This window comes from Onychostruthus taczanowskii, unplaced genomic scaffold, assembly GCF_017590055.1.
Source record: "Onychostruthus taczanowskii isolate IOZ18803 unplaced genomic scaffold, ASM1759005v1 scaffold5, whole genome shotgun sequence".
Lineage (NCBI taxonomy): Eukaryota > Metazoa > Chordata > Aves > Passeriformes > Passeridae > Onychostruthus > Onychostruthus taczanowskii.
Genome location: NW_024502568.1, coordinates 1,477,846 through 1,549,934, shown reverse-complemented (window position 1 = coordinate 1,549,934; position 72,089 = coordinate 1,477,846). Strand labels below are relative to the sequence as shown.

Below are 72,089 nucleotides of genomic sequence, written 5' to 3'. Positions count from 1 at the left end.
ATGAAAATGGAATTTGACTCCCATGAAATGCTGTTTTCATTCAAATCTGCCTTGCAGCACTGTAGCAATCTAACTTACAGAAAGATTTCAGGAATTTCATTTGCTACTCTGTTTTCCTCTGCTTGAATCTTAAGGAGTTTTACATCCATGCTTCTCACTTTCCTGAACCCTTAAAAGGTAAATAGGCATTATTATCCCTACTTTATGCATAGCATACTTATACACAAAAAACCATGAATGAGTTACCAAGATCACACAACGCTTCAGAGAAAGTCTAGAACACCATCCAAGAGGCCTGACTGAGCATCCTCTCCTCACCACTTGACCAAATTTCTTCCTATTGTACAAACTGAAAGGATGGAAGCCAATTAGCCACCTGTTTCATTGTTTGGCATTTTCAAGACATCTGATGTGTGCTAAGTGAAGCAATGGGCTTCACACATACAGGACCTCCTGCTACTCAAGAAGGTTGAAGTTTCACACATGACCAGGACCTTTCACTGTGTAAAACACAAATTGCACACATTCCAGACTTCTGTTTCTATTAAACAAATGTTTTGACTGGGAGCACTGATTCCATTTTACCACTGTTGTTTCTGATTTCCTATTGCTGTTTCCTTTCTTTCCACTCCTCTTCCTCTTCCAACACTGGTGCCAACACACTGGCCACACACACACACACGTCATGGTTGTTAGTAGCCAGCTGGCAGGTGGTGGATATTTTTCTTGCAGCATATGTATGTGTGGATGACTGCTCTTGCTGTGTGACTAACTTAGCTGCTGGCAGTGATTTTGGCTGGGGTATACTTTCTGGCATTATTTTAGTTCCAGACATTTGATGGGTTGACTCTCCTGTTTTGTTCTCCCAGACAGTATTTTTCAGTATTCTCTTTTTTCTAGCCTGAGACAGTCATGGCTGTGTGGATGTCTTTTAATGCTGTTTGCAGAGCTCCAGGCCTTTCTGTCATTTTATACAGCTGTGAAGGGAACCGTGGTGTGTAGGTATCTATGTGGGTATTCATGCGATATTGTTCATGGGCATGTGGCTCCCATTTTGAGCATGTGAACTTGCCTCTGATGAGGATGTGTATGCACAGCCCTATGCCCTCCTGGCTTTGAGTGCATCTGGGTCTCTGTGCACATCCTTCCTTCAATGTGCCCATTTGTCCAGTCTGTGCATACCTGAATTTCACAATGTGAATAGATATGTGTCCTCAGTACATGCAGAAAAATAATTTCAAAAGTATTATTAAAGTAGCAAGTCGAACAGCACATATGTGAAAATACTATAATTCAGTTTGCCTGCGCATCCTGAATTCTAGCCTGTATAAAAATATCTGCTGAGATAATCAAAAATCTTATCTATAGTTTTCTAATTCAATGCTCAAAGTGGACCTGCTCTAGGAAGCTGCATAGCAAATGCATACAAATTATCCAAAATTTGTTGCAATAACTGCCTCATTTACTGCCAAAAAAAAGCCCCAAAAAAACAAAAAAAAAAAAAGAAAAAAAGAAAAAAAAGGCAGATGATTACAAAATGAAGGTAGTCTGAATCCTTGACCCAGCAACTTATCCTTCCAGACTTCCCTTTGCAGTCTCTCAGGCACCTTGACTAATTCTTTGTTCTGATTTCATACTCATTCTCCAGCCATTTCGTTTTCATTAGCTTTACATCTCTTCTCTTTCCAAAGAGAAATGTCAGTGTCAACACTGGAACTATAAATACAAGTTCCTTCTGCATTTGGCATTCTTCGCTTACATGCCCACAATATCTATTCCTCTCTTTTCTCCCAAACATTTAAACAATTTCCAACAGATATAACTTCTACCTTCATTGTTAATGTGCAAAACATGCTTACAATGTGCAATATTTGATGGTGAAAACAATACACAACTGTTAAAAACATGAGCATAAAAGTAGATTTCTACCATTCATATTATAAACAACTGAAGATTCCTGTAGCACCTGAAAGACCGACAGAATTTCTGTTTTTTAGAAGCTCAGAAGAATAATGACTCGAAGTATGTGAAAAGCTACATGATGGTATAGTCAAACAGTAATGATTTTTTTATGAAGTAATAGAGGGCACATAATATCAAGATATATTCCTGAAATATTTTGTTACAAATTAAGTCTTATTTTCCAAACCTAAATTCCTTAATTCTTGCTGGCAACATATTTTCCTTTAATAATAAAAATTATATAATATATGTGCTGCTAGTAAATGGTGACATCAACAAGGAAGGATTATGGATGCACACTGTGAACCACCTGATGAGAAATGGACAAAGAAAGCAAACAAAAAAAAAGAATACTCAGTTCTCCAATCACAGCCAGAGCAGTCAGGAAAACATCCTGAAGAGACTATTACAGTTTCACCTTGCAAACATAATGAAAAGACAGGAAACCACAATAGGTAAGAGCAGAGTAGCCCACGAATCTTGCCTACAAAAGCAAAATCAAAGGCCAAAGTAAGAACACACAAATACAGTTCCCAGCTCATCACATGCACCCAGCTAAGTGATGACCTCCAATGCTGTCAAGGACTGCAAGCACATAGCTCAGTCCAGTATTTGTTGAGAATAAATTAAAACAATCCTAAAGAGTCTTAAAGTATTGGAAGTGCTGTGATATTTCTTTAATGAATACACTTCCATGGGCTAGTTTGAGACTTCAGTACTATTTAAAAGAGGAACATAACAAATCAGCGTTGGTTTTGAGTACCCAGACCAAGAGCTTAGTGCTCTGAGTACTCACTTGTAGCCACCTGATAACAACAAGTCTTTTCCAGATTCTTCCACTCATCAGTCTTAAGAGAAGAAATGTGGATGTATGCAATGCATTAAAGCACAAGACAATTTATAGCCAGACAGTAAAATTACACTGGCAAGAAAGTTCCAGTGCTAAGTACATGGTTCAGTGGAGAAAATGTTACTGGCTAAGCTGCACCACTAACATTTAAAGACACATTCAGGCTATTCTGCTAGGGTTTTTCAAAAGGGAAATCACTTATGTTTACTCTGGAACATTTTTTAGAAACTCTTACTGCTCATATACTACTATTAAAGCATACAAATTTTTCTCCTACATAGGCATTTTTCCTCAGCCTTGAAAGTATACTGGAAATATAATTGTTCAGAATGTAATATAATGTTGTTTTCATTACTATTAACAATACATAGGAATATGTAAGAAAACAATAGGAATTCAAAAGTAACAAAATTCATCATTGTTCCGTTTTTTTTCATGCCTGTTTAAAATTTCAATGGAACTTCTTAGAAAACCTGTTTTAGATGGATAGAGCTAAAATTTTAAGACCACAGAACACTAGCCACATAAATTGCTCTCATTCAGATCTTCCCAACATATCACCTGGTGTTTTATAGGCATACCCACTAATGCCACATACTGAGTTTTCAGTATAAACCTACAAATGAGTAAAATATTTACAATTGTTTAAAAGTCAAAAAGAAAAATGTTATCAATAAAATTAATTACATCTTGAAATTAAAAACCCAGCTTTGCATTGCTCTCTATTTGAGCAGCTCTATGAAAACAACAAGACACTAAACACAACATAAGCAAGGTGCCTTGTGATCTAAGCTAACTGAAATTGTCCACAAACTTCATGCACATTACGTTGAAATGTATATTTTTGCAGAGCAAAGTGTAGGCAGAGAACAGAAGGATGTGTGTAGTATATATTACAGACTATGTACATATGCTGAAGATAGAAAAAATAATTTAGAAAAATCTATAGAACTTATTGCACAGGGTACAATATTTCATATAGAATATTTTCAGAAGAATGGTAAAAAGTTGAAACAACACACTGGATAAAAAGATACTTTGTCCCAGGGGCAAGTACTGTAGTGATCAATTACATCTTGAATTGCAGAAACAAAATTAACTAACTTGATGGAAAGTACCACATTGCAATAAAATATATTACACACAGATGAACAGGAATTGAGAATGCTATTTATTTGAAACAGCAGGTATAATATACTGTACCTCTATACCTCCTGATGGAATATTTCTAAATGGGCTACCCGTATTTTGCAACATGACTGCACGTTGATTTATGGAGCCAAAATAAATGATATGCTTCGCCAATAAAAATTCCTTGCAAAGGCAGCTTTTTCCATTTCATTTTAAAGTGAATATGAAAAGAAAGACACACAGAGAACTTTTTTTTAACAAACACTGCTATGCAAAATACATGATACAGGTATGAAAGTATGTTTGTATATGTGTATAAAGTATTTTCTGTACTGAATCAGTTTTTGATACAGAAGATCACTTTGTACATATGCAGACAGCACAAAAAGTACTTCCTATCTGAGGGGTGGAAATAGTCAATGAAAACAATTCACTGTTTTGCTTTACAAGTGAATGAAATACCCTCAGTAATTCTGTGTTACTGTGTGCTAACACAGCAATTCAGAGCTGGTGTGTTAATGGAGTGCAGGAGCTGTAAGATCTAGGGATGCGCAAGCTGCCTGCCATGGGGCAGTGGACTGCAGGCAGCTGATGTTGTAACACACATCCATCACGTTTTCCATTACCTGTCATGGGAAGATGGCACTGACACACTGATGGTGCTGACATTGTCAGCATGACAGCTTCATCATGCTCAGCTTCAATTTCACTTTCAGTGCTGCCATGCAGCCACTGAATAGTGAGGTGGAATGGTCAATAGCACTACACTAATTAAGTTTAGGCAGCTGTAATTTCCCATCCTTAGGGATATTCACAGCATCCAGTTTCAGTCATTGAACTTAGTTATCTGTGAATCCATTTCACATAATGTGGACATGTAAAAGCCAGATGCCTCATCTTTCCAGTTAACTGCAGCTTTAATCTGTGGGGGTCACCAACAGTCACATTCAGATTCCACAGAAATCAGCTTTTCTAAAATAATTCCTTGACACGCACAGTGTTATAACAATAAGAAGAATGAATGTTTACTCACATTAGTCCTTTGTTGTTAAGCATTGAAGTAAACTGCACCAATTTAATTGGCATAAGAGTAAATTATATTGCATGGAAAATTCTACACCAGTTATAGGAAAGGAAAAGATAAAAACTTTCCATGCTGAAAATAAGCATAAGCATTCGATTAATTCAGCTCAGCACAAAACTTTACCCAGATCTAACTGAAGCCTCCATGCAGATTCTGATGGAAAAGTTGAAAACAATATATGGTGAAAAAGTTGGAGAGAATATATGGTATAGAAGTTGGAAAGAAATTTGGAGAACTAGATCTCAATGGAACTTCAAATCTCTTCACTCAAACAATTCAGGTACTTTAATGGGACTTTGAAATCTTTTGAAGGAGAGTTGGGGGCTCAACAAAAATGCCACTATGAGCAGATGACCTTCCAAGCTATTCACTCTCAACTAAGGTGACCAGTTTCAACAGGTCTGTAAAATCAATACTGTAACATTTCTTCTGCTTCACTTCTGACATCATAGAATAAACATTTTCTCCACCCTTGCAGATAAAGGAAATTATTGCATTAATTCTAAGCAGCTGCATTGCACCAATATCATATTGTATCATACCTTTCATCATTCAACCCCATGGCATTCTCTACTTCACTTCTTCCTACCTCCCCTTATCCCAGCTCCTATTCTTCTTTGCTCTGAAATAAAAGAATATGCTTCTTCCTCTTCCTTACCATCAGGGTAGGACACCTTCCTTTGAGAAATCTGCTGCATAACTGCTCCTTCTTTCTTCCTAGGGTGGAAGCTTTTAAAATCCTCCAGCTGGCATCATTTTCACTTGTGATTACATGCCTTCTCATGAAAGGTCAACTACCATTCTAGAACCTTAAAAAGGCCACCTGCCCTGTCACTAGAAGGATTTTTTATGCTCATTGTACTGTTGAACCACTTTCCACTGCAATAAAGCAGGTATTATTTAACAGTCATCTCAATACATTTTCAGCCATATTTATTATAAGTCTTTTCTGCTGTAAGAGCTTCTGCAACTTTGGGTAATGAAGCAGAACGACTGAATTTCCCAGCTCGCTTCAGAATAGTTCTCTAGAATCCTTATTTCTTCTCTGGGACTAAGGAGAAAAGAATGAGCGGAGTTCCTTTGGCAATGATAAAAAACCCCATGATGAACTTGTGTTCTCTGAATCATGAGTGTGAGTGATACTAAATGCAGACTGTTAGCAGGAAGATGAATATAGCAACAAAACATCTTTGGGGACAAGGGACCACTGACAAGCATTGGAATGCCTTGTGGTAAATGCATCCCTTCTGAATGCACCATCATCAGACGATTTATTCCAGGCCTGAGTCAGATTGCCATAACCCTGAAGTGACTTTCAAGAACTTATAAAACATATGCGCAAATTAAGTGAAGGCAGTAAATAATAATAAAATACTTTCATTTTCCAAAGCTCTTTGATCCTAAAGCTCACAAGGAACCCAATTATATAACATTTAGGCATGAAACAATTTGGATCAGTGCCTTGTAATATTTTCTAAAATTCCTAATATTGATACCTCCTTCTGAAAATGGCATTAGGTACAGAAATATCTGCATCTTAAGTTATCTAAATACCATTTAAAAAACAATACAAGCACATAGATGCTCCACTAAATTTAAGTTGCCTTACAGATTTCAATTAAATAGATATAAAAGGCATTTAAAATCCCACATGAGATTTTAATTCAATTACCATACATATATGCTTTTTCACGCAGAGAGAGATTCAAACAAGCATCCTTACAGAACACTCTATCTTACAAACATGAAAAAGTCAGTGCTGCCCCTCATATTCCCTAAGGAACTGTTTTCCATACTCCTCATCATATTTCCCACTGTTCTTGAAGTACTTGTTCCCCAGTCTAGTTTCATAGTTGAAGTCCCTGTCAGCTGTGGATAGTGCAGTGTCCTACCATGATCTCTGCAACACTGCCATCCCTGGGAGTACTGCCCATCTCAATCTAACAATAGTTAGTGATTTATAGATTTCATGGCCTGCAGACAGAGTGAATTCTGCTGCCACACTAAACTTCCTTTGTACTGCAGCCTGGATCTACCTTCGTGCCCTTGTACCTGAAGAGGCCAGCACTGCCTTTTAAAACTAATATACCTTCTCCATTCTGTCAAACTTTCAGTGTCAGCAACTAGTCATGGTTGCTTTTTTTACTGCATTCTTTTCTTTACTGCTTCTTTACTGAAACTCTTCATCCTGCTCTTTAATCTAGTGGTCCTTAATTTCTAGGACAGTGTCATTCAAAATACATTTTCTAATGATCTCTCATCTGCAGTATTTATACAAACTATCATCTTCTTTTCCTGGAGAAGTCCACCCATAGGTGTCAATTCCAGTCCAGCCACTGTGCTGAGAGCTTTGATGCTGAATAAAACATGTCTCAAATCAAGACTGTGTTTAACTAGAAAGAGGCCAAGATGATTACAGTGGATAAGAAAGATGTATTAAGATTGTCTTTGTTATTCAATATTTCCTAGGGGCCCATGCTGCAGATAGCAAGGAATTGCTACTGATTGTGGAATTCAGCCATGGCAAATTTTTAACGTGCTTTGTTATACTTTAATAGTAAAACCCATTAAACTATAAAAATGTAACAATGCTCATAAAAGCTTGACACTCCTCACTAAAGATAGGGCTGCTGGAAGCTGCCTCTGCTCCAGAGCAACCCTGCTGAGCCACTTTACTAGGTCTCTGACTCCCAGCTCTGGGACATTGTGGCACCATGGCTGCTTTCAGCTCCTATGGAAGGAGCCTGACCCACCAAAAACACAAAGTATAAGCTTAGAGCTTTGTTTGACTACAAACTTTTACTGCCTGCTGCAGCCCTTTCCAATTTCAGAATACATTGCTTCACTGCTTTTCATCTGTCTCACTGAGCAGAACCACAGAGGTTAGACCTTGGTGAAGCCAGAAGCCTGTTGCAGCCCTTGCCCATCTTAATACTTTATTAGGTAATGCATGTTTCTTTAGGGAGGCTCTGGGAGACATTGAGATGCTCATAATAAAGGCCTAGAATACATCTTCTAACCTATGCAGGTTGTGCTGTATCACCTTAGTACCAGAATTCCACACAATGCTATACTGAGCAACAGAGTTCACAGATGTCTTCCATTTGTCTTTAAAATAGTGATAAAGAAATTAAAGTATTTTTCTGGGTATGGAACGTTCTTTTCCAAAAGAAACTATGCCACATCTTGAAAATGCATCTAGAAAAGCTGATGAGGGCTTCAGTAAGCAGAGTTCTTTCTACTGTTTGAAATAGCACTGAAGGAACTTCCATCTCCTGAAATCCCCTGAAGGAGATGTGCTGCTAAACAACTGCAGCTAATACTTTATTGAACTGGTTTTGAACTAACCAGGTAAATCTGATACCTCTCTGATAGGAAGGTGTGAGGAAAGCGTCCATAAGACCATCACTCACAATCAGAAATTACTTACATAATATTTTAAACAAAGTATTCAATTTACTGTAGAACTGTTAATAAATTTAGTAGTTTTGAGATCCCTTCTTTTTATGCAAGTAATTTGTTCTTCAGAATCCTTCTGGAGAAGCTCATGATGAAAGATCAAGCCAGATGAAGATCTGAAATCCAATTTAACATTTTATTTGATCAGCAGAGCTGCTCACATCTTTCTTCAACACGGTGGTAACTCTGCAGCAGCAGATACAGATCTTACTTTTTAAAAGTCAAGCATTTACAAAGTACTTAATGTGATTCTGCTGGGCACAATCACACCACACATACTTGCTACTGCTACCATATTACAGTAAGAAATGCTGAAATGGGAATTTATTTTGCAAATTCACTTCTTTGCAAACAGCTTTGTCAGGGTTCACTACCCAGACTGGTATGCATCACCCTTTTGCTTTATAAATCCAAGGCTGGATAAATTTTTTTTTTCCATTTTCAAATGATACAGAAGAAATAGGGCTGGGCAGAACACCAGGTCATCCATTCCATGCTCCTGTCCCACAGAAGACTCAATTTTACCTCACCCTTCATCACAGAAATTTATCTTTCATGCCTTTGAAAAGCTCCAGCCTCTAAGACCACATATCTCTTCTAGAGCTTCAGTCTTTCAGGCAAAAGGTTCCATAAACCTCTGTGACAGGAAACTAGCAGATCCAACACAGCTACTCCACGCTGCTCCTGCAAACATTGTATTTATGAAAATCCACAGGCACTACGTTCTTATGAATGTAATAAAATTTGGAATATAGGACCAAAAAACCACCAAAAAAAATGCTTACCACTATTAATGCATGAGGTGTTTTCATCCTAGCTTCCCCCATCTAAAATTTAATTTCAAGTAAAATAACTTGTTCCCTGCTTTTCTTATTTTTGAACATTAGAGATTTTTAAAAAAACTAAAAACATGTAATGGGCTATATGCCTATACTTGTTAGGAATTGAGAGATTATGCCCATTTGAAAATCATATTGATATAGCTAATATCATATTAGCATGAGTTAATAAAGTATGCCCTGCCTATCCCCACCAGGAATGCAGAACTGTTAACTTACAAAAATTTACTGGTGCTGGTATACAAACTGGAAATAGATATTTGATGTGGCAATCACTAGAATGTAAAGAAGCATGAATGTAGAATGCCTTTATGGATGAATAAATGAATTAGCATGCCATTATATCAGTCTCCTTTTAATCCAGTACTGACTCACGCACCAATTACTGATGGTAGATTTTTAAGTATCTGTTTGTTCCTTTTTTCCCATTGATGTCCTGATAATCTAAAAAGTTACATTAGAAGAATAACATTTCAGACAAAAAAAATTATTGAAGCCATATGCAATTATACCTCTCAGTATTAAAAAAAATCTAGTGTCAGCAACAGGATTCTTCTGCTTCAATATTTATCTACAAGCTTTTTTCATTAATTTGCTATAAATCAATTCCAAGTGAGTCTTATGGAATTTTTGGTATTTCTTCTTTCTGTGGAAAAATATCCCTCTTCACAGAGTTTGGGAGGAAGAGCTGGACAAGTGTTCTTATTATTTCCTTTCTACCTTCCTTAAAGGTGTGTTCAAACCAAAACATCCTATGATTCAGTGATAGATGGTTTTAGATTCATATAAGAAATCTGTCAAGAATAGGCCTTATTTCATTTATATCTATGTACATCTATGATTAATGGGGGTGAAGGGCAATGAAATTTACAGCTGAGACTATCATAGATTAGATGTCACAAAACACCAAGAACTAGGACAATAACTTACTTAGAATGATGTTCCTATTTTTCTCCTCTCAGATACTTCAAACTGTTCTAATTGTCATCTTCCTAATAGTTTAAGAGTTATATAATGTTAATGAAAAATTAGTGTGAGATTGATGAACAAAGCATCTTATTTCAAAGCTTAGTTTTTCAATTTACAGGGAATGAGAATTTTGGTGGAGTTTCAGCTGATGATTTCTGTGGTTGCTAGTCTGGCATGCTTTCTTTCTAAGCAAGCTGAGATCAATCATAGCAAGAATTTAACAACTGACAGGGCCAGACTCATCTTGGGTGCAGCTCAAAGTTAATATAGTGACATTAAATTTCGTTCCACAACTTAGTATAACAGAAAAACAGAAAACATCTCCTTAGTATACTTTTACAACAAACAAAAAATCCACATGGACCCAAACTACACAACAGTGATCTGCTGGAGTCCATTTCACACAATGTGTGAATTCTGTTTACCATCAGGAATTCTGTCTACGGAAATCAGAATAAAAACCCCACTTTAAGCTCTGGCACTCTTTCTCTGTTGGTTGTTGGGGTTTTTAAGCATATTGAATATAATATGGGATGTTAACCTAAATAACTCTTTCAAATGAGACAGCTAATGGTGTAACCCTCAAGAAGTAGTGTTCTGCAGTCATCCACATTTCTTCTGGAGGCTGCAGGACAGAATGGGATTTTCTCAGAAAAAGGTGAGAGGTGTTGGTCTCTCCCCTCAAAAATGCTGAATAGAAGAAATGAGAGATAAGTAAATCAAGGAAATATGAAAAAAAAATTATATATCTGGAGAAATAAATTCTTCAGTGTTGTTGAATTACCTGAAGAAGAAGGTAACTACTTACAAGAGAAACAAAAGAGGCTTCATGGATTCAGAAACATGACAGACAGAGAAAAGAGCTCTCGTTAGACCCACAAATATAGGTGAATAATTTTAAAAAACACCTTTCAGCCTGCCTATGCTATTTATCTAATATAAAACACTACCTTTAACCTCAGATCTTGCCTTGATTCAAACCATCAAGGCCACTTAGAGCAAAACCACAAAAGCATTCTGTACTCCTGTAAAAACAGTCTGATATACAAAAAAAATAAATCTAAGGGGGTTGTTGGAATCGTGATGAAAATAACATGTGCAGCAATTACTCTTTTGCCTGGAACTATGTGTTTCCTGCAGAAGTTTTTTGTTTTTTAAAAAAAGGAATATCAAAAATGCACGCTTGGAAATCTGTCAAACCTCTCAATCGCTTGTCATCTGTCTTGAAGAAGGCATCTTCACATTCTGAACACCTGCCCAGGGAAAGAATACACCCAAAAGTATGTGTCTCACAGTATTTGGAGGGCTGAGGGGGAAATGACAGCATGGATCTACACAACTGCAATAGCAAGGGCACACATTCTCACGTGTCTGATGGTGGAAAAAAAGACCTTGTAGACAAGCAGAACTAGCATGAAAATGTTTTGTCATCTCATGTAGACTAAGAAGAGTTTAAAATTCAAAATAGATGTAGTGTATCTAGGTCAAACATAGATGCTTGGTAAGTTTTTACAAGGAGAAAATGTCACAATCTATCTGTCATTTTTAAAATTAAATTCCTTTTTATTAGTAGAATCCTTTCCATTTATAAAACAACAGGATTTTTAGGAACTAGGGTTCTCTGAGCAATCATTTCGTTCTTCACACTACCTCTGGCCAAGATCAGCTCCACAAAAATATCTGCAGCATCTTCTGTCCACCAGTACTTCATACTTTCCAAGCCTAAACCAATATTCAGTTACACCTATGAAAGGGACACTACTGATCTGAGTCAGGCTTTACTACACTCACAGTTGCTCTTCTTCATTATTGCAACGTTGCCCCTTATGGGAATAGCATGTAAATCACATATTCTTCAAGAAGCCATACTGTGATTCAAAGCAAAAATAAGCTGAATTTAAAGCTGCAAGGCAACCAAACCCAACAAACTTGATGTAAAAACAACACGTAAACCCTAAAAGTCAATGAAAATGTAATTCTTGTGAGTTCTCTTACTTTCAATTAAGAAAGCATGGATCCTTAATACAGCTGGTTTAGCTCAGGGGGGAGTTGCGAGCACCCAGGACCTATTGGTCCAGGTTCTCGCACAAGCGCCTGTCGGCAGCAGCTCAGCCAAGGCTATCCTAACTAAGGCTGAGAAGGCTGTGACTGCTCGGCCGGAGACAGAAGCCTCCCGGCAGAGCTGCTGGCTGGGAACACGCCCCCGGAGCAAGGGGCTGTCTCCGAGGGCAGGCAGTGTCCCAGGGCCGGCACTGCCTTCGGGGCACGCCTGTCCCCTGCTGGTCACCGTGCCGTGACACCGGGAGCGGCTCAGCCCGAGCACCGTGAGCGCGGAGCCGCCGTGCGAGCGGCGCTGCACAGCCTCCTCTCGTCTGCAGCGTTACCCGGACGCAGAGAACCCCGGAAACATCCCAACTCAATCCGCAGGAAGATCTTTGCAAAACCAGCTGTGGTCACCGATGGTTCCCAGCTGCTGCTGCCTTTCCCCCACCCTCTCTCCCCGGCCCTCAAATTCCACTTGTAAACAGGAGTCTGAAGATGCAGATGGCAGCTGGCCATGCCAGCACTGGTGCAGGGGGTACAAGGGTACACTGCAGCCTCACCAGGTCTGGCTATTCCATAGCCCATTCCCACTTGTTCTCTTGTAAGCACTAGTGGCTCATCAGATATGGATCCTGCCAGAGTGCATCAGGCAGAACTCTGGATGTGTATTGAACACTGACCTCTGCGAGAGTCTTGGCTGCCTAGGAAACAAACTGCCTAAAAGGACTGTGAATTCAAAGCCTTAGAGGTTGCAGGCTGGAATTTAAAGACTAGTGCCTAGTGCTGCTTGAATAATTTCCTTTAAATTGGTTTTGAACACAAAAATGAATTTAAACACCACAACCACCAGCCCTTTTCCTCCCTGAAGTTGTCTACCTCTGCTTCAGCCACATCTGAATGGTCTGATTACCTTCTGCTCTCATTCTCCTCCATGGTCTGTAGCTTCCCTCTCCCATAGAAGAAAGGTATCCCAGGCAGCACAATGGCCAGGCACTTGTGATGCACCCTCTCACCATAAGGAGACGTCTCAAACAGTAACAAGAGCTACTGCAGTGCAGGTGAGCACGAAGGCAGAATAACCAACCTGGATGGACCAGTTTTTCAACAGACATGGGTTACCACCAGAATTTCCACTGAAAAAGTTTCTTCCCTTAATAGAAAAAAATATTTTCTTCCTAAATGACTCTATATGGTGGTGCATGAGCCATTGAAAAATTGAAAGTGCCTGCTGTAACAAAAACAAAACAAAAAAAAAAAAAAAAAGAAAAGAAAACAACAAAACAAAACAAAACAAAACATGATAAGTACGTGGTAATCACAGAATTACTACTTCTGCAAATAGCAGCTGATACCTTTGCACTTGGTAATATATGCATGGAGAAAATCCCCCCACAGAGGCTAGTGACTTCTGGGTAGCAACAGAATGGGAAATGCTTGTCTGATAATTGTCCATACTATCCTCATTACAAACATAAATGGTGGACCTCAAGATAGAAACACGCATCTTTGGCTCCCAAGACTTGTCAAAAATACATGTTCTGAAAGTCTTCCAGTATGGAAGAAAAAATCCTGGACTGTCAGTGAGATAAAACCAGAAAAGCAATAGATACAACATTTCCACTGCTGATGGGGATAAGAGATTATTAATACACCAATGCTTGGTACAAGCCAACTGTGTAAAGAGAAACTGAAAGTAACCCCAGACTTGAAAAATGCTAATCCTAAGGCTGAACAGTGAAACTGGAATGGGAATGTGCCCTCTACTTCACACAATGAAAAGGAATGAAATTCCTCCTCTGCACATCTAGCCCGTTGACAGAGATTTCTTGTAGCCAATGAAAAGCCACAGACACCACTAGAACCACAGAGCACATGAGCAATTTTGGACATCTACAACAGGGTGGGACAAATTACACTTCATCTGTGCATCCTAATTCCTTAGTTTCTGTAATGATGATCATTGATAGTTTGGTGGGATGAGAATAGAGACAATTTTTGCTTCTTAGCAAGATAGACAAAATAAACTTTTGTCACTAAGGATGGAGGATGGGGAGACTGTCAAGGGGAAAGTTTATTCTTGTCACAGACTAGAATAAGTGAGATCGTGGACCAAGAATGGAAATCCATGGTGAGAGGTTGTTCTTGAGCTGATAGGATGGTCTGAGAGAATTAGCGCTGCTTCTTAAGAGGAAAAGCTTTCCCTGCCAACAATAGGCAAACTTTCCCTGCCTGATATACCAAACTCCTCTCTCAACATTAAGAGCCTTCCAGAGCTCTGGATCAGCTCTGAGCATTCTGCTTCCTCTAATACCTAAACACCACTATGTCTTTGTTCTTTCTGGGGTATTAAAATAATTTCACTATTGTTTAGGAAAATGGAACTAAATACAAAAGACCATTTTACTGACCATATATCACTGACCATATAACATCCTTGTCACACTATGTGATTTTGGAAGGAATGTGAAAAGGCTTTGTAGAGTTCTGCCACCCAATTCTATGAGAACCTGCAGACCACTGCATTTCACTTAGCTAACTTCTAATTAATAAGTTAAGGAATGGCCTTAGCTAATTGTGTAGCATTACAGATAGTGAGGTATTTTTCTGAGTGAAAAATGAATAAGCTGCCCTACAATAAGTAGTAACCAGAAATTTGGACTGAAGCCCAAATTCAATAATAATTTATGTTTCTGTAACTTCCCTGGAGTTTTAAGCTTTATTATCCCTGCTACTGACTTTATTATTAAAAATAAAAGAGTCAGGCAAAATTATTTTAATATACATAGATATCTTCCTAAAGGGAGTTAATAATTTATTTTACCATAGAACAAGAAGAATAGATACTACTCCTGGTGCTCTATATCCCCTTTTTTATGTTTACTGTGTATTTCTTACAACAAAACACAAGCACAGGTCACAATAGTTCCTTTGTGAAGAAATCACTAATTCCATAAGAAAACATTATTTGGTTTCTTTTTCACATATAAGCTGTTATTAAGGGTATGTAACACTATTTATATAGTGATGATTTTAGCAGGAAACTTAGATCTGCAGTTTAAAATCTTGAATGCGTTGTTCTGACTATAAGGAGACTTTCTCCAAGTCCTGGCTTGCAAAGCTTTGACTTAAGCTATTTAAGAAGGGAAGAAGAAAAGAAAAAAAAAAAAGAAAAAGAAAAAAGACTCCACTTGGCAAGAGCTTTAATTAGCAGAAATTTCCACGCTAGGAATATTATTCTGCATGAGCAGAAATTGCATAGCTCTTGCCTCTAGATGCCTTAGAGATGCCATTGATTGGCCATATTCAGAACAGGGGAATTATGTGACCCAGTGCTAATTTGAATTCCTTTACCAAACACATTTTTATTTCATCATCTCAGCTGCATAAAAGAGTCAAAGTACCACAGCTTTAAAGACTTTGAATTCCTGCTGTTCTGCAATAAAATAAGGCAAGAAATATTAGCCATCCCTGGTTGATTCTTCAATTCTTTCCCAACAATGTCAAAGTATCAGTGTCCTACAGGTTTTAGTGCAGGTTAAAGACTGATACAAAGTGTATGCCTGAATAGAAGTTTGGAGTGAGTTAAGGAGAGGGAGAACATTTTAATGGGACATTGGTCCAAAATAGCCCAGCTTGTTTCTACCTCCTGCTGCCTCTTCCTCCTTTTCACAGGACCTTGATTGTATAGAAACAGTACAGACAAAAACCACAAACAACAAAAGGTTCGCTCACACCCCCAGTGGAGGTCATGAGCATGCTACCATGGAGAAAAAAAAAAGCATCAAAGGGTAGTTTGGCTTACTTATAAGCAAAGATTAATTAATAGGAGGTTTGATACTTTAGCAATGTACATTCGGGCAAATTTGTATTTGCAAATTGTTTGTTTCACACATTCAAAGGGCACAGAGCACTGAGGCCTGGTGCTAATTTTAAAAATGAATCAAACCTTTATTTTCTATGATTCAAAAACTACAAACTTGTGGTTCAGAGGCTTTCAATGGTATCTGCTCAGACTTGACACTCCAAGGTTAAAAAAAAACAAGCACAAAAGAGTTGTGTTATACACAGCAACAGTAGCTTTTTCCAACAATTTTTCAATTATTGCTTTGTATAATCTCAAAGAAAAGTATCTGTTTTGGCTACTAGAGAAAAAGATTTTAAAAAGGAGGCAGAATTTTAAAATTCCCTTAGAATATACCCCTCTCCTTATAGGTTGTCTTTAAAAGTGCTATTCATTACACCAGCATTTATACCCGCTGGATGACTATGATTCAGAAGTACCTGTGTCACATGATGAATAAGTGCAACATGCACCATTCACTTTTAAATCAACCCCTCCGACCTAAGCCATGTAAATCCTTCAGAAATTCACACCAGTATTCTCCTCCTTCAAACCACACATAGAAATAGTCCAATGCCGAAAGTTTACCCATGCACAGCCCCTTTAACCCCGACCATTTAAGTATCTGCTTGGAATTATCAGTGACCCTTGTTGCACTCCCGGCTGGCTCACACTGGGTCTTCTAGAGTACGGACCCACGGGGACTTCGCTTTTCACAAGGGTCCTTGAAATAAACACTATTCACAGCGTTGCCTTCAGAAGACAGCACTGTCAGTGCTGCCAGCAGAGAGGAAAAGCAGACTCCTGCACTTTCGGCACGTATATGCACAGCCTTCCCCTGTCATGCTGCCGCTGCCCCTGCTACCCACTCACCCTTCCGTCCCCTCACCGCTTGCCCGCCCTGCTTGGTATCTAATGCTGCTCTCTTTCAGAAATGGTTTTCAAGCCCCCCCGGCTCCCGGCTGGCGCAGGCAGCCAAGGTGCCGTCCTGCCGCAGCGCTCCGTGCCGCGGCGGCGGCGGTGACATGTGTCTCTCATCAGCAGCTGGGCGCTAATTAATTTAGATCCTTCTCCCGCTACGCTTTAAGGAGCGGGGAAGCCCCACGTCGGAGAAATGTAGCGTCCCCTCCCGCAGTCCCCCCACACCCGGAGCACTGGGGCTGCCCCCGCTCCGCCGCCCCCGGCCCGCAGCTCCTCGCCCCCGGGCCCGGGGATTGGCCGGGCGGAGGCGGCATCAGCGGCGGGGGGGGCCGCCCCCACCCTCCCTCCTCCTCCCTGGCCCCGCCGCCCCCTCGCCCCGGTGCGGCAGGGCCAACCGGGAGACCCAGACGCAGGCAGCGACCCAGCCGCCGCCGCTCCGCGCCCGGCCACCCGCCCGCAGCATCCCCCGATGGCCGCCCGCCTGACCTGCTGCCTCCTGCTGTGGGCCCTGGGCCATGGGGGCTGCCGCTCGCCTGAGGGGGAGGGCGCCGGCAGCCAGCCCGCCTGCCCCGTCCCGCCGCCGGCCGGCCCGGCCTCGTCCGCCCCCGGCCGCGACCCCCGCCGCGGCTCTTCGCCGCCCCCTGGGCTGGGCAGCATCGCTCAGGACATGGTAGCTGTCCACATGCTTAAGCTCTACGAGAAGTACAACCGGGAAGGGAGCCGGCCCGGCGACGGCAACACGGTCCGCAGCTTCAGAGCCAGGCCGGGTAAGACGGGCCGGGCGCGGGGGGCACCGCTGGAGCCCCTCGCTCCTCTTTCGCTTTAAAGTGACGGGTTTGCGTCGAGGTTGTCACTGACTGCGGGGGGTGTCGCTGTGGGTGAATGCTCGGGGGTCCCTTGCTGCCCACACGGACAGGGTGTCGCCCCTCGCTTTGCGAGGCTTCCCACCTTCCGTGGCTCCCTTCCCTTCCCGGAGAGTACTTCCCCTGGGAAAAGTCTCCGTTGCTGTGGATGCAAACCAGCGGCAAAAGAAGCGCTGTTCCCAGCGCACATCGCACCGGGCCAAAGGATCTGTTCAGAAATACTTGGAGCATAAACCTAGTAGCGAGTGCTCCAGGCACTGGTCCTCTGCCCGGCTCCTCTCGCAGCCTCAGAAGTTCCTGCTAGGCAGAGTGCCGCCTACAGGACCGCCTAAAATTGCTCGGCATCTTAAATTCCTTGCACTGCCTGAACCTGAGACGACACATACCTGACCTCCCTCTCCCCGGTTTTACTTGGCTTGATTATGAGGGTGGAGAAACGTATTTATTGTGTCAAAACTACACTTTCGTTATCCCAATATTACGGCAAATAATAAAAACGAGGTTTGCCTAGTTAATAGTCCATACATTTGTTATCCTTTGCCAAGTAAATGCAAATTCTCTTCTGGAAAACATCTTCCTTCTTTGGTTAACACTTACAGACTGTAACTAAGACCTTAGTTCTTAAAATAAGTAATGCATTAGTTTCCAGACAACAAGTTGTTACTACCTTGTCAGAAACATTCATTATTCTATTTAGACAAATCAGATGGATTGAAACTCACAAAAGCAAATTTTGCATTAATCTATTTCTCCTCCACTTAACTCTCATGTATAGAGTACAATGCAGCATACAGTGGTTTAGGGAATGCTTACTATAATGTTGCACAATAATTCATATTCTGTTGTGCACCCCAATTTAATTTCTATCCTGTGTCAACTGTAATACTAAAAAGTAATCATATTCAAGGAGGGGAAAACTCCATGGAAGAGTAAGTGGCTAATGAAAATGTTTAAAAATCTAGGGGTTACTATCTAAAGCAATTGCAGACACTTAGGAGAAAAATAAGTTGTCATGCTCTAGATCATTACCTAGCAGTTGCTATAATAGGGGTTAGGAAGGAGCTTCCACTGTGGATGGTTTTCCATGACCTACTGTTAATGCTTATGTTTTTCTGTGAACTGAGCAGCTAATACTGGCTGTCACCCAAATAACGCCCTGGACTACAAGAGGGATTTGGGGACAAGGCAAAAATTGCACTATATTCTTTTTTTTAAATTTTTCAAATAATCTGATGCACGCACTACTTGCATCAAAGTACTCTAAGTTGTAATTCTGTTTAAAAAAAAATAAAATAGCAGCATTTTCTACCCACAGGTAGGCTGTGCTGACCAAATACAAATCAATATTATTTTGCTTATTTGTCTGATCATGCAACCAAGGCAGAGAGGACCAAAATTAACTAACTTGGCTTTCCCTGCAATGGAAATACGGCATATCTATGTCCAAAACTCGTGTCTTATCCTGTGTCTTATGTGCCTTCTCTACTGGATCCCATCTTTCCCAAATAACGTGCCACGAAAGCAGAAGTTCCTCTGCACTGTTCCTTTGAACTGTGTTCATCAAGCTAGTGCTAAACACTCTAAAATGTACCATAGAATGATGCAAGGTGAGGGAGGAGAGAAAAACCTTATCTGCCACCACATTTATCTTCTCTGAGAAATTCTGTTTCCTTTTGAAGGAGGAAATTGGCACGTTTTATTAATAAGATGTGTGGACCACCCATTCTTTATAAAACACAGACAATAATTGCAGTCCTATTGAAATAAGCAAAACAGACAATAATTTTCATTATCCCAAGCAATGGACTTACTTCTTTTATCACTTACCTTTCAGAAAATCTATAACTGTCTGTTCCTGTGATGCTGTTTAAAGCTGTTTGTTAGGTGACACTCAAGCATTAGGGTTACTTACAGTTGTCAAGATGAACTCTCCAGACATACAAAATGTTGATCCAGACATTTGTCCTTTGTCATATGCATTATTGAGTTCCCCTCAACCACCCAGTTATATTGCCATCCTACCTGCTCCTTAGAGGGTATAGGTGGTGTCGGCCGAGCTATGGAATGTGTAATATTTTTCCATATTCAGCGTAAGACACTTAAAATATAAATGCATGTGCTGTTTGCATGCAGCCCAAATACAGCTCTTTTTTTTTGTTCCTTTAGCAGTACTCACTCCTTCAGAAAGAGTACTTCACAAACATCTGATCACCTCCTCTCAGCTCACCTCTACATGTGTTCACAAGGGTTCATTATTTTTTATAAGGAGCTGAGAGATGGTCTACGAACTAATTTCTCATGTTTCCTATTTCTTTAGGTGCTTTCCAGTTTTCACGGAACTTTGTAGCTTTAGAAAACAGCACCAACTGGCTGAAGTTAGTCGAGTCGTAATTGGTTTGCGATGTGAAATATTAAGTTGCTGTCCAACTTCACCTACATTGCTCAGATTGAGGGGAATTAATCTTCATGGCAGCAATTTACTGCCTAACCATGAATCTTCTCCATATATTGACTCTTGCAGCTCAGACTCGTTCCTGAACATGATGCATCCTCTGTGCTAAACAAAGCAATGACCTTAATGAATAGTAGAAAATAGCATTGATTTAATTAAGACTGTATCATAATGCATATGTTCAAGAAAACCAAATCAAGGCTGACAGTGCGTGGTTGACAAGTTGGTGAAAGCCTGAGCAAACTTATGCAATATGGAAATATAACTATACTCCATCCAAAACCCAAATCTTCTAAATTCCTAACAAGTCTGTACTTCCTGGTTTCTGGCTTTTCAATAGCTGCAGATTCATAGATTCTTATTCTGTTTTTCAAAGAGTTTTGACTTTTGAAGGGTGTGTTTCATTCTAGAGTACAGAATTATTTTAGATTAATTCAGTCTCTCTTTCTCTGATCATTACAAGTTACCTTCCCTTCTGAAACCCTGAGACATTGGTGTTTGAAAAGTCTTTATCCCAATAATGCTTGTGCTTCATAGCAGTAACTACAGAGCTGATGCTGCCTGGAGCATTTTACTACTAAAAGAAATACTTAAAAATTCAACTGTACACAGCTCGCGTGGGGAGAACCAGTAGATAGATGTCTTCTTAGAAACATCTGCCTTCTGAAATGAACATGCAATAATAAAGCCTGATGTTCTAAAGAAAGTATTATAATTACTCTCTTCCTTGGCCTGAGAAATCATCTAGTAGCCTTGTGAAATTTCTGTGCTTCAAAGACTTGAATAAATTCTAAACACTTAAGTTTTTTCATAGTATGAGCACCTATACATATGACTAGTGTTGATTTAAAGCTTACTAATAGGAATCCTGTCCTGCCTGAACTGACAGAAACAAATAGGCTCTTATCACATCAGTGCAAGCTGTTCCACTTCACTATATCAGGAATAAAATACAGATGGTGTAGATGGAAATTGCATACTTGAACATTTGTATTCCAAAATTGCCTGTGTGGGCTTAGGATTAATGATCATGCTAATTTGCTGGTTAGTCCAAATCATGGTTCTATCCAGCACTAACTGGCAGATAGCTACCACCAATTTAGTAAGGTAGCACTATTCATTTCCTTCTTTCAAATGAAACTGTTGTAAAGAAAGTATGTTCCAACAGGTGGCAGTTGACAGTAGTACCTTTCTGTTGTTGCCAAAATTTCTGTGGCTCATCATCCATAGCGCACTGAAAAACAAACCTGAGTGTTTCTGGGAAGCCTGGCTATTGCATTTGTCAGGTTTTGTTTGGTTTGGGGTAGTTTTTTACTTCCTTCTACCAGAGAATTTTCAGGTATGTCAAACTGGGCTGCCAAAGGGTTGGTCCGCTTGGATTAATTAAAGATGCAGGTTTACTGACTGTAATCCTTTGATGCATTCTAAGTAGTGGTGTAAGTTTGGGAGAACAGGAATCACTTCTTGGTTCTGCTACCACTTTTCCATATACTGTTGAGCTAGTAAAAAAAACAAAGGCAACTTTTCACAGTAATAGACTATTAAGGCATCATCTTTTTATGCTGGGATGGTATTACATTTTAACACACTAAGTGAGGTTTCTACTGTTTAAATAAACATTGTGTAAGCAGTTATTAGTGTAAAATTGCTCATCTTCCTCAAAACGAGGGTAAAGATGTAAACTGAGCACAAACTGTTCAACTAGATAAAAAGAAGCAGTTTCAAATGGAGTTTGAATTTTAAGAGTCAGCTCCTGTTCAATAGCATTTGTCACTAAGTTTGTGCAAATCTAAACACAAGCCTTAGAAACCAAGTGTATTTTACGGTGCTTTAAACAAATCTCCTACATGATGTGTACTGGAATGAGGATTGCTCAGAGGAGTAATGACCCCCAAAATGTGTCACACTGCTTACTGCCAGGCCCCTTATGAAATGTCTCATGTGCACTGCTTGCCGATGATGAGCTATTGCCCACAGAGTTAGCACCCAGACATCTTTCAGGAATCTGCAGTCAGCTTTAGATTAGACAATCTTGAATATTAACCTGGTAAACCAGGTAAACTTGGTTCTGCTAGTACTGGTTTCAGCAAGGTATTTCTCTGAGCTCTGCTGCAGGTAAATTTGACAGCTTCTCTGAGCCTGACTTTGTTATAAATAAAATAAAATCAAGGATTGCTTTTCTTGTCTGCCTAGAATGAAAGGCAGTCTGGAACTAAAAATCTGTGGAAAGAATTTTATCCCTCATGTGTATGAAAGATGCCCAGTATGTTGGACATTCTCAATTACAATTACAATATTGTAATATTGTTATTAAATAGTTAAGTTTGTTTCCTCCTCTTACACCCCATAGCTTTAAGCTGAGGTGACAAGCTCACTACACTAAATGATTTGATGTAAGTGAAAAGTAAAATTTGTTAATTCACTTAAATGGAAATAAGATTGACTGCCATTTTTGGTCTCATATGTACATCCATGTTTTCCTTTCTCTCTTGCAGAATTCTTGGCCCAGAAGCCCTTGTACTGCTTCAATCTGACATCCATGCAGGATTCAGAAATGATCCTTGCTGCCACTTTTCACTTCTATGCCGACAAACGCCCTCGGCACCGGGAGGTGTTTTGTAAACGGTCCAAGAACTCATCCTGCCGCCTCCTTCACCTGCCTCCAGTCCTACGGCTCAACCTAGTGTTCCAAAGCATTCACCAGAATTCCGCCTATGGACTAGTAAAAGGGAACATCACTGTGCTTCTTCAAAGGCGAGGGGCTTGGCATGCAAAGGACATTTCACACATTGTAAAAGAATCAAAACTAGCTGGAGAGCTCATTCTCTGCGCTGAGCTTGATTCTGGGGAGAAGCACCAGGGCTCCCCTGAACAGATTGCCAGCCATTTACCTTATATACTAGTTTATGCCAATGATCTTGCAATCTCTGAACCTAACAGTGTGGCAGGCACCCTACAGCGTTATGATCCATTCCCTCCCAATGATGGGGACCCAAATCTGTCCCCTAATGCTTCTGCTGACACTCGAGTTAGGAGGGATACGTACCTCGCTAGCTCTATTCAGAACAATGAGTTGCCAGAAGTAGATTATAACAACAATAAGTACAACAAACATGACATATGGGAGAATGCCTACAGGTCCTTGAAACCAAAAGCCTCACGCAAAGATCGAAGGAGAAAAGGGCAAGAAAATACAGAAACACTTAAAAAGTCTCAGGTGCTAAATTTTGATGAGAAAACTATGAAGAAAGCAAGGCGAAAACAATGGAATGAGCCAAGGATTTGTTCAAGAAGATACATGAAAGTTGACTTTGCTGATATTGGCTGGAATGAATGGATCATATCTCCCAAATCATTTGATGCTTACTACTGTGCAGGTGCATGTGAATTTCCAATGCCCAAGGTAGTATGTCTTTTTATTCTTGTCAACTTGTAAACAGTAGGCCTACTGTTCTGCTTATCCAACTACTTCTTTAGAATTTCCTTTAGATTTTTACCTTTTTTCATTGTGTTTTGTTGCCTTGACCTAGAGAATTTTAATAATATTGTTTCCATCAACTTAGTTATCAGAGTGCAAAAAGTTTGCCACTTTTCTTCAAATGCAATTTGATTTCCTATTCTGAAGAATAGGAAAAAATAATTTATCTTATAGGAAAAAATCATTTATCTATAGGAAAAAATAGGTTTATCTTATGATTACTCATCTTATACCTTGAAACCATAGCATAAGGACTTTGTAGCTTATGAAGATATGATTATACACACTAAACCATCCAAATACTATTTTGTAGTGGCAGAAGTATGAGGTATTGTATGCTAATATTAAAATAAGCTACTCTATCAGCATATTTCTGGATTCCACTTGTAATACTTTAGAAGAAAAATAAAGAGTAGTTACACTGACACATTTTTAACATCAGGAAACCGCTTGTCACTTTTGAAAACAATAATACTGATTAAGATTATATTTGTGTATCTGAATTCTAAAAATGTTAGATAATCCTTCTGGAACAAAAATGTTGATTTACCTTATGTCTCTAGAAATGCCACAAAACCGGCTCTAGCACTCTAAAGTAAGCATACTCAATTCCTCCTATAGAAGCAGCCTGAAATTTGCCAGTGGAGAGGCAAACGTTTGTCTCGCTCCCACTCTGCTCTATGACAAGAAGTAAAAAGTTGGTAATCCTATGTTGGACAAGAAGTTTTAGGATTTTATAAGGCTTTCAAGTAAAGATAGAGGGGAGGATCTGAAGCACTGCATAACCTGCGTATTTAGAAACTGTAATTATTTTGCAATCTGCCTACAAATGGCCTGATTATTTGTTTGACTGACATTTTTGTGTGTGGTCATTTGGCACATAAATAAAGAATGGTGCTGTACAGCACAGCATTTCAAGGCTCTGAAACAGGAATCTGCCCTACTTTACATCCAGGGAGATTGATGTATGTTTGTGTTGAAACAAGTAGTATAATTCCAGGAAGAGTAGATATGTAGGCTAGTTTTAAGTCCAGGAACAGTGGAAATCCAGACTTCATGGCAGGGTGTACAAATCAGACCACATATTCTTGTGTAGCTGGCCAATGCTGAGGCAGGTGTACATAAATTGATCCATGGTCTGGCAAAAATTAAAGCTTGTACAGACTCACATACAACTTCACTTTGTTGTAACACAAATTGATCATGCAACATAATCACCATGTAACTTATCCAAACCAAAAACAGCCTGGGAATATGGGTCCTTTGCCATTGACTCACAGTCTAATGCACTATTCACACACAACAACAGAAACCCAGTGAAAAAAATCCCCAACCAAACAACAAAGATGCATTTCAAAAAAGATGCATTTAACATGTCTGGCTTCTTGTGAGCAAAACAGCATTACACAAAAGCTGGTAGGGCCAGAAGAGAGAGGATTCATTTCTAGCTTGGATAGTTAAATAAGTTTACATTGATCACTTACTTAATATCTTTTCTAGAAATATAAGCAAATACTTCACTAATATCTTGATGCCCAAAAACCAAAACAAGGAAAACAAAAACGCAACTGAAAAAAAAAAAAAAAAACCAAAAAAACCCAAAACACTTTCCCCCCTCCAAAAAAAAAAGCCACCGGACAAACTAAATGACAATAGATTTGGGAATTCTGGGTTTGATACACATACATTGATTGGGTTTGCTTTGAAAGAGGTCTACTACTTGTTAGCTTTGTATTTTTAATACAAAGGGGAAAAAAAGAAGCAGATTCAAAGGTGTAGCTTTTTTAAATGACTGTTTCAAAAGGAAGTGAGAGAGCATACCAGCATGAATGAAGATTCAGTTCAGAACATGAGAATTGCTAAATATTACTGAGGAAGAAATTTGTTCTTTCACATATGCTCTAAGTCAGGAAAGTATCAAAGGCCAGATTAAAGCTATTCATAAGGTCTTGGTCTACACAGTCAACTTATGATGGACAAAAGACACCTTATTTCCAAAGTGTCTTTTAGAACTGTGGAGATAGAATTACATACCTGTCATGTTGGAGATCATCACATTGTAGGTTTTTGTCTTTTTTTTTTCTTTAGTATCAGTACATTTTCTTTAGTATCTGCATATCCACTTTAATAATTGCAAGTCTTGATTTAGATGATACTCAACAGCTTAGGTACAAATCTTCTCATAGTAAGTTCACTTACTATTCCCTGAACTGTGAGGAGGAACACTAGGTTATATGTATGGCTGGCTGCAGTGCTGTATTTGCCAAATAAATTCCAGTCCTGCATGTCATAGAACCTGGTGTGTTGTATATAACTTAGCAGCCAGCATTTAAAACATTAGCACTTCCTCAGTGCCATTATTACTGGGCATTCAACTAATTATTTCAAGCTTTCTACTTTAGCACATTGGGACAAAGTTAAATGTGAAGCCTAGCCCTGAGCACTGATGCCAGGTTTCCAGAAGGGCTGGAAAAATTCAGAGCCTGGCTGGATGTGGGATGGGTGTGCTGTCTGGCTCTGCTGTGGATTTAGGGCTCAGGCAGCCAGATTCCATACAGAGTATGGTCTATCATAAGCATTTTCCTTTCTAAGCACTTTTGTGCATAGCATATCCACATTCAGGCATTAGAAACATAATTAGTGTCATTGTCTTGGGAAACAGCTGCTCAGTCTAGATAGACTGTGTTCATATGTCTTTGTTCCTTGCAGATATTAGAGTCTGCACAGTGGGAGAAGACCCTTGTAGGATCTTCTGCAGGTTCATAGCCAGGAATCCTGTTAAGTCAGTAACTGGCCATGAGGGCAATGATGGCTATCCACTGCATGGGGGCAATAAATGCTGTTTCAGTAGCACATTGTGATCAGTGACTGTTTCAAATAACAACATGAAATAACACAGGTGCTAGGAACAGTTCAGAAGGTTTTTCATAAGGGCTAAATTAAGAACTTGATTCTAGAAGCTCTAATTCTTTGAATTCCTATACTCTACAGTTGCTTAAGCACACAAAATCTCCTGTCTTTCTCTTGCTGTCTACATATGCTGACATGACCAATGTGGGTAGAAGCTGATTTCTACTTCACACAGAAGCTGAGACCACCTCAGTTCTGTTTGTCTGTGGACAGCTTTGAAATCTAAAGATGAAGGAGGGCAAGAGAGAGCAAGCTGTTGCTAATTATGCTAACATATGCTAATTACAGAAAGGCACTGTGCAGGATTGGTCACTTGTTGGGACTTGGCTGCAGGGACACTGTCTTGAAGGGTCAAGGACAGATGTCATAGTTACTCCTTCTAGTGGCATAGTTAAGGAGGATCTGAAAGCCTTAATGGTAGTTAAGGTTTGAATCTAATTTGCTGATATGTTACACTTAATGCAAATGTTTCAAAACTGAATTATCCTAGAAACAACTCCTTTGTTCTATCCATGGACTACATAATTTTTCATGTTGAAATGGAAAACCATGGTTTTGTGGCTATAACCTCAAACAGCTGCTGTGAATCCTCACTTCATACTTTCCCCATCCTCCCAGCCTTTTTTTCCTTCTCCCAGTTTGAGGCTAGCCCATGGGAAAAAAAAAATTAAAAAAAAAAAAAAAGCCTGGTGATGAAGGCAGAGTGAAGAAAAGACCACAGATATTAACTATTTGTCATGCAGTTATGATCAGAAAGGCTCTGTCAGGGTGCTTGACTACTCTTTACTCTCTCCTGTGGACACTACTTCTGGAGTACTCTGCTCTTTTAAAAGAGTGATTACTCAGGAAAAAAGTAACTAATTTCAGGTTAGCATACATGAGAAAAAATTCTGTTGGAACATAGGGATAGTTATTTTGGAAATACTTACAGTAACAAATTTTCTAAGTCAGACAAGAGGTTAAGAAAACAAAATATAGCATCTAGCAACTTAGAGCTATGCCCCAGCTTAGGCTTCTTCTCCTGCATGTGTGCCTCCAGTGTGTAGCAGGTACATTCAGGGACATTTTTCTTCAGGCCTCTGGCTGCTGGCTGTGCCACCAGTGCCCTCCTCTGGTATTTATGAAGGTAGCCTAAAGGAACACAAAATTTCTGTTGGATACATCCAGCTCAGGAAAACTGGAAGTGTGAGGGACTGGCTGTGCTGCATGGCCCTGTAAGTCAAACAATGACGTATTTGCTTTATTGAGAAACAAACAGCTGTGTAATTTCTGTGATTTTCCAAGTTCACATAGGAAACTGACTGTTTAAACCAAGTCCACCTAGGAAAGTGACTGCTCATAAATGAAGCTATAACTATTTCCTTCTCTGTTCTAGATTGTCCGGCCATCAAATCATGCTACAATTCAGAGCATCGTGAAAGCAGTAGGAATCATTCCTGGCATCCCAGAACCCTGCTGTGTTCCTGACAAAATGAGCTCACTCAGTGTCCTGTTCTTAGATGAGAGCAAAAATGTTGTTTTAAAGGTATATCCCAATATGTCAGTTGAAACTTGTGCCTGCCGATAAGTTTGTGCAAACACACCTCTAACAAGGCCTACAGATCCTGCCTGACTGCTCTGGAAAGTTGTAACGGAGAAATGAATCCAGTTGTGTTGATGAACCAATGGAAGTCTCCAATTCCTCTACAGAAAGCACACGGAAAGACTGAAAAAATGCACGTGCTTGCCACAAAGGATAGGCTGTACTGTCATCATTTGTATTCATATTCATCTTCCAGGAACTCAGTACTTCTACAGACACCTTCCTAACCTGCCTAGCCAAGATACCTGGTGTTTAGAGAGAAATTTAAGTGTAAAGTTTTCCATAATCAAAGGACTAAAATATGTTCTTATGTGTCATTTTCTGACTATTTTATCTCTTCAGTTAACCAAGAAGATGGGAAGTGAACTTGCAAAGGCAGGCTTATTTTAGAATATCACTTTTGTACACAAATAAAAAGTTTTTGCCTAAAACACTCATACTCTTAATATGCATATTTATACTGAAAAAATGCTGTAATAAAGGGCTTAAAATGTATATTTTCTTCAGGATGCAAGTATAGTTCACTGTGTAAGTTTTCATTTAAACAATATGTTAATATAGTCATTTTTGGTTACCCTTCCTTAATATATAATTTGTTCTACAAAAGACATGTAATATCCCACATTTTTGGTTTGCTGGATAATTTCAGGTTGTTAAACATATTCTCTGAGTAACACATTCAATATAGTAATATGTTGAAATACTAAAATAAAATAACCAAGATTTATATTTTTGTAAATTATTCTTTATATCCTCTAGATTGTTACATGCTTTTAACAAAAGCTAATAAATTAAAGGTACAGTAGTATCTAAAAATATTTGATTGTTTTTCTATAAATGCACTCTCCTACATTCTGTTAATTAGATGGAAACTTGTAAATACATGTTAAGCTTGTCATAATGCACTTCAATAGATTAAAGACAGAAGGAAATACTATGATCATCCAGACTGACCTCCTGCATAGCACAGATCAAAGAACCTTGCTCAGCAGTTTCTGCACCATGCATTATGGAACTTCTGTTTTAAGCTTGGGAATATCTTTGAAAAACATGCATAAATTTGGCTTTAAAGATTTCATGTGATAGAATATCTCTACTGGACTACAAGTAGTTGTTCCAAAAGTTAGTGCTCTTTGTTCATATGCAGTGGCTTAATCCTAGACTGAATTTGATGAGCTTTAGCTTCAATTCAATGGATCCTACTGTAACCTATTTCATTAGATCCCTTTTATCTATTATCCAAAATACTTTCACTGTGTATTTTTAGTATAGAGAGTAGGGTCAAGTTACATTTTGGCTAAGATTTAAATAGATTGATTTCTTATTCTAAGCCTTAAAACAATTTCTCACAGCTCTCTTCTGAACTCTTTCCAGAACTTTCATTAACTTTCTTTTCAAACAATGAACATCAACATGGGAAACATTTGGCAGTGGTTCCATTGAAAGTCTTTATAGAAATAAAGTCTCTGCATCTCTAACTCCTACACAATCCCCTGTTGATACATTTATGGTAGCCTTTTAACTGCAGCAGTCTTTTCAGAGCTGGTGTTCCCATGATGGTGTCTGTCAATCCTCTGAGTGTTCCCGTGTTCTAGGACACACTTGCCACATACTTCATTTTCACCCATCTGCTGTACAATAGCATAAAGAGACGAAGAGTGGAAGAAACATCTGAAGTCCCTAAAGTAGCACAAATTATGATATGAAGTGCTTCCTCCTCAAGAAACACTCTAACCTTAGGCACTACCTTGTCCTATTAAGGGCTGCTTTTTTTAAGGGAAGGATACTACACGCACTTCCTTCTGATGAACAAACAGCTGGAAGGCTCCTATCCTACTAAGGTTCTGGGTATCTTCTGCCACCAGTTTTCTGTGCTCAGGTGGTGCAGTTGCTCAGACAACAGAGGTGTGTAAATGTGGTGCTTCCTGCTAACGTACATAAAAGCAAGATTCAGCATGTGTGGGAGGCTTTGCAAGGTTACTCTGACAGCAGTTCTTGCTAATTCTTCCTAGAAAGCTCTGACTAAGAAGTAAAAAGTTCTGTGGTGCCCTGTAGTGACTGCCAGTTATGACTGACAAAAGATCACTGAAGATCACAAAAGATCAACTTTCCAGTTCTTCTCCCTAAGTACTTTTATACTTTGTAAATTGCTACTGTAATTTACGCTAGAACTCCTGGGGAAAACCTTTGTATTATGTTGCTTTTAGAGATCTCGCTTAAAAAAATTACAATTTTGTGTTTTTATGAATCATGAGAAACGCAACTACAATTGATAGAGTAATGCTAATGTATAAAGAAAAATTTAAAATTGTCAGAAAGTCATTATTCCTACAGAAAAGCCATAAGCGTAACATTTTTCAAAGTATCTTAAATCCATGGTATTTCTGCTCTCTATGAAAATCTTTTATGTAGCTCTAGTCTTGCTCCCATTTATGACTAACTCTGAAAAGCCTGACATATTAACTTAGTGTGCCTATATTCTCATCCATAGCATTTTGTTTTCCGTGAGGAATACTTGCTATATCTTGAATTAGTCCTTGAATACAAACATTATTTCCAAGATGTGTTGATGCAAGCTATCATGGCAAGAGATACCACACTGTGATCTAAGGTCGATAGGACATAAGGAAAAATGCTACTGCAACAGTCAAGGATACCTACAAAACTCCCAAGAGGTTAAGACTGCATTTAAAGTTCTGTTGGCAAAACTATAATTATACCTGTAAGTGTGATTGTTCTCAAAATATACCCTTCCACACAAGTCATACACATCTCTTATTAGCAAAGCTTATTTCATTTGGAGTTTAGCTGTACTGGTCAATTCTTCTATGCAAAAAAAAAAAAAAAAAAAAAAAAAAAAAAATTTTAACCAACCACTTTTAGTGGTTTAAGTTACTCTTTTCTGGATCTTTGCAATTTGGATGTCTAATCTTTCTCTGGAAAGAGAAACTTTGCATTTGAAATGGCACAAATGCAGACAGCTGCTGCCAGAGGATGCTGATCCCTCACTGGTTCCAACAGATCCTCTTGCTTCCAACAGATCTTTTTATTTCTTTAAACATCCTATAAACTCAATGCTTGAGTTTATAGAGAAAGTTACTAGTGATAAACACAGGTCAAGATAATTCCACTAATTACTCCTAAAAGAAAATGGTATGAATAAAATGAAACATGAAAACAGCTGATACTAGCCAACAAAATGTTAAAACCCATTTTTTCTAAAACAAATCCAATTTCATTCTTTCAGGCTACTGTTTAATTGCCAGAGGTAACAGCAACAGCTACAATGTACTTAAATTTTTGTGGAGTATTCAATTCACTTGCCAAGGCTTCATAATTAAAATAAACCACTGGACAATATTAATGTGTTTGTGTATCACATTAATTAAAAAATGTCTCACTGCCAAACCTCAAAGAACAGCGTTCAAAAGGTATTTCCACTGAGTTAAACTGTTCATTGTAAAGTTTCTGCAAAGCTGACACTTGGCCTGACAGTATTTGACACCTTTATGTATGAACTTAGAGTATGTATATAGCAACCCCCAAAGTATTTGCAGTAGAAGAGAAGTGTTTATATAGATCACTTGATCTAGCTGCACTTTATGTAATTAAAATTAATTTTAAAGTAGACAGATACAGAACTTCAGGTACCTAGTCACAAGGAATGGAGGCTACTCCTGCTGAATACAAGCCTGCACCCTTGAAAGTCATAACCCTTAAAAATTTTGTGGCTGTCATGGATTTGTGATGCAGTTTGAGTACCCAGCATGATGCTATGTAATAGCAGCCAGTGAAAGCTTTGGAAAGGTACACACTGGAGCAGTGAACCACATAAAGAAAGGATATTTTATTTCTGCATGTGGCACTGATGGACTGCCACTAAAAAGCTATATATAGCCCTAGGTTTCACCTTGTCAGGAAGACCTTCAAATTCTGGAAGAGAAACAAAAAAGAAACAAAACAAAACAGGGAGAGAAAATGTCTTTTGTTACTCAAAAAAACAATCTTTTTATCAGAAAGAAAACTGAGAAGTAACTTGATTATACGGTGCAAGCACTTTGAAATGGGAAAATGTCAGTGCCATAGGACTCCTTAATCTAGCCAGAAAGTTACAAGAATCCCTGCCTAGAAGGCAAAGTCAGGCACATTAAAATTATGAGCATGGCATGAAGGGTTTTTTAGCTGTAGGTGATAATATTTTAGCTTCAATAATTGAAGAAATTTTTGTTTCTTTGACATGTTCAGATAAAGTCTGTTGGCACTTTAGAAGTTATGTTTATCCAAACACAAGCAATTTGACTCTGCCTATAGGTAGGAAACACAAAGGCCCTGAAGAAATATAAGTCTTGATATGCCAAATCCAGGATCAATGCCAAATAATCCTTTTTGACTTTATGTCATAGGAATATAATTAACCAGGATCTCGGAACCAAGTTATCACTTGAACAGACAATAAGGAAGCATTGCAGAAGTCTTGGATCACTTTTAATGCTGTGTATCCACTGCTAAAAAAAACAAGAGGAATGGCCAAAAACGGCAAAATCTTGACCACATGTTTGCAATGAGATTTTTGTTAATGTAAAAGCTCAATACTCTTCAGATTCTTTGGCAGGTCTACAGCACGAATTGAGTTGTTCTTAGAAAAAATGATGTAATATTAGTACAGAAAAAGCAATTATATATCATTAGATTAAATCATAATACATGCATTAAGATAAATAAACCTGGTTTTCCTTCTGCATCCTGAGAAATTCATTTGCCTTAGCCTGTTCTTCTCATGTGCACAATATCTTCAGAGATAACCTGTATCTTCAAAAGGACTTTTTACTTTCCATGTGGCCTAGGAAGGCCTAGTTCTGTCTTCATTTTGAGGTTGCTGAAAAAATGACTGGTTGTTCTTGGACTGGATTGACCATCATGAATCTAATGAAATATATTACATAAGATACTATAAAAACAAGCCCAAATTCCCATACACCAAAGGAATGAAAATGGACAAGCTTGCAAACAACATGAAGCAAACTTGACACAAAACAGATATTTCACTGTGTACAAACAATAGCCCTTGGCTGATAAACGGAAAGAAGTTTTAAGGTTGTTTGTAATGTCATGAGATCATGTCTTGCAGAATCACAGGTCTCCATCAAACTAATGGGCATTTTCAAACCATATGTGAAGGGATTGTATAAATTATTTGTGAGATGTTATTTGCTAATAGCTAATAGAGTGATTTTGTTCTAGGTCTGTATTTTCTAGTCTTGCTGAAAACAGTGTAAACTTCTACGTCCCTAAGAAAGCTTCTCTCTGTGTTGGCAAGGAAATGATAGAAGAATGTAATTAAGCAAAGATGACCCTAAAGTGAAATGTGGATTCTTTACAATATACAATGTCCTTCCCACCAGCCACATGTGTTTGTCAGATGTTTACAGAATCTTCATTAACTAAGAGCTTTGCTAGATAACAGAAGCTGAAGCATGGCATCAATGACTCTGATAAGGACAAGTGTACGACCAATCTGCTTGACAACTGACAAGAGGCTGGGGTTTGAAGCAGACTGCAAAAAGAACACCAGAAAGTGATTTGCAAAGGGCATTCCAGTTGTTTGCCTTACATCTTCTTTCCTCTGTCTGTATTGAAACAAGACTGGCAATCAGCTCAAATACCCTCATCTTTTTGCCTCTCCACCAGCAAGTAAATATAGAAGAAATGTGTTGTTTTGGAGTATTAGCTGCACTGTCTGTTTTCAACATCATTGCTTGTTTGACAAGAGGCAAGCCTTTGGAAGACTGGGACAGGCTATCAGCTATGGGAAAGTCTGATGCACACTTTCATCCTGAGGAAGCAGAAGATGAGACCCATTTCAACTTTAAATCTTTCTTGGAGAATATGAAGATGGATTTACTAAGGAGTTTGAATTTGTCAAGAGTCCCCTCACAAGTGAAGACCAAAGAAGAACCACCACAGTTCATGATTGATTTATACAACAGATATGCTGCAGACAAGTCCTCCATCCCTACATCCAATATTGTAAGGAGCTTCAGTACTGAAGGTAGGAAAAGTCCTCAATATGTGGACTACAATTTTTAAAGAAGTAAATTAATTATAAATAGTCAGATTCTTTTAAAATTCAGAAGAAACTGAGTTCCTAACTTGCACAGATTGTTTAGAAATTAAATATTACAATTTTGGATTGTATTCTTATTATAGAGTTTCTTTCAATATTTAAAAAATGCATTTACCTTTAGTTTTCTTCTTTGATATTTTCACTGTACAATACTCTCTTCTCAAATACTTGAGCTAAGATGATGCACCAAATAACAAGGTTTACATGAAGCATGTTTCTTGATCCTAGATATTAGATTTCAAAATGAGTTTTCATGTTAGCATGCAAACTTTTGATCACCTATAATTGAGACTGATGCTAGAGAGCTTTTCTTTCTGGTGAGCTCTGTTCATATTTAAAAACTACAGCAACTGGCTGAGAGATTTGTTGCTGGATCCAAACAAGGAACAGCACTGCTTCTCCAAAATTCTGGGTTAAACAAAGATTTATATGGATATGGTTAGTCATGCTTATATCAACAGAAAAAATTCAAGATCCCTGTCTATGTAACATTAAATAGACTTCTAAAAGATCCATCAGGCAGTAAAAAAGTTAGAAATAAGTGCAAAAGTCCTTGTTACAAAAATGAAACAGAGAGAAATGAAGTTTCTGTTTATATGAAAAATAGACATACATAGGTAACAGCACTATGGAGAACTGCAAATTCCCAAATTAGTGTCCCTAGTCCTAAAATAGAAAGAAATCTCAGCTATAGGACCTAGATTATAGTTTCCATATCTCATTCTCCCCTCTGACTACTTTACACGGTAAATGATCTGAAGAAATGGCAGCAACAGCCAATTAAAATTGCCCTAAAATCCAGTCATGATTAAGCAGTCAGTTTACACTGAGCATTAAATAGACATCAGGGATGACTTTCAAATACTACCAATCTGATCTTCCAGCCAAATATCTGCCCCTCCCAAGGCGGACTTGCTGGTACTGCGCATGGATTTGTAAACAAACAAACATGTGAAATCCTCACAAACTCAGGGAGTGAATCCTGGAACAGTCTGGGATCTGGGCATGAAAGGCTGTTTATCACCAAGTCCCAGTTCAGATAGACATTGGAGCTGCAATTCAGGACTTTCAAAAACTTTTCTATTTCTCCAAACTCCCAGTCTAAGCTGCTTTCAAACTTATCTGAAGACAACAAAAGCCTCAGCACAGCCAGTTCTTCAAGACACTTATATATGTATATTAGAGCAGAAAAGCAGGAAATCATTGTGTTTTTTACAAATTCTTTGTGTAAAAAATATATTTAGCAAATTACTAAATCTGAAAACTCTGCACTTGCCTTATTTATGTACTTAATACTGCCCAGCATCATCCATAGCTTGTTATAGGCAGCCTCCTTATGCTTCCCTCTACACACTCACCTGACTATGTAATCACAGTTAAATACTACCAACACCAGGGACTTCCATTTCCTCTTTTCACTCTCTGCCCTTGAAACTTGGGCAGAAGACAGGATTTTTCTTTTTTTTTCTTTTTTTTTTTTCTTTAGTGCTGTGTTATATGTTATAATTATAATGTGTTATAATGTTATATATCCCCAAAATATATCCTGTGTCTTTTAAAATCAGCTCACTTGGACAGTCAGCAGCACTGTAATCACGTTTTAATTTCCTATTGCAGATGTTGTTTCTTTAGATTCACCAGAAGAAAACCCATTTCAGAAACACATTTTGTTCTTCAACATCTCTATTCCACAATATGAGGAAATCACCAGAGCTGAACTGAGAATTTATATCTCCTGTCACAGGGAAGTTGGGTCTCTCTCTAGACTGGAAGGCAACATGGTAATTTATGATGTTCTAGATGATGGCCACTGGGAAAACCCAGAAAGTACCAAATCTTCCCTTGTCTCCCACAATATCCAGGAATGTGGGTGGAAGATGTTCGAAGTGTCCAGTGCTGTGAAAAGATGGGTCAGGGCAGACAAGCTGGAGACTAAAAATAAGCTAGAGGTTGTTATAGAGACTAAAGCTCTGAGTGGTTTTGCTTGTGGAAAGCTGGATGTCAGTGTTAGCCCTGACACAAAAAACCTGCCACTGTTAATTGTGTTCTCCAACGACCGCAGCAACGGGACAAAGGAGACCAAAGTGGAGCTCCGCGAGATGATTGTTCATGAGCAAGAAACTGTGCTCAAGAAACTAGGGAAGAACAGCACTTCATCTGAAGAGGAACAGCAGGGAGAGGAAAAGGCCATCACTGGATCCCACCTGCATTCCTCCAGAAGCAAGAGAAGTGTTGGAGCCAACCACTGCAGGAGAACTTCCCTCCATGTGAACTTTGAAGAGATTGGCTGGGATTCCTGGATCATTGCACCAAAAGATTATGAGGCTTTTGAGTGTAAAGGAGGTTGCTTCTTCCCTCTGACAGATAATGTCACCCCAACTAAACATGCTATTGTCCAAACTCTGGTACATCTCCAAAATCCAAAAAAAGCCTCCAAGGCCTGTTGTGTTCCAACCAAACTGGATTCAATCTCCATTCTTTATAAGGATGATGCTGGTGTGCCCACTTTGATATATAACTATGAAGGGATGAAAGTGGCAGAATGTGGCTGCAGGTAGTATACAAGGCAGAATCTCTAAGAATAGGAACATCCCCCTTTTCTGTCCTCTGTAAATCTGTATAATAGTGATGCAAATGAAGACCATTACAAACAAGGTTTGGAGCAGGGTGTGGGGCTGGTTGTTGTTGCTGCTTGTTTTAAGGGAAAATTGGTATTTAAGGAATGGGAATCTTTGTAAATAGACTGCCTTATATATCATGGCAAAGTGAATACTGGATTAAAATATTGTGAGATTGAATGAACTATGCATTATCTGATGACAGTGATACAATGTCAATGTCTTATTTCAAACTTTCTATTTAATCAACTGTGTTTAGGTCACAAACTAGATGATTTTCAGTGGGAGTTTAGGATGTCCTGCAAATGTTTAACAGCTCTTGAAATCTAATTCTCTCAGTCAACTCTAACATTTTCAACTTTGGTAAAACTCAGTAAATGGAATGTTGTCTGCATGATAAAGTCAGGAATCTAAATCCAGGAAGCCTTTTCTCATATCAGTAATCTCAGAGGCTTTTACAGGCAAATTATTTGTTCCTGTAAGTGAAGATTTGCAGCATTCAAAACAGAAGAGACACTCACTTATTTCATTCCCAAGTTTCCTTCTGTGGGTAGCAGGTGCCTTACTTTCAGCTTTCTTATCCTCAACGTCCCTATTTTTACCCCTTTATGGCACACACTTGAATGATAAGAAGTGCAGCCTTCCGCTTCCAAGACACTGTTTCCTCGGAGGAGCAGCAGCCCTTATCGCCCCACAAAGATAAGGAGCCACTTTGACCTACTGCATATTCTTAGTATTTCTTTGCAAGAACATGCAGTCAAATGATGTCCAGCCTTAGAAGCTGTATCCTAAGAGCAGTGGGGGTTGGCAGAGCTCAGCACTTTTGAAGAGCTCAGGCTGCTTATATAGAGGCCTAAATTTGTTGTTCAGAATCTGGCATGAGGTTCTGATTTTTTAAAAATTTCTTCTTAAGAAATACTCTATTTTACGTACAAAATTCTTTCACCCCTTAGAAGTCTGAGAAAAATGGAAAATTTCTATCTGTGTCCTATTACATTGCTGTATGAGAAATATACTATCATACTATCATTTTTCTGACTTCAGTTTTATTTTCACTAAACAAGGACCTCATCTTTCCTGCAATTAAAAACTCCCTTTGATGCTAATGGAGGTTGTGCCTGTAAAAGGACAAACTATCTTAAATTGGTTGCAGGTGACAGGGATAAGTGTTGTACAACATCACCATAGTGCACCTCACTTCTACTCCTTAACCACCTTACACACATCTATCTGAGAACTCTTTTGAACCAAATCCTTATCAAACTATGCATCCGTTCAAAAACGTGGAGAATATTGATGAGGCAAAAATCAAAACAATACCCTAATGTATGGAAGCAACAGAATTTAAATCAATACATATGTTTTGAATTAGGACGGCCTGTGGGCAAGACGAATTCATTTGGCATGAACAGGTCAGCTTGAAATCCAATACAGAGTTTATTTACTATTGTTAACCTAATACAGAGCAAATAGCAGGTGAGTGTGAGCAGGGCAGTTGTAATTCCATCAAGAACTGCTGGTTAGATCACAAACCATGAGCACAAAGCATGATTCACTAGAATTCTTGAACTGATTTATAGTCTTTTTCTTTAGAACTGGTCTGCAATTGGATCAGATCTGAGATCTGGGTCCATGCAAACTCCATCCCTAGCTGCTTGCCATTTACTTCTTAATCTTCCCACAGCAGTAATAATTTTACCACTGGCATCTGTCATCTTGCAGTCGTTATGTCTTCCTCCTGCCAGAGCCCCCTATATTGTCTCCCTATTTTGTTCCTCTCTTCTAAGCTCCTGACGTTTTGCAAAACTTCTCTTAAGTGACAGAAACAACCAAACATGCACTTGGTGTGATCACATTAGAAGACTTATTCACCCTCGTGTCAATGTAATTGTAGCTAAGTGCCCTCCAGTCATCTAAACACAAGGTCCTAGTTATATTTTAACTTCACTGAATACAGCACTTTGTCCATAATTAAATGAAAAAAATGGGGAAGGGGAAAAACCTTCACAGAGGGAAATTCTCAATGATTGAGGGATGGTGGGGGGGGGCTGTTACATTCTGAAGTCAAACATCGATCTTTTTTTCCCTTCTTTGGATGGGAAAAAAATACCCCAAACCATTTTTGGCTCAAAACCTCAGCTCCTAGCTATGCTCTTAGAATTCCAGAGCAGACCTACAGATCCCATCACAAAACTGGACTAGAAGCTGCTTTTATATTCAGTAAAAAAATCAATTGTGTTTCCAGCCAGCTTTAATGATCATATGTCCACTGGCTTAACATTTTGGTTGGCATAGTAGTAAAATGAAACATGAATCTTTCCACAGGGTAATGAACAGGGTCAAGATGAAATGGGAGCCCAGTAGTGACTACAGCTGCTGCTACCTTCAGCATGGCTGAAGTGCGTGTCAAATTGATGTTTGGCTTTACATTTAGCAGCTTGATTTATGTAGTTTTGCACATTTAATTTTAAATAATTTTTTGAGATCGCTCAGGTTGCAAATGCTTTGGGATGCAGCAAGTCAGCCAAGAGGTCATGATGGTTCTGGAGAGTCCACAGGCTGTGAAGAACAGGTAAGCATCTTGCCCCTGCTTCAAGCAGAGCCCCACTGGACGCAGAGAAACCCCTCCCTCGTGGCTGGATTACAAACACTGACCAGCAGCTTACTGTTACTGAGGAGCAGGCTGGGGCTTGTGCAGTGCTCAGCAGATGCACAGTTAAAATGAAAACTTACTCGTTTGCCATAAACACAAGGCTGATGTCACAGCTACACAGCTCAAGGGGTCATACATCAGTACATGGGGCAGCAGTGCCAGGAGGAGCTGTCAGGGGCTCAGCAGAACCATCTGCAGCAATCGGATCAGTTTGGGGGCAGCCATACCCGCTGGCACTAAACAAAGCCTGCTGTGGGCAACTGGACCTCTCACTGCTTCACATATAACCCCAGGACAGGAGGGCTTGATAGAGTATTTAATATTCACTATTTGTGATTGGCTAACTCTGCTTGGTGTACTGAACAAGCACGTAAATCTATCCAAAATGTAGGAGGTAGAGAATACAGAAAATATAATGCAAACACGTAATATACCAATTCTTCCGGGACTGCCCATTCAAAACCTGAACTAGGTCAGGTTGCATATTTGAAATGCATTTTCTTGATGACCTCCTGAATCTTCTACTTATCTAGAATATAGTAGTTCATCTGTTCAGTGGAGCTATTCAATGTGAGTTTATCACAGCTGTGCTTCATAAACTGTGATGACTCTCCACCTGCTCCTGGCTGAAATTAGAGAGATTTCAAAATGGGAATACACTTTTTCTACCCTCACTCAGTCTTACATTAAAAAATATAAATAATCTTCTCATTCCCTTTTTTTTCTTTTTCTTGATCACTGTAAAACTAGGGGGGGAAGGGAAGGGAAGGGAAGGGAAGGGAAGGGAAGGGAAGGGAAGGGAAGGGAAGGTTTACAAAAATCAAAATCTAACACATTTTGGATTTAAGTTTTTATTACTACAAATGTAATCATTAAGCAACTCAGAATACTATTTTCATTTTCATAAAATGGAAATATTTTAATATTAAAATAATGTGAAAGAAAACCTCCAACTTCAATTTTAATCTGTACAGGTTTTTATGGCATAAAAACTGAGTTACCTTGGGACAAAAATCTAACATTACTTCTTTTGGCATGGGAATTAGAAAATAATCTAAGGGTGTTATTATTAATTCTTTTTATTTTTCAGGGGCATAGAAAGCCTACTCAGGAACAAGTTTTCCTTTGTACCAAACAGTACAAGAACAGACAGACTTAGACCATACCTATGCAATCCAGTCATGCCTGTCACAGACAGCTGTGAAGTAGTACTGACCCAGACTTGTACATCTATAAAAGGCAGTGAAGGTTTGTCTAGAAATACTTATTGAAGTCCTGGAAGCATTAAATATTTCATTAGCGTAGTTCTGTGCTTCAGTTAATAAATTCTGCCTCTCAATTCTGCCTTGGAAGCCAGCTATCACCTTTAAATTAATTCTTATCCATATATATAATTTTAAAAATGGCTGTATTAAAGGCTTTACTAAAACCAAAAGTAGTTTATACCAACTTTCACGTTTATCCTGTTGGCATCTCTGCCAGTGAAAAAGGTGTTCTTGCTGCCACCTTCAGATGAGCCTCCTGCTACTGCAGCTTGTCAGTGACCAAATATCTACATGAGTCTGATGGGAAATGGTGGGGTCAGCTGCACACGAGAGCTGGGGAATATTGGAGCAGAATATAGAATGCAAATAATACACAGCAAAACATTTAGTCTTGTGCCTATGGAAGATTTTTAGCATGTGATCTGAGTAAGGCAGACTCTGCATGCAGACTAGTCTGGGACAGATAAAAAATACCTTTTCAGAGTATGTGGGAAATTCATACCCACAGGAAGTCAGAAAATGAAATACTTGTGGACAGATTTTAGAGGATCATAAAGTTTTATGAGTTATAAAAGCTAAAACTAGGCCTTAGCTATTTAGTTCTGCTCAAAACTAAAATCAAAATAAGAATTTGGCTTGAGTTATAATATAAATTAGAATAGATGGTAGAGTTACATTTTGGATCTGGTTATTCAGAGTTCAATGAACAAGCTTGCATTAAACAACATTTTGATGAAAATTTAAGCTATATGTGCCTCAAAATGAGTAAGCAAATAGTCATTCTCCAAATCTTAAGGAATTCACACCACACAGAAAGGATTCTTACCTTCTAACACCATCTGTAAAGAATTACCAAGGTAGCAGTGAAAGTTACATGTCGCATTGAATTCAGAAATCCATACTGAATATTCATATTGAATTTCAATAGAAATATATTACTGAACAGATCCAGTGTGGAAAAATAGTTTTTTCCACTGTCCTAGCATTTTAAATTGTGCATGTTGGAAAAAATCGTTAATTTTACATTTCCATTATGAAGCTGGTTTTTGGGGCTTTTTTTAATGTGGCAGCAATAAAGTACATGAGAATGAATGTGCATAACTTGAGAAATAAATTGAGCTGTGGGGTTTTGCCTTATCTAATCACAATACCATATATATTTCTCAGTATCTTTGTTTCATAAGAAGCTCAGCTACCATTTCCAGCACTTCTGATATGAAAATCTTTATAGACTGTGATAAAAGGCAAAATAAATGTCAGGAAAATAGAGAAAAGTGGTTTTTTTGTTGTTTTTTGTTTTTTTTTTTTTTGTTTTGTTTTGTTTTTTTTGTAATCTTACTATTATATAACAATCACAGGCAGGAAAGTGCTGTTTTGTGATTTTTAACCTCCATATAAGGCCTTACTGGAGAAGAATATTGTTCATATGTAGAAATACATCCTTAAATGCTGTGGAAAAAATGTCATGTAAAGAGTTTAGCAGTGATAGATAACCTCATTTAGGTATGGAAGGCACATCTGATATCTGGAACACTGATTAAAAATACTCAGTTGCTGTTCTGTTCTTGTCTCCTTTCTGACTATTGTCTTCATGGCAATTCATCTCTGTCTGTTACATTCCGAGTAAGATAAGGTGACTGTTAGCACCTTGTATATAACATCTGTAACAGCCTTTGCACAGTAAGTTGAAAGTTGTGAGTGGCAGGCTTCATTCAGGATGCACACATACGCCAACAGAGTGCATCCAGACAGGCTTAGACAGACCATCTTTAGACTCTCCCCTCCACATGCATTCATATGTAGCAACATTTTGACAGGAGTACAAAAACATGCTCTTCCCAGTTTTCAGAGTCTATTCTTGTGGCTACCTCCAGCAAACAGAGTGGCTGGGGTAGCAATTCATTTCAAACTTGAAGCCAGGAATATGTTCTTGTATATCTTGGGCATGTCATTCTGGAGCTCAGAGCGGGTACAGCCTGCATCCCGCATATTCTGATCCTCTTTCACACTCTTAATACAATAGGGTCTCAAATACATTGTGAGCAGAAGAAAACAACCCCCCCACATTCTATTTTGGTATGTTGAGCCTGAAGTCTATTGGCTGGGAGCTGTCATCAGACATGACCATATGTTACCCAACGGTATTACAAGTAAATCCTAATTGAGTGCAAATTGTGAAGATTAAAGTCATCTCAGATTTAGCTGTATTATGTTGAGGCAAATGTGTTTCAAAGTCCTGTTTAAAATGCTGGCAGTTCTCAGCACAGAAATTAAAAGGCTGTCATTACCTTGGATTTTATGAGCTGTGCTAAATGTCTGGAGTTCCTTGTTTGGAGCCCTTAGTCATAGAATGTATGAACAGTCCTTTGCAGCTCAGATTAAAAAACACCAAAGACAATGTATTGTCAACAACAGTTGAAAGAATATTAAATATTGATACAACTTAGTCACTGAAGAATCTCCTGGTATAAGCTCTTCATAAATAACAGTAAAAGGCAGGATCATTGCAGTTCTAACTGTGGTTAAAATCAGTATTGCATTTAAGCTACCCACTTTCAGGATAAGCCAGGACCAGTTTGCAACAGGCAATGCAATACCTTTTGGAAACAATTCACTGCTAGAAAGATATTCCTTGATGACTGAAGTTCATTACTGTTTCATAAGAGGCCGGTGAAGTAGTAAGGAGCTGAACTTCATCTATTGGTGGACTTTGGATGATGCACTACATTTTAATGAGATTAAAGGTTTAATGCAGATAAAAGATCTGTTCAGTGCACCTGGATTCAACACAGGGATTTCAGTGCGATTCAGAGTCATTGGGGAGCTATGTTCATCTCGATCGATAAGAGCTTCTGACTTCTTTTCTGTTCCATACGAAGACAAAATGATCAGGACACATTTCTTGCTGTTTTCAGCACTGATCATGTGCAGGATACCTGCTGAGGAAATCTTTCAGCCAACTCTAGTGCTGGATATGGCTAAAGTCCTTCTGGACAATTACTGCTATCCTGAAAACCTAGTGGGAATGCAAGAAGCCATTGAACAAGCAATCAAGAGCGGAGAGATCCTGGACATCTCAGATCCAAAAATGCTGGCCAGCGTCTTGACAGCTGGAGTGCAGGGTGCTCTGAATGACCCAAGACTGGTGATTTCCTACGAGCCATTACCACATGCAGCTACCAAACAAGAAGCTGAGGGTTCCCCTACCCGTGAGCAACTCCTGAGTCTTATTGAGCATGTGATCATGTATGACAAGCTGGAGGGCAATGTTGGCTACCTGAGGATTGATTATATCATAGGAGAGGACGTTGTGCAGAAAGTCGGAGCTTTTCTGGTGGACAGGGTCTGGAAGACACTGATAGAGACATCTGCCCTGGTGATAGATCTTCGTTACAGCACTGGGGGACAGATTTCTGGCCTCCCCTTCATCATCTCGTACTTGCATGAACAAGACAAGAGACTGCATGTTGAGACTGTGTACAATCGTCCCTCCAATACCACCACAGAGGTATGGACACTGCCAAAGGTTTTAGGAGAGAGGTATGGCAAAGAAAAGGATGTCATTGTTCTGATCAGCCATCATACAACAGGAGTGGCTGAAGATGTGGCCTACATCCTCAAGCACATGAACAGAGCTATCACTGTTGGAGAGAAGACAGCCGGGGGCTCACTGGACATCCAGAAACTGCGTATTGGTCCTTCCAATTTCTATATGATGGTTCCTGTGTCACGATCTGTGAGCCCCTTGAGTGGGGGTGGACAGAGCTGGGAAGTGAGTGGGGTGATGCCATGTGTGGCTACTGAGGCAGAGCAAGCCTTGCAGAAATCCTTGGATATCCTAGCAGTGCGCAGAGCAGTTCCTGGCACCATTAGCCACCTCAAAAACATATTAAAGGACTATTACAGCTTAGTGGAGAGAGTGCCTGCTCTACTGCGGCACCTTGCCGCCTCTGACTTCTCTTCTGTGCAGTCATCCGAGGACTTGGCCGCCAAACTCAACACTGAGTTGCAGGCCTTATCTGATGACCCCCGCCTGACAGTCCGAGTCATGATGCCAGGTGAAGCTGCTGATCCCCCAGCCGACAAGCCAGTTGGAATGGCAGCTGACTTACCTGACAATGAGCAGCTGCTGCATGCCTTGGTGGATACCGTCTTCAAGGTGTCAGTGTTGCCAGGCAATGTTGGCTACATGCGCTTTGATGAATTTGCAGATGCCTCTGTGCTTGTAAAGCTGGGGCCTTACATTGTACACAAAGTGTGGGAACCCCTTCAAAATACAGAGAACTTGATTATGGACCTACGTTACAACCTTGGAGGCCCTTCCTCCTCTGCTGTGCCTGTGCTACTCTCCTATTTCCAAGACCCCGCTGCTGGTCCTGTCCATCTCTTCACAACTTATGACAGACGCAACAACCGCACCCAGGAGCACAACAGCCAGGCAGAATTGCTGGGCCAGTCCTATGGGGCTAAGCGTGGCATCTACCTGCTCACCAGCCACCACACTGCTACAGCTGCTGAGGAGTTTGCTTACCTCATGCAGTCCCTGGGCCGTGCCACCCTGATTGGTGAGATCACAGCAGGAAGCCTCTCACACACCCGTACCTTCCCTCTGCTGCAGCCCGGGCCGGGAATAACCCGTGGCCTGACTATCACAGTTCCTGTTATCACCTTCATTGACAACCATGGGGAAAGCTGGATGGGTGGAGGAGTTGTACCTGATGCCATAGTGTTGGCTGAGGATGCACTAGAGAAGGCTGAAGAAGTACTAGCCTTCCACAAGAACATGGGAGTACTTCTGGAGGGTACCGGGCAGCTCCTAGAGGCTCACTATGCCATCCCAGAAGTGGCTGCCAAGGCCAGCACTATGCTCAGCACCAAGAGGGCCCAAGGAGGTTATCGATCAGCTATAGACCCTGAGACTTTGGCTTCCCAGCTCACTAGCGACTTGCAGGAGGCCTCTGGAGACCATCGGCTTCACGTCTTCCACAGCCATGTGGAACCAATACCAGAAGAGCAGCTTCCCAATGTGATTCCCAGCCCTGAGGAGCTGAGCTACATCATTGAGGCACTCTTCAAAATTGAGGTATTGCCAGGGAACCTGGGTTACCTTCGCTTTGATATGATGGCTGAAGCAGAAACAGTGAAGGCCATTGGGCCACAGCTGTTGCAGATGGTATGGAACAAGCTGGTGGACACGGATGCCATGATTATTGACATGAGGTACAACACAGGTGGCTACTCCACTGCCATCCCCATACTTTGTTCCTACTTCTTTGACCCTGAGCCTCGGAAACACCTCTACACTGTCTTTGATCGTAGTACCTCCCGCAGCACAGAGGTGTGGACTCTCCCCCAGCTCACTGGCAAGAGATATGGCTCCCTCAAGGACATCTACATCCTAACAAGCCATATGAGTGGTTCAGCAGCTGAAGCTTTCACTCGCTCCATGAAGGATCTGCACCGGGCCACAGTTGTTGGTGAGCCCACAGTTGGTGGATCCCTCTCGGTGGGCATTTATCGTGTTGGTAACAGTTCCCTATATGCCTCCATCCCCAGCCAAGTGGTGCTCAGCCCAGTCACTGGAAAAGTATGGAGTGTGTCTGGGGTGGAGCCGCACATCACCATCCAGGCCAGTGAAGCCATGGCTGTAGCTCAGCACATTGCCAACCTGCGTGCCCAGGTGCCACAGATACTGCAAACTGTAGGCAAGCTTGTGGCAGATAATTATGCCTTTGCGGACATTGGGACTGTTATAGCGTCCAACCTCACAAAGAACATCAGCAAAGACAATTATAAAAGGATCAATACAGAGGAAGAACTTGCTGGGAAGGTGACTGCCATCTTACAAGCTCTTTCTGATGATGATCACCTGAAATTACTGTACGTCCCTGAACATGCCAAGGACAGCATCCCAGGGATCATGCCAAAACAGGTACAGTTCTCTCATACTCAGCTATAGAGATGGCAGCTGGAATGGGAGCACTAAGTCGGATACCTTATCTTTTTATCTTTTTTCTAGCCCATACATGACACACACCCAGGTCTACCTGTACCCAAAGGAGAAACCAATGCCTGAGTAGGTTTCGTGGGCTGAGCTGTCTCTGACACTTAGGGTAGTAGCTTTCTCTGACACTTAGGGTAGTAGCTTGTGGAATGAGATGGTATTTCTGGATGCGTAGATTTTGGAAACAACCTTCAGGCTGTGAATCTCAATTGCCATGTACCACAAGCAAAAATGCAGGTCTTCAGAGTTAGAGGGAAGATATCTCATTGTTTCTGTGATCCCTCCTCTGTCAGTGATGCAGCTTTTTCAGCTGTAATTAATTCAGAAACCCTCTGGTTTCAAACCAGGCTGTAATTTGAGGGAAGTTTAGTTGGACTAGAGTAAATGCATACAACTCACTAAATATGTAGCCATGTGCTCTTTGATGGACTTTTCTATATAAAATTGTAGCAGCTGACATCTATTACACCAGAATAACCACCAACTCCTTTGGTAGTGGCAGTAGAAAGTTGTTCTAATTGTATCTCGTGTTCAGCATCAGACAGTTTCCCAGTGACCTAGAAATATTTTGGAAGTATCTGGGTGGAAGTTAGGTGACCCCAGGGAGAAATTGATTTTTAATAATCTACTTTTGCCTTTGCTGTGTGGTTTGCATAACAGTCTGTGCTTTGTTCTGAGCCTGAGTGTTTATACACTGGTCTGCCTTGGCAATCTTTCTTGTTCATTGTTGTGCTGGAGGGAGCTCCCAGGAGCACTTGTTAAAATTCCATCTTCAAATTAAATAGAAGGTTAGGATAACCTGATCCCTTTCTTGGATGGAGTTAGCTGCTTTCTGGCTACTGCACTAGCATGGCTATCAGAGACGTATTTTCTCCTGGGACTCATAAAATTACTTTTGAAGAGAATGCATTTGCCTTTGCAACGAACCAGAGTAGACCAAGTGTCAGGTAACTATTAAATGTTTCCTGGGGGAGGAAATCCATGGACTTCCACACTCTCAAATTTTTGGCATGCATGATTTAAAGTGGCCATGACCTTTGTGGTATTATCACAAATATTAAGGTAAAGGACAAAGTCTAAGCATTGCCAGGGATGGATTTTTTTTTCAAGTTTGTTAATCAAGAGATGCTGGCCTCATTCTTGCCTCTAAGATTAAATGGAAATAATTAATTAAAGCAGTTTTCTATTCTAACACTCTCCCTCCTAACTTGGTTGTGTGAAGTAAAGTTCACTCTAAAGATATTTCAATGCTTTTGACTAAAGTCAAAGCAGAGTTCCATGCTCAGTTATTATCAACACAGAGTAGCGACACATCATAATTTCTCCTCATTCTACAGAATGGAAAAATCTTGCAAATAAGTCACTGTGTTCACTGAAGGTTGTTAATGAATACTGTTGGTGCTTTTTACTTGTTTAGATCTTACTTTATTCAGACCATAAACATCAAGAACATGACACAGAGGACAAGTATCTTATTTGTCACATGACATAAAATTCTGATCCTGATAGATCTAGTGAAGAAATGCCAATATGTTATCCAATGTCTCCGTTTTACCATAGTTCTTTGTCAAGCAAAATGATTGGAAGAGGTCAGGGACACATCCATAAGAAGGAAATCACATCAGTGTGGATGAAAATTAGGAAAATGTGAGTTTTCTCCAAGGTGAAATAATGTATAAAGAGCAGAGAATCTTATGAGACTAAAATGGTTTCCAGAGGCAGAAGCAATCCCTCATATTGCTGGAGGAAATCATGAGTCAGACAAGAGAGCATTGAGATGTTAACAAAGACACTGAAGTCATTAAAGGATTTTCCTTGAGATGGGGTAAAAGAAAATTCACCCATTCCACAGAGCCCTGTGCAGCAAGAGTACCTTCATCTCCTGTTTTGTTTTTAAGAGGGATGCTTTCTGTGGAAGATTTCAGTATACCCCAGAGAGCAAATACCTTTAGAGTACAGTGAAGCGTATATGATGGCACTACCTGTGTTTGTAAATTTAAAAAAAAATTAAAATTCAGCAGCCAGATACATGGAAATAGTGGCTCTCTTGATCTATATCACATTATTCCTTAAAAACTAAGAGATAGTTCTTCTCTTGTGCTACCTATCTTCCAAGGCACCCTCTCCCTTGACAGTAGAATTTTACTGTTAATGACCTTGATGGTGAAGCAGATCCAACACAAGTAACTGAAAGTGATGATGAATAACTACAGAAAGGATGGGATGGGACATAAGAGACAGACAAGTGAAATGCATGCAGACCTTTGCGTCTGCTGCACTAGAACAGCTGCTGAAGCATAGTACAGAGGAATGAATATGTCTCCTCTAAGCAGCAGCAAGGTCACTGCTAGTCAGAGCTGTCAGCTGCATAAATGCCACTTTGCAAAGTCAGACTTCTTTGAGGCAAATTTTCTGTATATGTTTTGTGATCCAGAAAATAACATTTTGCTTATAAGGCACAGCTCTGTAAATGTACTGACCTGCAGTTTAATAATCCCTGCTTCTTATTCTTCTGTCTCTCTTTCCCTTTATAGTCAAACGCTCCTCTACAAACTGAAACATTTGTGTTTGTGATGTCTACCTATGGAAGAACTGCTGCCTGATTTTGGCGTAAGGGTTATGTCCATTTTAAGTGATAGGAGTCTCCCTGAGTAATTATTTTGGCCCCTTCTTAAATGACCAAATACTTTTAGTGCAGTCTTTACACATAAGAGAATTTTTGTAATGACAGTTTAGATAAGCAGCTGAAAATTACGATCAGAATAAAAGGCAAAAACTAATCCTTTGTAAAGAGAGATTTTTCTTGCATTTCAAGTCCTTCTGTTTCCAGATGAATAATATGTATATATAAGAGAGTATAGAACTTGCTGAAGAGGGCAACAGTTGGAGATATTTCACGAGAAAGAAGTACAGTTTGTTCAGTATCCCTTCATTAAAGACTGGAATCAAAATGGTCAGCCTCCAAGTGTCAAGGTAAATAGTCAGATTCCTACATTATTGCTAACAAGCGGAAAAACAATTGCTGTAGGCCCATATGATATTGATTCATATCAACATAACCACAGTAAAGTCAGTGGTACTATGCAAGTTTATGCAATAGAAAAATGTCTCATGTTTAACTCTGATTGGCTCTTCACCTTTTCAATCTTTGCTTGCTTGTTTCTGGGGTGATAGTAGTCCACTGCACAATTCTGGGAGAAAAGTAGCTGTTTAGGGGGAGTTCTATAAAAATGTAAATGGGTTCTTCAGAGTTCAGAACCTGAGCACAAGTCAATAGGGTCAAGCTGTTGCAGTAAATACCCATCATCATCAAACTGGAATGGATAAGGAAGAATATAATCAGGAAGACATGAAATCTTCTGCTACATTTAGCTCTAAAGAAAATTCATCTAGAGTATAATACGCAAAGTTTTGGGCAATGGTTTTCTGGAAAGATGTGGCTCAAGTATGGAGACAGCAGAAAAGAGAGATAGGAGTAAAGAAAATACTGAATAAAAGTAGCCTTCCAAAAGTTTAAAATATTTGAGTTGTTTATTCCAGAGAGAAGAAAACCGAGAGGAGACATGAAAACAGTCTTCAGATACGTAAGAGACTGTTTCAAATATGAAAAGGATAATCTCTTCCTTTGCCCATAGTAAATAGGCCAAGTAATGCATTTAAACAGTACAAAGTAGTGAACTTCGACTGTTTACACCAGATCTTAAAAACATCTTTCTAATAGTAAGGCTGGTGACGTACTAGGGTGGATTGCCTGGAAATCAGCCAGTAAAATGTGTGTTGTTAAGAGCAAGTGAGAACGAGCTGTCAGGGCTATAGCTGATCCTGCTCAGTCCTTGAGCTGGGGGCCTGATGAACAGCTCCATTCCAGCCTGTGAGGGTACACGAGGAACCCAAATGTTCTGAGAAAAGTGCAACCCTGCCACTCAGCCCTCAAGATCTCACGGCTCTTAAACTAATCTCAGGGTTTGCAGTGGCATTGCAAGGGTGTTTGCTGGTAATATTTTAACAGCCAGCAGTTGACAGCACTAGCTAGCATCCTTAATGGAAATCAGAGTTATCTTACAATGGTCAGCACAAAAATAGCTATGAAAAAACAGGTTCCATCGAAATAGACAAAACAAAGGAGAGATGAAAAGAGAGAAAAGAGGGAAGAGAGGCATGTTTAGAAAAGCAGTTTGACCATGGCTGGGGTTTGTGTCAGAATCAGGGGTCAAACTCCATGCACAAGTCCTAGGGCAGCATTCTAAGGTCCTATTTTGTGTGACATCATGTGTTTTACTTACACCACTCACCTGTGAAAGGAGCCTTCAGAATAGGAGTGCAGACCCTTACATAGTTAATGAAAAAACATTTTTCCTTGGCTTAAAGTGGAGTTAGCTTGGAGGTCCTTTAGTGTAGCCACATTGCTTATAGTGTGCACCTGAGGGTTTATATTTAACAACAACTCATTTGTATGTAAACACTGTCTGACTGAGCAGCAGACCTTAATTTCAGCTGCATCCTGTCCCAGCTTGTCCTTGGCCAACAAACAGAGCCCTGCCTTCCAAAGGAGAGCATGTGGATCCTTCCTGAAGCCTGACTTAGGTACCCACAGCATGTGGCCCATGTGCCAGTGTCAAGAACCTGCAGTTTTGCAGGGCAGTAACTCTCTAATATCAGTCACTGGCTCCTCACCTCTTTTGCTGAAAGGTTCAGACACTTTCCCTGGCACCCCAAAATTACATTCTGAGTGCTTTTCTTCTGATTTCCAGTCTTAGAACTTTTAGAATAGATACATTTTCATACCTTTTCTTGCAGCCATGAGGAACTTTCATTTAGATTCTTGCACATTTATTTCACCCCATGAGTCCTGGGATGAGCAACCTTCCCACCTTGAAATTTATAATGAATTTTCAAGATTTATCAAAACTGAAGTCCTTGTGGAACAAAAATGTGATGCATCACAGTAAAAGAACAAGTCGAGAAAAAATTTATCAGACAGTTATTACTCTTAATATTATATTACTCTTATATTATTACTCATATTATACTCATGTTTATGGGTATGCATTTAGCAGTTATCACTGGAGATAAGACATTTATGTGTTCATTTAAAATATCATTAGTAAGTGGCTGAGATTAACAGATCAGTTTTATTTGTAGGTGGTACTAATAAGTGATGTTTTTTATTTTCCTCCTGGGAGGGACCAGTACCTCTGAACTAGAAATAAGTTCTGCCAGAACAATCAATGCATGCTGGACATATTTTCCAAAACTTTGATTAGTTAATCAAAGTACAGTGGGCAGATCAAGTACCATTGTCACTGGGAAGTGAATTGAAAATGACAAACTCAGCAGTGCTGGACTGATGTGTTTATGGTCCAGACACAATGGTTATTTTCACAAGGTATAGTGATAAAGAAAAGTATAGAAAAGAGTTTGCTCTTATCAGGTGAACAGCTACATCAGGTCAATAAAAAACCCAGCAGGGCTTTTAAATTAATGATTGAAATTTTGATAATTTTGGCATACATCAGGGACTGAATGATGAAGTATCATGTGGTAGGTAATCTTCCCCCTAGGTAACCTCAAGCAGGGTCTAACACGTTCACACACCTTGGAAAAAACTCTTTCTGCTGTGGCAGACCTGCTTCTGGCAGGAGCACAGCTCCAGGCCAGAGCACTATATAGAGGTCAGGAGATTACTTGACTTCTCCGTAGTTGCAGAAAGCCCAAGTGCCTGCCCAATTCTTGGCATGTTGTAGACTGGGAGAGCACCTCTAGCACATGGCTCACTGCTGACTGCTTTTTCTTTTGAGTGTGAAAGCATGGATTGTCTGGGGATGAGCTATGGCAGAGGGCAACTGATTGAAAAGAAGGTATAACACTATTTTCACAGCAATCCTGAGGACAAAAGACCAAATAGCTGAAGGTCATATAAGTTGTATGTATTCTAAATTCTTATCTTGAGCTGAAGGAGACTATTCCATTTTCAGATACTGTGTACAAAAGAGAAGTTTAGCAACAGGAGCTGGCTATGTCTCAATGCATACAGGGGTTACTAGGAGAACTGTATTATTTGGCTGCACGTTGCTACTAAAAAATGTCTGCTCCTTAATAACATAAGCTAAGCAAAATTAAATAAATCGCTACCTAACACGTGAGGCTCCAGGCACATGGCCACCACATAAGAGATTTAGCATATCTACTGCATGAGTATCCTAGCACATGCCCAACACATCAGGCTCCTCACTCTGACAGGGACTGGGTCATTAAGAGGGGCAGGGGCCACTGGAACCTGCAGCCAGCAGCTGTTTGTCCAATGGGGCCAGTCAAGAGATTGTGAAAGTCCCAGGTGCTTTGTTTAAAAACAACTCCTGAAGGCAGCATGTGGGCTTGGGTGGCAGGCCTGGGATCTATGCTGCAGGCTGGGACAGTTCTTGTAGCCTCTTTTCTTCAAGGAAATTCTTGTATTTTTGGAAAACGAACTGAGCTCTGGGAAATAGGTGCCTGATCCGAATTCTGGGTTATTTATGTACCTTATACTGCGCAAAAATTCATCAGGCAATGCTAATCTATGTTTAGTGTGCAAAAATATTGTAAAATTTATATTACAAAATATTGTAAAATGTATTATGTTTTTCAAACTTGGTCACATTCCTCACACATATCCCACCTGGATTAAACACGACACACATAATTTTGTGTCAAGCTAGTGCCAGCAAATGATTTGTTTTGTTTTTCCATACTCTTTCAGATCCCTCCACCAGAAGTATTTGAAGATTTGATTAAATTTTCATTCCACACAAACGTATTTGAAAACAACATCGGCTATCTGAGATTTGATATGTTTGGAGACAGTGAACTCCTAACCCAGGTGTCCGACCTAATGATAGAGCATGTTTGGAAGAAGATTGTTCACACAGATGCATTAATCATAGACATGAGGTAAACCTTTGAATGGCAAATAACCAAAGCTCTTTCAAAGCAGCATTTTATTTGTAACAGTGAATTAGCTTTACATGGCTTGCTGTCCTGTTTACAGGCTAGCATTTCTAGGATTAAATGAGAAAAGGAAAACAGCCAAGGAAAATAATAACAGTCTGGAAGTATATCTCAAGATAAATTGTATTATCACTTGAGATGTTTAGGATTAAATAGGCAAATTTAGGGAATAGTTTGCAGAATGCAATTCTGGATGTTACATGTGTTTTATTTCTCTTATTTCTTTCTAATCTAACTTTCCATGTGCCACATATGTATATAAATAAATCTTTGACTTCATGTAGTGGCCAAGCGATTCAACAGTCAAAAGGACAGACCATGTTTAAGGCTGTGTTACAACACTTAATTTGCCATATCTGCCGTGCTAAATAATTCTGGACAATCAGGTCTGTCCAGAACGGGCCCTGTGCACAGAGGAACTCGGAGGTCCTGTAGCACTCCTGGGCCCTGCTGCACCAAGATGCAGCATCGTACACCTGCTCCCTGCTTGGAATTCTGCTGGACACTCCAGCATGTCAACACTGCTCCAAATCCTATGAGCCATAAGACATCATCCATTTGCCACCAGCTATCAAAGCAGATTAATATAAAAATGTACATTTCCTACACAATATTTAGGGAAGTCATTCCCTTGTTGTGGCCCAGAGCTAATGTGTGTGAGCCCAGAACATTACAAATATAAAGCAAAGAGGGACTTTGTAAGAATTTGGTTTTAATGTTAGAACCACTTGCATCTATTGTTATCATGGGGCTTTTAATATTTGGTAGTTTTCTTAATATTCTTGTGGTATTTTCAGCATAGGGTGGAAAATTTGAGCACAGTGATGAGAGCAGAGATAGAGATCTCACTGTGTGAGCACAGAAAAGGCAAGGCAGAAACCAACATAACACACCCATGACTAAATTTGAATTCAACAAAAGCATCGCCAGCCTCCAGTAGACTTGAGACAGGATTGGGACTTTCCTCTTTCTTGCCCCAGTTTTCTCCCAAACTAAAAATTTCAGGGCTGGGGGCACTGAAACAGCAAAGATTAAATCACATCTCAGGTACCAAATAGCATCATTATAGCTCTTTTCATGTGTTGTTTGGTTTTCGTTTATTCTTTTTATATTTAATGTATTTTCAGTCCTTTGAATGCACATAAAAGACCCAGTCTCTGAAGGCATATAAAAGAGAGCTCCAAACAAACCTTCTGAAATTCTCTGTTGGCAATCTCATAGTTTTAAGATTGATTATTTAAATTTTGCATGGGATTAACTGTAATCAATAATGTTTCTCATTTTACAAGTTGTCCTCCCTGAAACAGCTGGGTCACTCATGAACTTCATATTTGGATAATTTCAATTTTGCATGGGGTTAGCCATAATGCATAATGCCTCTCACCTTAAGAGCTCCCCTTCACAGAACAGCTGTGCCAGTCATGAACTTCATAATTTTAACTCTCACAGCATCGATAGGAGACACTGATAAACAAAAAGGCCTTCTTAAGTTCACATAAGACATCTGTAAGAAGCAGTACAAGCACCCAAGAGCTAAGTTAAAACTCCGGCACCTGCTCAGTCATTATTACTGACTAATAAATAAAATAATAAACTGACACTGCAGTTTCACTATCTACAAGAGAGTCCTGGGAAGAGCGTTCCAGCATTGCCCTGCGTGCCACCACCCTCAGCCCTGGTGGCACCTGTGTGAGCGGGGCTCTGATGGCTGGGCTGGCTCTGGCTGGGCAGCAGCAGCATCACCCCCAGCAGCCCTGCACGGCCAGGGACACGATGGAGATGGCTGCTTAACTGCTAGCCAGTCACACTGTCCGCCAGACTGCTCCCAAATGCTGAGGAATAAAGATTTCACTCTTCGGGACAGAGGCCTCCTGGATTGCCAGATCCTTTTCTGGAGGTGAAAAGTCTTAGCCATAGAATGAACTGAAGAAACTCATTTTCCACAAAGTTTTTGCTGGAATGCCTGTGTTGGGTATTCCTAAAATCACCTACAGGAAGGTACTGAATCCATGCTATCAATAAGTACAAACATTTCTAGAGCTGTAAGTGCTCTAGTATTAGTGAAAAGTGACAGGCAAAACATTTTGGTAGTTAATTGTGTGTATTCATAGCACAGCTCTTCTGTGCTATGTTTTCCAAAGACAGGCTCTTCAGTAAAATTAATCTTCAGAGACTGCTAGGGAATTAAACTGCAACCAAAATTTTCAATTATGAGTATGCTAAATGAAGCAACAAACACAATCTTTAGGCACAAAAAAAAAATTACCTCATTAAAACCTCAATTTTGTTTTCTCATTTTGTGTAGCAAAAAATAAGAATACAACAGTTCTACAAACATATCTTGCTTTAATTGGAATCTACTTTTATGTATTAGGGTTTAGGTATTCACTCCTTGCTGCCTATGTCAAGAACAGCATGGGTTACTCAGCGGAGAATAACAAGAATCTGATGTTTTTCTGCAGATCCAGAGTCTTTGCTTACTTTCTGATTTTTTTTCTAGGTAACATGGAGGAAAAAAAGAGACTTTTAAGTTTTGTGTTTGCTTTGGAAGTTAGTTGTGGGCACTAACACTCCAACACTCTTAAACAGGACTTGGTTTATCTGATAGGCATGCAAATGCTGATAGGGGAGAATGAATATAAATATATCAAAATGTAGCCATAAGCCTTTTCAGCACTGATGTTAAGGAACAAAGCTTGGAAGGGAGATTTATTGCCTGACACAAATTTTCACTTTTTTCCTTAATACTTTTAATATTTTAAAAGGTACAATATTGGAGGCTCCACTTCACCCATAGCAATCCTATGCTCATATTTCTTTGATGAAGGACACCCAACTCTCTTGGACAAAGTTTATGACAGACCCAGTGACTCAGTAAAGGAGATATGGACCCAGCCACAGCTCAAAGGTAAATGACAATTTCTTTTCAGCGTAGCTTTTCATTTCAGATGTCTCTTGTCATTTTAAAGTGAGCCATTAAATCCTGTAATTCGGTTGGTGAAAGCACCTGCCATGATCAGCTCAAGCTGTGTAGAGAATGTAGAAACAAAAAATGTGCATTTCAGCCATGACACTCAATGCCATCTACAAACAAACAGTTTATCACTCCTATAAATGGAGTATGTAGGGCACATAGGTCTGTAAATTGGTCCCTAGAAGTTTAGCCAAATACTGTGTACAGCAGCTGTAACTTGTTACTTTAAAAACTGCCAAAATTAAAAATGAATCCAGTGTTGCCTGGACCTCTAGTAAGGTCTCTTCAACACTTCCATACAGTTTTATATGTTGTTCCCTACTACCTACCTGTGTCAGCCTCTACATCAGTAGATGAAAACACCATAATACCCCAGTTTGTCCAGACAAGAGAAAGAAAAACACTCAATTTTGTACATCTGGGTGAGTCTGAAGCATTTGGCAATGAGTCACACACATCCCACACACACCCTGCCCCAGTTTGTGGAAGCTGAAAGGACGCTGCAGCACGCAGAAACAGAGCTCTTCAGTGTTCATAGACTGCAGTTAGAGTGCTAAGAAGCCTTAAACATAGGGTTTAATTATTTTCCTCTCTTAAGCTAAGACAGTAGCAAAAAAAGTTAATGGTATCTGCAGTTGTTGGTCTGGATCATGCTGAAATGGTTAAATTTTGTCCCACTCTGCAGGGTCCATCTATTTTCCCAGGCAGTCAGAGGTGGGTTGTGCTTAGGGGTATGATTTCTACGGACACACTCCAGTTCCCATCAAAGAGAACAGGCAGACTCATATTAACTTCAAAGGACCTCGATCTGGTCCTGTATTATATATATATCTACTGTGAAAAGAGTATTTTAATGGTTATTATGTTTATAGTGAAATGAGAAGACAAACGATGGTGTGAAAATTAATTACCGTGCTATTGGACCCCTCTCTTAGAATTTAGCATGAGAATTATATGTCATACTATTACTTACTCATAAACTGACATTTTTAGAGCAGTTTACTTTTCAAGTTATCAAGTCTTAGTTATTAGCAACTGGTCATTTTTTCAAAGAAACTAAACTATCAAAATTATCTAGCATGTTCAGATATATTGAAAATAAGGTTCAAAGCCCTTCCTATTCCTGTCAGCTGTTTTATGTAAGATAATGAGATACTTGGCTCAGATCCTAATAATAAAGGGGTATTTGTTGAAGGGTTTGGGACAAAGGTCATGTATAGAATCCATTTACAAACTATAAAAAAGCTGTGGGAAACCACTGTAACTGTAATTTCATAAAATAATGCCTGCACAGTTGCAGGCCCAGCTCTATGACAGTCACGTTCCTAGAGCAGGCATGAGGGTGAAACTGAAGGTGCTTCTGGATGAGTTTTGACTACTCTTGCTGCAATGGTGAAAAATGCCATTTTTCTCACTTGTCTGTTCCACTACCCTGATGAGATCTGGAGCTCCTGGAAAAGTCAAAGCCACAGAAGAGCTAACAGCAGTAATCATGAGCTCCTCGTGGAGCTCATAAACAGAAGCTGATGGCACAAGAGCACCACACAGGGAGACAGCCTTTTTTTACAGCATATCGTCTGGGCTAGTGTTGAAAGTACTTTAATAATAGCATAGGCACAAAGTAAATTTCCAAACTTCTTGGGTTGTTAATAGCAGGTAGGAAGCAAAGCCTCTATCTTGGCTTCTCTTTGCTCTATTATACAAATAAAAAATTAAAAAATTTATTCATTTCTGATGGGTTTTTTCCTACCTTACAGGGGAGAGGTACGGCTCTCAGAAGGGGCTGGTAATCCTTACCAGTGCTGTGACAGCTGGGGCTGCTGAAGAGTTTGTATACATCATGAAGAGACTGAGCAGAGCTCTCATCATTGGGGAGCAGACCAGTGGTGGCTGCCATTCCCCACAGACCTATCAGGTAGATGAAACCAACTTCTACATCGTCATCCCCACCTCCAGATCAGTCATCTCTGCAGAGAGCGCCTCTTGGGAAGGGAAAGGAGTCCCTCCTCACATAGAAACACCAGCTGAAACCGCACTCTCCAAAGCAAAGGAGATGCTCAGTGCTCACCTGCACAGCTCTAGATAGCCCAGTGGAGGAACACATCCCTGGTTCTTACGACAAGAAAGCTAGCTACCCAAATGTAAACCCTAGAAAGAAGTGGGAGCTTCATTTCAATCTCTGTGGTCAGTGATTGGGTCCCTGTACGTAGCTCAACGTGACTCCTTTCCAACATGCTGGCATTTTCCCCATTCTGTGGAACCCAGCTCTTTCTGTGCGTGGTTGAAATACTTCAATAATTCACTGGGGTTTCTGGATTCCTCTCCTGTAATCAAACATAAATGTTCAGTGTGTAAGTTTTTTGAAGTGTAGCTACCAATCACAGATCTTTTGTCCCATAGAAAATCCCAGTTGTCAGTATTGAAAGTATGTCAACAACTTTACAGACAGAAAAGGCTCTTCTTCTTTGGAAATAGTGTATATTCCTATTTATGCATATTTAAAAATTAGCAGTAGTTGGAAGAGTCTGTTTTCCAAGAACCAAATTAAGTCTCTTCTCCATGTCATCATTAAATGTACCAAAAATAACCATTCCCAGTCTGTCAGGGTTGCTGAGACTCCTGGTATTGGAAAGGAACATGCCTGCTCCTCTCAGTGTCTGTCAGAGGGGAGGATGAGCAGGACAAAGGCAGTACACTGACTCTTCTACCCAGGGCCCAGATCAACTGACTCAAGGAAAAGAAACATATCTTTTTTTACTTAAGGCCAAAATTATTTTGCTCTGTCCTGCTCCAAAGACAAAAAAAAAAAAAAAAAAAAAAAAAAAAAAAAAAAAAGCTGAAAAATATTGTTTGCACCCTGCTGTCAAGCTACATATGAAGTGGTAGTGTATTCCAGGATAACTCACAGAGATATTGACATGAGCTTAATGCACAACATTCCTTGTCTTTCCTACAATTCTTAGTTAAACATATATCTTTGTAATTGTTTAGAAATATGTGTAACTTTAATCTAGATCTCAGATTTTCTCATCTCTACAAAATGCCTGCTGTAAGATAATTAGGGAAATGGTCCCCCAAAATTCAGTTACAGCAGTTACACATTGGTGTTCATTTGCTCATTTGTAAGTTCCTGCCATTTTTTTTTTTATAAATTGTGTTAAATGTTGAGTTTTTACAGGAAGAAAATTTTAAGAACTAAATAGATTTTCCATCTTTTTTTATTATTTGTCTTATCAACTACATTCAGTGTGATCACTAACCTGAACTCTTTTGAGACATTTTCATGTTGTGATTTTTATGAGCTAGCTTGTTGTTAAACTTCTCAGTGTTGTGGAAAATGCTTTAATTAATTAAATCCCCATACAGAATTTCATGTAAAGTGATATATGTATGAAGAATATTAAATACTCTTAATGTGTAAAAATAAAAACTGAGTAGTCAATGAATGAGTAAACAACATCAGTGTATGTTTTCTAATGTCTTTTAAGCCTGTTTAATATCTCAATGATCCAGATAAACTCCTTTGTTTCCCCAAAAACAATCAGTTGTGCTGTCATGTACAAAAAATGTTAATTGTTAAGCCAAATATTTAGAAACTTTAGCCAACCATTCAAGGACAAAAAGCTATACCATATGGGCACAAATAGCAAAAAATTCTTCTCAGAGAAATATGGGAAATACATATGTGTAATAAATATGTCTAGAAATTGGAATCCAGTTGGAAAAACAAATAAGATGCAATTGCTGATGAGTCCATTTTAAATCAATGATGCTGTTAATTCACTAAAGTGATTGATTTCAATGAAAAGCTATTGTGCAACCTTGAGAAATTTTATTACTTGACAAAATATTATTTGCTGTTTCATAGTACTGGCTAATTAATATTGAAACTGCCAGGCTTAACAAAGGCCGGTGTGTTAAAAGCAATTTTTCCTGTCTTCACAAACTGCTGTGTCACAGTTATGTTCGTCTCAATGAGTTTAGACCTCACAGAACTGCAGTCAGTAATTGTGTAGAAAATTACACTGCATTGAAAGGTCTGAAAATCACAAAAGCACAAATGCAAATTAGTTACGCAAAGTCCATGGTTTGTGGTTTAAATGAGAAAGTTAGAAGGTTTTTAGGGAGAGGCAAGCAATTTCAGAAGTGCTCTTCCAGAACACAACAGGAACATGATGAAACTGCAACCCTTCTTTCATCTGGTTCCAGAGCTGACATGTACATTCTGCAGTTTATAGCACCATTTTCTTATCATCCCACCTAGAATAATTTACCAAATTTTAATCCTAATCATGTTCCTTTTAAAGGCAGGAAGAAAGGAGTTATCCTATCAGACTACCTAGCAGTATCATCTTTCTCCTGCCAGCATTCATAGAACTCTAACCAAGAAACGACAGCCAGCTTCTATTTCTTTTGTGCTGCCTTAGTCCAGTGATTTCCAAACTGCACCCGGTGGGATCTCATCCAGCTGAGATTCTCACCTCAGATGCATCTGCAGAGGGCTTCGACCCCAGACCTTGGCAAACTGTATACTGAGGGGATGCCTGGTCAGGTCACAGTGGGAACTGTGGGTTCTTGAGAGCCAGTATGCTCATAGAGCTACCCTATATTTGGTCAAGTTTCTGGCTCTTGTTCTCAGTTGGTTCAGGACTTTTTCCATGTTCCAAGTTCACATTCAAGATTGGACCTTTACCCCTACACCTGGCTGCATTTGCCCTGCCCACGCGTCTTTGGTCCTCGTCTCTGTAACCTGTGTTCTCCACGTTTGTTATTTTCATTATTAAAGTTTTTCATTTTCTAGGCTAGACCATTGTCCCCACTCCTCATTTTGCCAGCTCCCTCCAGCCAAGCTGAGCAAGGGGATCAGAGCAAGCTCTAAGCTGTGATAGTGCCCTGTAGATCCAAGGAAGTGTACAGACTGCCTTGATTAGTGAAAAATTATCACACAAAAAACAAGCAAATATATATTTCTCAAAAGCACATCTGAATGTCATTTTGATGGAAAAACACATCTTCATCAGAAAAATTCAGGGATCAATGATCAGTGAGTGAACAAATATCACAATCTGGCATTTCCTGTCGGTAAACTCATTATCCATTGCAGAAACACAGCCTGCACAGCTAAGCTTGACAGCACTGTGTTGTGTCCTTTTTCACTGATCCAGAAACACATGTCATGAGAAACAGTTGTTTGATCAAAATGAACAGTTAGTTGCTAGCAAAGACAGGAAAAGAACCAGTCGGCTCACTGAAAATTGTCTCCTCTTGTTTAAAAAAAAAAAAAAATTTCCCCCTTCCCTAGAATTTCTATTTGAATAAAAGACAGAGATCCCTGCTGTAAAATCACAGTATTTCACAGGCACAGAATGCAGTCCTTCATTTCTTCCCAAACACCCTGTTATAGTGGAGTGCTTTCCTTCCAGCAGGATTTCATCTGCACCAATTTAAATTTTCAGACTTCTAGACTTAAGAGGAAATAAGCTTCCAGCATGACTCAATTATAGGAAGTTTGTTTTTCTTTGTCTCGTTAGGCTTCCTTCTGCCTGTTCAATATTTGGTTCAGTCAGCTTTAATATGAGTATTTCCATTTAAAGAAATAAAATCTCCAAAAATTTTGGATAAGTCCTCTGGTTTATGTAACCCAGTTTAGATGAGACACTCAGTTAAATCTGAGACACATAAAAGACTTTCACTGTGCCTGCACAAAGAGCTGGTTTTATACACAGGGAATCAAGTTCTGGTTTTGTTGGTATCTGTGTGGTTTTCCACTGATACCAGCACAGATGCAGCAGGCAACAAGATGTCATATTGTTTGACTGGATGATTTGCTATGTGTCTAAATAAATCTTAGTTCACAAACCCCTTTACGTCACAATAAGAAACAATTTGTTAATGTAATCTTTATGCTGATGGCCACCTACAAAATAACAAGGACGGCACTGCACACGCTGCCTGCTGTGTGATTTCCATGTTGCAAGAGGGAAATCCTCAATCTTTACAGACCAGGACTACAGTGCACTGCCCCTGAGCTGGAGGAGGTGAGCAAAGTACCAGAAATCAAGCTTATTAAAAACCTCTCCTCATTTTTGCATTTTGAACCAGCTGCATCTCCTATCTCTCTCTCTCTGTGCACAGAAGGCATTTCTACATTGCTTGGCATCACAGTATACAAACTGCTGTGGCTGAGATATGCCCACAAGGAAACTGGGTAAGAGTTCTTACCTTTTCTTTTTTCCCAAAGAAAACAACTCCATGACATAAAGGGGAGCTATTTCATTTCTCCCTGTAACCCTGCTGCCTGCTTAAGCCTCATAGCATAAGCAAAGTGAAGAAGTTGGTTTATTGGTGAGAACTCTCCGGCTGTAAGTCTATCACACTATTTGAAGAGTTTTGAGACTCAGCATCTGTTTTTCAGCAGTTGATTTTTTACACTTTGTCCAACACAAAATCAGTGAAACCACATGACCAGTAAGATTTGGTACTGTTTCACTCTGATCTAAATTACACACCAGGTGTAGTGCACTGGAAAAACAGGCATTTGGAGCAGGGCAATGTTGAAGTGATGTGCCAAAATAATACTGGGGAGCATTATACAGCTAGTCCTGTCTTTTTCCAGGAGAAATCTGAAGCTAGGTTTCTAATCATAAAACTGTTAAGAAAACATGGCATCTTTCACTACGTACAGAAAAGAACATTTTGCAGTAATGGTACCAAAAAATCTTTAGTCTTATTTATACTGGGACAGACTGATCTTAAAGTAATTAATATAAATCAGGAGTAGCAACATGGAATTATTCTGGATTTTCACTGGAATAAATGAGATCACAATCTGGCCTAAACTACTAATGGGAAATATAACCCTGACCACATATGAATGCAGTTACACCAGAGTCCTTCATTACACTTTATGGACACTGACTTCACAGTAAACTGGCTGGCACCCAGGTGGAGTGAAATTTGGCCCATTAAACTTTGCCATAAATATATTCCTTACACAGCAAATGTTATTGGACACAAAATAGAGATGGAAAGATTACAAAAAACCACACTATCCCCTGCTCAATGCAAGGTTGTTCCCTGTGCTCCATGTTTCGAAGTCTTTGTTCACTTTGTGTTTTAATGATTCAAGTGAAAGAGCTTCCACCACTGACCTTGAAAAGCTGTGTTACAATCCAGCCAGGACTGTCTCCTGAACTCAAAGGCATAATGTAATAGTTTTATCACTTTATGTTTCAAAAATAAAGCCTGCAATAAGAAAAATGTTTATATTAATAGGAAACAGCCATGTATTAATGTTCAACAGCAATATATTGGGAAGAATACAATCTCCTGACTCACAGAAATCTCCCAAGAGGCAACAGTGAGTGGATTATGTTTGTTCCAGCTGGCAGCCTAAGACTGTCAGTCTCTCTTTTTCATTCAGATGTATTTACTTGCTGATACTTGAATTATCAGGCTAGGCATTGTCATGGTAACTCAAAATTCTGTCCAGAAACCACTGGAGTATATCATCAGTGTGGTGGAACATATAGAACATATTGAAATGTCCTTTACCCTCAGCTGGGAAATGAACGGTTTCTGATCATTCTCTGACTGAAGGGGAATAATAGCCCTTGATGAGGCAGGTGAGGCTCAAAGGCAGGCCACAAAAACATCAGACAACCTGAAAAAATATTATACAAGAGCAGGAGAAATGATTGCTTGAAGAACATAGTGTAATAAACTATCAAGATCAAGCCCCTAAATGGATTTAAAAAGTAATGAAAGGCTAATTAGATGGGGCTGCAGTAACAATAGACAGTGTTTCCTCCCACTCTGAGCAGTATAAATTTATCTGCTGCTGAGATTCAGCAATGCTCAAAAAAAAGGAGACAAAAGGAAAGTGTCTCTTGGACAGGCAAGAGAAAGAATATGCCACTCTCTTTTTTTAAAAAGTTGGAATTGGCCCAATGCAGTGCAATTCATTTACACCTGTATAATTTTGTGTTTCTGTTCTAGCAGTTATCAGAACAGAGCCTATCATCCACAATTAAAGTGTGCACATTCTATCTATCAGTAGCTAATTGTAACTCAGATACCCTAACTTCTTCCTTTGGTATACCCAAAACCTGAAAACCACAGGCTGAACTCTACTCCCATCAGATCTGTATGCCTACTAAAGTCACACAGGTCTTAGAATCTTTGACAACAGCTCACATTTTGATACAGACCCATGTTGATTTCACTGTGTAAAAAACATTTCAAAAGCAGCAGAGCCTAGAATGGAACTTGGATATTCTGCTTTACCAGTTCCATCCACTTTGGCAGGGTGCTAGTTGTTGACAATCAGATTTCAAACAGTCTTAAATTCAGGTACCTTTCAAAGCCAAGGAGATGGTAAGGTTTCAGTTTTTAACTTAAAAATTTGGTAAGAGACCTGATTCAGCTACTATAAAAGAGTAAGAATCCAGCAATGCTGCTAGAAATAGTAACTTATCTTCTTTTCACATATAAGCTCTGATTTTTCTAATGCTTAAGGGTTCCTCATTCAATGAGGTGGCTGTTATTTCTGTATTTACATTGTACTGAACAGACACCAGCAAATCAAATATAAGCAAAGACAACTCTGTTTGCAAATCTATAATTTTGTCCCTACTCTGCAAATTAACACTGCATATGGATTCATTTCACTGTTTTATTTCCTCAAAAATAGGTTGACAAGGGCTAGGTTGAGTTTTCAAAACTTAAAATCCACTCAGACTCTTGTAAACGTTTAATTTTTTTTTTTTCACAAAGCATCTATTATAAATTATTGTAAACAGTGATTTTCTGAAAGAAATTAATGTAAACTCAAAAAGAAATGGATTTAATTGACTATCATTCCCTTCTTCACCCAGCCTGCCCAGTCACTTGGTGACATCTGTCTGCATAGCTCTAATTATGAGAAGTCATGTGCCGGGATAAATGATGGCGTTCTCGGAAGTACTCGTGGCAAATGGGACACGTCAGCTTCTCCTCTCGTCTCCTCTTGCACTGGGATTCACTGGAGGAGTATTCCTTTTTGTGATGTGACCGCATGTGGAAGACTAAATCAGACGTCATGCGAAAGGACAGGTTGCATTTGGCACACCAGTTCTGGGCAGCCACTCCAAAGGATGTGAAAGTGGGGGGAAGAAGAGTCAAGGAAGAGGAGGAAGAGGAGGAGGAGGAGGAGGAGGAAGTGGTGGTGGTATTTTGTAACTGCCCTCCTGCTTGCTTGAGCCACGGTTCTGAGGTATATGGGAAAACATTGCTCCGAGTGATGCTTGTCTGCAGCATCTGAGCATTACACAAATCACTGACAAAGAACTTGGAATTGAGAAGACTGCTGCAGCACATGATGTCTGCGGTGGCAATGAAGCCAGACAGCTCCCCCAGGCTCTTTGTTGACTCACTCATGGGATGAGAAGAATTTGCTGCAGCTCTTTCTGTTACACACTTACTGGGCTTGCTGAAAGCACTCTTCTGTTCTCCTCGAGCTCTGGCAGGCCAAACAAAGGAGAATGCACTGCCAGAGGAGTTCAGCAACACCTCCTTTGACACCTGCTCTTTACCAAGCGGGACAGTGCCATCCTCCTGCTCTGGCTCCTGCAGTCTCTCATTCCTCAGCTTCTCTTTCATCCTCCTGACCTCAGTGAAAGCACTCTGCTTCTGCTCTAAAGCATCTTTCCTAGCTGACTGCCTCCCTGAAGCAAGCTTCCTGAAAGAACCAGACAACGCGTGCTCTCCCCCAACCTCTTCCTTGCCCCCACAGTTACGTTCCTCAGTCAAATTATTGGTTTTCTCCAACAGCACTGTTTTCCTGCTCCTGTTGTTCTCAGCCTCTTCAGATTTTGCTCTCCTTTCTCCAATAAGACCATGTGCATCATCTTTACAAGCTGCCATTTTGACTTCCAGGTCCCTTGCCAGACTGTGGAAATTCGTGGTCTGCTCAGCTAGGCTGCTCTTTTCAGTTTTAGGGTTCTGGAAGTTTCTCCATAGCAGAGTGCTCTTCTCTGGGACACAGAGGAAGCGGACATGGGACAGATAGGAATGCTCACATTTAAAGACTCGGTCACACTCTTGGCATTTCAGCTCTGCAGAAACAGACAACAAGTGATGAGTTTTGCAAAGGCTGAATCATGGGTGGATGCAGATCCTGATCCTGTCATTGGCACAAAAAACCAGAAACATCTCTTGTGTCATACAAGGTTACACATGGTAAAACTAATGCCAGGGCAGAATCAGGTCCCTTCCTGCTATGCAAAATGGTTCATTCTCATTTGCTTCCATGCTTCCGTGCTACTGCAGAAATATTCCATTTAGACTCTCAAGCCTAAATTTTATTACATAAAATGTAATTATGTTACATAAAAGTACATAAAATGGCCAGTACACCATGATCTAGATAAAACCATTTAGACTTTATAATGATTTGAAGTCTAAACCCAGATTTGGGTCTACATTTCTTAACTAAGTCACTGGCTTTCATTCAGGATGAACGTTAAATACTATGTATCCAAGCAATAATGAGTTTTAGACCAGGATTCAAAGATCTTTACATGACTCTCTATTTTTAGGATACTCTGGAAGTTTAATACTGCTCAAAAATTATATGACCTTAATGCCTGAAGCCCTTACTCATGCTCATTTGGCAAGCTGTTATATGCCTTAAGGCACAAATGTCTATGGCACAGAAAATGATGTTCAAATTGAAACAATGCCAGTGATGTTCAGGAGGAATAAAGAACACTCTTTCCTTGTGATCTTCAGACCTACTGCACCTCTGGTTCATTGGGATGATTGATTGCCCATGAACAGATGGTACAAAATTCAGCAATCAACACAAATATGGTACATCTTAACCCTTGTAAACTATATCCATGTTACGTTATTTCACCACACAGCAGTTTTACAATGCAAGTGATGCCAGCCAGCACCTGAGGCCTAGGATACATAGGAAAGTTCATAAATTGGTTGGGTAGAATTAAAAATTCCTAATTTGGGACTCAGCACAGCTTATATCACTTTACAAACTACAGAAGCTGAACTTTTTATAAGAAAATAAGGCTGCTGAAATGGATGGAAAGTCTATGAGTTTAAAAGTCTTGAGTCTAGATATAGTGTTTCTTGTGCAAGTAACACTTTTCCCTGGTAAATCCAAAGGGCTGGCAGTGTGTGTCTACCCAGAAACCAACGGAATACACTCAAACCAGCTGGAAACCAGTCGGCTCCTGTTATGAATGTGTCTGAATTAATTTAATACTGATTTACAGATAAGCACATTACCATATGAATTTGCTAACGCATATCTTTACCAACCTATACCTTTACTAACCAGTCTATATAAGCTTTATTTCACTCAACTAAAGGGAAGGTAGAAAGGTTTTTTGTTCCAGTCTAGGTAAAATTTGGAGCAAATGACAGCTGGAGTCAGACTTGGTATGCACCTGACTAACTTGCTTGGTGTCTCTGTAATCTGGAGAATATCTGGAGTTTTTAGTTTTGTAACAACATCCAAGTCAGTTTCTTTTGGAGCAATGAATTTCCAGCAACATCTCAGAAACTGAAGCCTGCTCTTTTCCTCATTTCCACTGTGTCCCACACTAAATACGCAGAGTGTGCTGCATGCAATACTGTTAGGTTTGTTATTGTATTGTTATTGTATTTTTAAAGATCTGTTCATTTACAAGATTAAAGCTGAATACTAGCCTATACCTGATTTGTCAATGAGCTAAAAAAGGCCTATTTCCAACTGACACTTCAGACTTTTAGGATTCTAAGTTATCGAAGTGCATAGATTTCCATTGCATAGCTCAAAAATTTCAGCATGAATCCCTCGTGCACCATCCTCTGCTAGAAAGTACTAATGAGAATGGCATTAAGAACTGCAAATTGTTTCTTGCTCTGTGCCTCCAGCTCAAACCTCAAAACAGAAGATCTTTTCTCTTAGCAGACCAGCTAAGGATTTACACATGTTTTGTATCATTACAGGACAACCACATCCTAAAGAAGATGCAGACTCCCTTCGGTCCTCAGTGACCCTGCAATCAGCAATTCAGCACTTACCATTCTGGGGCCTCTGAGCTTTTATCTCATTGAAACCCAAGAGGCTGGAAAGCTCCTCATCATACCAGACAAGCAGCTCCTCATTTCTGCTGATTCTCCTGGTGGAGCGATAGTATAGCTGACTGTTTTCTAAGTAAGCTTCCAAGTTCTGCTCCTTGCTATTGGCAGCTGCCTGTACGAGTCTCATCCACGGCAGTCCTGTGGGGCTGTGCACAGATGTAACATCCACCTGTGAGACAGGACACAAAGAAGGGAAGTTACAGGTCTCGAGGCCCAAAGCAAGATTTTCACCCAATCCAAGAACAAAGCCTGGTTTCTGCCTTGCACTGAGCACATATGACAAAGCTGTGAGCCCAGTGTCACCAAATCTGCCAGAAATCCAAATCCAAAGGCATCACAGGGAGAAGGCTTCCCGAGTATGGGGGCTGAGACCTCTGGAATACAGCTGTGTGGGAGGGAGGAGGAGACACCAAGGTTCATGTGTAACCTCCCATGGCAAAGTCAGGGCTGCTGTGTTGGTCAGTCTCCAGCCCTGTCCTGTGCAGACCATCCCATGGCACTGTGCCAGGTGTGGATCACAGAGGTACAGGAGGTGTGATCCTCTCTTAAGAAAGGGTCTCAATCCTTGGGATATGAAAGTGGGATATGAGTCAGGAGATGCGCCAGTGCTGTGACTTGGGCACTGAGAGATGTGCAGACCCCTGGACCAGTGCAGTGTGAAACTGGGAATGAACTTAACTTAGGACAGTTGCATGTGGAGTTTTTCACTGACACAAGAGGATATGGATCAGTGGGTGTAGGAAAAGTCATGGTTATTTGATTCAATATCCCAAGTAAACATCTGCATGGCTGTTTGGCTAGATTACATAAAATACAGATTTTAATATATACAACTATAAGAAGCACTTATATGATCTCTTTCCTTTTTTTCAGAGATAAAATTATATTTTACCTTTGCTAGATTGATTAAATTAATTTCAAGGTATCTAAACAGATAAACCTCATCATATCAATATGTTTTGTTAAATAATTTTTGAGAGTTGCAAGGGGTTGATTTACTTTCAATTTTTGTACATGCAGATATACCAAACAAATTAAGTTTAAAAACATTTCTCAGGTTGCGCGGGACAGCACTAAAAAGTAAAAAATAATATTAAGTCTATTGCTCAAATTAAATTTCTGTTTTATGTGTATATTACAGCATAGTCCTAAACCACATATAATTTTTACTCCACAGGACTCCTGAGTCATTTAGTCACAGGTTGACAAGTAAATAGTGTAAGTACAAAACATTTGGCATTGTCTTCCTCACGCAGTGTGTGACTCCAATCTTAATTATTTTATTACATTGAATAGGGAATGATTGATTTCTTTATAGGTTTTTCCTTGGTGTTTACCACAGCAGGTCTGTGCCCTCTGCAACATTTGAAAGGGAATATTTTCATAGCTTGAAGGTTAAAACACAGGGTGATCAAAGGCTACATTTATATGCATAAAAACTAATTTTTGAAGCACTAATCATTGTTTAGAAAGGAAGAATTTTGCAAATGAAAAATGTCTAATGACAAGTATGATCTAAATTTCACCCCAAGCAATGTATAGCTCTTTGTTTCCCACTAATTGCAGGGTAGCCATTCTTTCGTGTTTGGTATCAGAAACAATATTTTGGCTAATTATCTCTCTGGTTTTAACTGACTATTACCTACCATGAAAAGTTTGATCACATTAGTAGCTGGGATACAAGAATGAAACATTAAGAGACCATTAGGATGAGAGTTATTTAGTGTAAGAGAGAAAATAAATTAGCATGCCCTGAAACTAGTTCTCTCTAAATGCCACGGTAATTAACAATGATTGAGAAATACAAGTGCCTGACAGCAACACAGGAACACCCACCCACACACAGTGGCTGTAACTAATAGCTATGACAGAGGCTGTCATATTTTAGTTGCTGTGTTTCAGAAATACTGAGCAGCCACCCGGTGCTCTAAGCAAAGTCAAAGGGAGCACAGCTCCACCAGGACTCCAGGGAAAGAGCTCAGTGAGCTTCAAGTAGGTGAGGAGGAGTACCAGATGTAAGATAAGATCTGGGTGCTGCCAACTCACGAACGAGCTTTAGTTTTCCATGTGTTCAGAGACTATAAACCTGACAAATCCACCCTCTCCTGGAGGTGTCAATCCCCCAGATGGACCCTTGGCACTCACACATGAGGTAAGGCCTTCACAGCCCAGCATCTCAGTCAGAGATGGGCTGTGAAGGAATATGCCTCCCTTGGGAGATGCTGGAAGAGAAGGGAGAAAATAAGGCTTTTCCTTGAAACCCCCAAGAAGCTGTAAGGGGCAGAGGAAACAGCTGGAAAGAGCTACCTGTGCCAATGGCTGCCAATGCATCTTCTTTGCCCAAGTGTACAAACTGGGCCAAGGAGCTCAAATTAATGCCACCAAGAAAATGAGGGAAAAAAGATTATGAAGTTCTCCTTTGGTCTAAAGAAAAAGCCCAAGATGATGAAACCCTTGTTAGAAATAACATTCCCCAAATTTCAGGAGTGCTGATGAACGATGATGAACAGAAACCTCAGTTGCAACAAATCCACCTTGCCAATTCATTTTAGTGTGTATTCTGTTTGCACTATACCCAGCAGAGCAAAACACATTTTTTCTTCAGTGTCATGATGACAACATAGCATCATGATTGAATTTTTAATTGCTACACACAGCTAGGAGTCTGATGGTAGTTCCTGATTTCTGGGAGGTTTACTTTTAATTATGAGTAGTTAACAGGATATGGGACTACCAATTGCATCTGAAACAGCTACTTGCACAGAATTTCATGTATTTACTGCCAAAAGACAGAGATCTGAGCCAACTCAGGCATCCAATTTCATTGCTGCATAGCAATTACTTAGCTCAAGTGTAGGAAAACACTAAAGCCATCCCTCTAGAGGGCTCTTCCAATGTAGAAAACCTTTGAGGCTCCCTCTACAGTAATTCAAAACTCCCAGGAGAAATACAGAAAT

At 39.6% G+C, this 72,089-nt stretch overlaps 4 protein-coding genes across 4 annotated transcripts in view; 3 read left to right on the top strand and 1 right to left on the bottom strand.

Annotated features, from left to right (window-relative positions):
- Positions 1 to 17,568: 17,568 nt before the first annotated feature.
- On the top strand, positions 17,569 to 28,369 carry GDF10 (growth differentiation factor 10). Its single transcript, XM_041415741.1, has 3 exons — positions 17,569 to 17,866; positions 22,910 to 23,817; positions 28,178 to 28,369. The coding sequence occupies exons 1-3, from the start codon at positions 17,569 to 17,571 to the stop codon at positions 28,367 to 28,369; spliced, it is 1,398 nt and encodes a 465-aa protein (XP_041271675.1).
- Positions 28,370 to 33,852: 5,483 nt separating this feature from the next.
- GDF2 (growth differentiation factor 2) lies at positions 33,853 to 37,304 on the top strand. The gene is made up of 2 exons (XM_041415782.1): positions 33,853 to 34,433; positions 36,126 to 37,304. Exons 1-2 carry the CDS (start codon positions 34,091 to 34,093, stop codon positions 37,064 to 37,066), a joined length of 1,284 nt encoding a protein of 427 aa, XP_041271716.1. The 5' UTR covers positions 33,853 to 34,090; the 3' UTR covers positions 37,067 to 37,304.
- Positions 37,305 to 43,928: 6,624 nt separating this feature from the next.
- On the top strand, positions 43,929 to 59,092 carry RBP3 (retinol binding protein 3). The gene is made up of 4 exons (XM_041415821.1): positions 43,929 to 46,976; positions 53,785 to 53,975; positions 56,798 to 56,940; positions 58,764 to 59,092. The coding sequence occupies exons 1-4, from the start codon at positions 43,929 to 43,931 to the stop codon at positions 59,090 to 59,092; spliced, it is 3,711 nt and encodes a 1,236-aa protein (XP_041271755.1).
- Positions 59,093 to 65,750: 6,658 nt separating this feature from the next.
- The window catches only part of ZNF488 (zinc finger protein 488), a 17,604-nt gene continuing 11,265 nt past the window's right edge, over positions 65,751 to 72,089 (bottom strand). Inside the window, exons 3-4 of the mRNA XM_041415824.1 lie at positions 69,073 to 69,301; positions 65,751 to 67,100 (exon numbers count right to left, since the gene is read on the bottom strand). Of these exons, the coding sequence (XP_041271758.1) occupies positions 65,920 to 67,100; positions 69,073 to 69,301 (1,410 nt within the window). The 3' untranslated portion in view covers positions 65,751 to 65,919. The remainder of the gene's footprint in view (positions 67,101 to 69,072; positions 69,302 to 72,089) is intronic.

What these genes read in the sequence shown, in the direction of transcription:
- RBP3 (XM_041415821.1), top strand. Translation starts at nt 43,929, where the DNA reads ATGATCAGGACACATTTCTTGCTGTTTTCAGCACTGATCATGTGCAGG. An exon ending in GCATTAATCATAGACATGAG is followed by an intron (nt 53,976 to 56,797) that starts GTAAACCTTTGA and finishes ATATTTTAAAAG; the next exon opens with GTACAATATTGGAGGCTCCA. An exon ending in GACCCAGCCACAGCTCAAAG is followed by an intron (nt 56,941 to 58,763) that starts GTAAATGACAAT and finishes CCTACCTTACAG; the next exon opens with GGGAGAGGTACGGCTCTCAG.
- GDF2 (XM_041415782.1), top strand. Translation starts at nt 34,091, where the DNA reads ATGTGTTGTTTTGGAGTATTAGCTGCACTGTCTGTTTTCAACATCATT. An exon ending in AAGGAGCTTCAGTACTGAAG is followed by an intron (nt 34,434 to 36,125) that starts GTAGGAAAAGTC and finishes TTCCTATTGCAG; the next exon opens with ATGTTGTTTCTTTAGATTCA.
- GDF10 (XM_041415741.1), top strand. Translation starts at nt 17,569, where the DNA reads ATGGCCGCCCGCCTGACCTGCTGCCTCCTGCTGTGGGCCCTGGGCCAT. An exon ending in CAGCTTCAGAGCCAGGCCGG is followed by an intron (nt 17,867 to 22,909) that starts GTAAGACGGGCC and finishes TCTCTCTTGCAG; the next exon opens with AATTCTTGGCCCAGAAGCCC. An exon ending in GTGAATTTCCAATGCCCAAG is followed by an intron (nt 23,818 to 28,177) that starts GTAGTATGTCTT and finishes TCTCTGTTCTAG; the next exon opens with ATTGTCCGGCCATCAAATCA.